This window comes from Vicugna pacos, chromosome 33 (assembly GCF_048564905.1).
Source record: "Vicugna pacos chromosome 33, VicPac4, whole genome shotgun sequence".
In the NCBI taxonomy this organism is placed as follows: Eukaryota; Metazoa; Chordata; class Mammalia; order Artiodactyla; family Camelidae; genus Vicugna; species Vicugna pacos.
Window position 1 is genome coordinate 22390435 of NC_133019.1, and position 72089 is coordinate 22462523.

At 42.8% G+C, this 72089-nt stretch overlaps 1 protein-coding gene and 1 long non-coding RNA gene across 3 annotated transcripts in view; one reads left to right on the top strand and one right to left on the bottom strand.

Annotated features, from left to right (window-relative positions):
• The first annotated feature begins 9072 nt into the window (after positions 1-9072).
• Positions 9073-49389, top strand: LOC140691159 (uncharacterized). Of its 2 annotated transcripts, XR_012066665.1 has the most exons (5): positions 9073-9116; positions 12034-12149; positions 25388-25545; positions 46380-46477; positions 49043-49389. It is a non-coding gene; the product is annotated as an uncharacterized lncRNA (long non-coding RNA). The 2 variants fall into 2 exon arrangements; XR_012066666.1 differs by lacking the exons at positions 9073-9116; positions 12034-12149; positions 25388-25545 and adding an exon at positions 45513-45606.
• Positions 49390-70267: 20878 nt separating this feature from the next.
• Positions 70268-72089, bottom strand: part of LOC102536160 (probable ribonuclease ZC3H12C) — a 10824-nt gene continuing 9002 nt past the window's right edge. Inside the window, exon 5 of the mRNA XM_072953820.1 lies at positions 70268-71691. Coding sequence (XP_072809921.1) covers positions 70295-71691 — 1397 coding nt within the window. The 3' untranslated portion in view covers positions 70268-70294. The remainder of the gene's footprint in view (positions 71692-72089) is intronic.

A 72089-nucleotide genomic window follows, 5' to 3' on the forward strand; every position in this document is an offset into this window, starting at 1 on the left:
TCCAGAAAGGGAACTTTTGCACACTGAAAGCAGTACCTGAGGATCAGTGAAAATGAATGGACGATTCTAGCTTCCATAAGCCCCCACTAACCAAAGTCATTAGTTGCTCTTAAGAACACTGCAACTTTCCTCCAAGGAAGAAAGTGTTTCCAGCAGGTATGATCAAAAACCACTTAAACTCCTTCTGTCCAGGAATAGAGCTTGACAGAGTCAAATTCACGTACAATGTTAAGGGAAGATGTATTAGAGTTCTGCTTAATTTGAAGATTGTGAACAAAGCCGTAATGGAGAAATGTAGGCAGCTTCGTTCATTTTTGTACAGTAGATGGAGTCAGAGTAGGAAGGAAACAGTCTTAGACTGATTGTGAAATCACATAAAGAGGGATTTGAATTGGGAATCCACTGTGGATTCCAGCCCCTGAGAGCCCATTTGGCAAGCAGCCAGGGCTCTGTCTCTAGTCACCTGGAGTAAGGGGAGGTGATGAACCCCACGATGAACTCATAGATTATACAGCAGAGAAAAGCAACTTGAAATGGGAAGAAAACAGGTCTGATTTTAATTTGAACACCAAGGGTTTGTTTTTGCAAGTGTGCAAAACTTTGAACTTTAGGAACCAAGATGGGATGGAGGTGGATTTGTGATACTCTTTGGATTAGAAGTAAAAGATTAATAGTTATTTTAAAATTATAAAGCTAGCCTTTATATTCTAATTAAACCCATAAGGGTGTGGTTTTATGGTGAACAGGCATGCACTAGAGGCAGAGAGAGCAAAAGACATGTAAAAAGAAGGCTTGGGATTCCCCAAATGATGTGATGAATTAATAACCAGACTCATAAAATTTCTGAAAAATTTGACCATTGTGATGTTCATAAAATTGACTGAATTACAAATATTGGATTAGAGTTCATGGATGCGCTAAATACTCTACCACATCTAAGACGGTCACCACGCATCATCATCATAGCAAACCTCAGAGACAGAAGTTGATGTTTACCCCAAGATTAATGCAACAACTTATATAAAATGACCTTATGTACCCCTACTCCTCTGATGTAAGCTCCTGTCAATTACCAAGAGTCACCTGCCCCCTTGATTCTTTGAACAGGATTTGTGGGTTTAACTGAATAAGAATACATTTCTAGAGAGAAGGGAGCTGGGCTTTGGGGAGTGGGATGACATGGTGTTGGTGGAGAGAGAGTGGCAGGAAGGGGCTCAGGACTCAGTGAGCTGGGACTCCCAGGGCTGCCCCTCTCTTATCCACCTGGTGAGGGAGGGCAGGGTTCATATGCTCCATCCCCTCTCTTCATCAAGAGTGGAGGAGAGAAGGACCCGGGAAATCTCATATGATTGGCTGGACTGTACAAGGACCTCCAGGAATGTGAAATGAGATGAGTCAATGAGGTTGCACGCTGCTTTTTGGCTACACTCAGTGGGTGCAGACGCAGTGGAGGGTGGACAGCTGGATTTAACAAGGTTGGGTTGCGCCAAGAGAGTAAAGTTCCACGAGATGGACCAGGCAGTATAGAGTATGTTTAAGGAGATGATTATAATGATTGACCACTGAATTTCAGATAGATAAGGAGTAGATGAGGATGGAAAGTCACAGGCACAGTCAAAGCCTATTCTCAGGGCAGGGCTATAGAAAGGCCACAGGAAGGCTAGAGGGGACCTTGCCCTGATGGCCTCTGACAGCGAGTGGAGCCCAGTCTCTAAGCCAGGGATCCAGAGTCCTCTGCCTGAAATGACACTTAGGTCCACTAGCTCATTCTCATCTTTCAGGCTGTGGTGAAGCCTCTGTGACTTCCTCAGCTAACATAGGTCCTCTCTGCTGCTCCCGGCCACATAAATAAATAAATCATTTTATTTATTTGCTTACATGTTTATTATCTGCCTTTTCCACTAGAGTGTAAGCTCTGTAAGGGCAGGGATCTTATCTGTTCCATTCCCCACAGCATCCTTAGGACCCGGCAGACACAGCAAACATATTATAAATATTCGTAAGATGAATTAATTGACATTCTGGGTCAGTTAAAGAGCCAAGCACTGCACTAAGGTTTCTACATACATTTTCTCCTTTATCACTCCTGAGATGAAGTTACTATGAAAAAGTTAAAGCTTTTATATAATTTGACCAAGATCACATACCAAAGCTGAAAATTAAAACCAAGTCTTTTTTATTCTAAAAATCGCTGCTCCCACCTTAACAACTTTTACAAACAGATAAGTAGTTTGTAAACAAGGCAATTGTGCTTTCTGCTAAGGTTTTCACAAAAAGCCAAGGTTAAAAATAGATGTGAGAAAACTTTTTATTCCCACTGGTCCTAACTTTTTATTAGTGTTCTGACATTTGTTCATGTGCCAGGCATTCCATACAGTTCAAAATTAAATGCACTTTCTGATATTGGGTTCAAATTTCTTCCTGAGATCTTCTTTAAGAGCCACCAGCTCTTATTATATACCTCCCTCTTCTTTTCTTCTTTCTTTGTCCACAGCTCATTCTTCCTTTCAACTCACTACCTCCTTTCTTCACTCACTAAGCACATTGAAAAGAAAGATACAGAATTAGATGGAGTTATTGTACTATTACAAGGAGGAAGATCAGGTGCTGGACAGGTATAAAATAGTCAAACTTTGATAAAGAGGGTTACTGAGAGGTAAGAAAAGTAAAAGAAATATATATATAAATATATATATAAAATGCACACAAAAATTTATATCACCCATAGAGACAGATCTAGGACCCCAGAAATAGATGTGTAAGTGAGAAAGAGGATGTGGAGAGGAAGAAAACCAACAGCTAATGACCCATGTACAAAAGACATAATGTGAAGCTGAGAAGGAGCTTGTTGCATTAGCACTTGGAACAAAAACATGATTCAGATTCTGTCATTCTTCAATGAAATGAATGTCACATGAAGACAAAAACTAACAAGCCAATAGAAATGAAAGACTCAGCTTGAAATCTCAAGTTTTCAGAAATAATATTCTTTTATTTGCATCTCCTGGCACGGCTGCAAAAAGTGACTCACACATACAAAATCCAGACAAGAGCTAAATTATAGTGCTTAACAAGAAAACAATTATTCCTGGTCTACTCTACATTGTCCTTAAATAAGTGAAAAGAAGGCTAAGATAGAAAAATCTTTCTTCACAGCCTGCACAGAAAGCCCGGAGGAGACAATGGGCTATTTGCCCCAGGGTGTGTCTGAAATGGGGTGAAGCTTGAACATTTTGTACTTGTTCAGGTTAGGTGGGGGCGCAGCCAGGCCTGTGGTCCCTGGGAAGTCTGACTGGGGACCAGGCTTGCTCTGTCTTCTTACCACCAGCTACATGCTTTACAGTGACAGGCTTTGCAGGCCTCAAAGTGTGTTGTTCTTTGTGAAGCTGAGAAGCCAGAAGGAAGCTGAGGACATCCATCCCTGCCCCACATCATTCTCCCACTGTTAGTCTGTAGGAGTAATGCTAATGCCTGTAATACTCCATCCTGCTGCCTGAGGCTGGGGTGTTCCCATCAGCTGAGGAATGACACTGCAGAAGGGGGTTTTCTGTTCTCCATGCCTGGGGGTGGGCGCACATCACTTGCATTCTCCAGAATCCAAAGTGAGCAAAGGCAATTTCTCCAAAATTATATCTATTTTTTAGCTTTCTTTTTTTTTTATGCTCTTGAACTGATTCCAGTAAAATAAATGTTAGCGTTTTAATTTTTTATTCCTCTTAAGAGTGAGCTACCTTTGTTTTCTCTCTAAAATGGAAAGATTCAACATTTAATAATTACTGCTTGGGATAATAGAGCCGCTCCATTCTGAAACAAATTCCAACTGGATCAAAGATTTATATGTATAAAAAAAAATCTAAAAGTACTAGAAGAGGTTGGGGAGGGTATATAGCTCAGTGGCAGAGTGCAAGCTCAGCATGCACAGCATCCTGGGTTTGATCCCCAGTACTGAAAGAAAAAGAAAGAAAGAAAGAAAGAAAGAGAGAAAGAGAGAAAGAGAGAAAGAAAGGAAGAAAGAAAGAAAGAAAGAAAGAAAGAAAGAAAGAGAGGAAGGAAAGAAAGAAAGAAAGAGAGAGAGAGAAAGAAAGAAAGAGAGAAAGGAAAGAAAGAAAGAAAGAGAGAGAGAGAGAGAAAGAAAGAGAAAGAAAGAAAGAAAGAAAGAAAGAAAGAAAGAAAGAAAGAAAGAAAGAAAGCAAGCTAATTACCTCCCCCCCATGCCCCCCAAAATAGAAATGAAAGTACTAGAAGAAAACATGGAAAGGATCTCCATTAAAAACAATAGACTGATCATATGCTTTTATCTTCCCTCCCTGTGGTAGGATAAATAATGGCTCCCAAAGATATGTCCCCGTCCTAATCCCCAGAACCTATGAATGTTACTGTAAATGACAAAGACTTTGCAGATGTGACTAAGTTAAGCCCCATGAAATAAGGGGATTACCCTAAATTATCTGGGTGGGTCCTAAATGCAACAACAAGTGTCTTCATTGGAGCGAGATACAGGGAGATGTGTCACAGACACAAGGGAAGGCAGTGTGACTGCAGGGGTGCAGATCAGAGTGACGCAACCATGAGCCAGGGAATGCTTGCCGCCACCAAAAGCTGGATGAGCCAGGGGCAGATTCTCCCCCAGAGTCTACAGGGCAATGCGGCCCTGCCCTCACTCACCTTGATTTCAGTCCAGTGAAACCATTTTCAGATTTCTGGCCTCTAGAAATGTGAGAGAATATATTTTTGTTGTTTTAAGTCACCAATTTCATGGTAATTGGCCTAGCAGCCCTAGGAAACTAGTAATACTTGTGGATCCACCCAAACAGCACCAAAATTACAGTTAAAGGAGAGAAAATGATATAACTCAGCAAGACAGAACAGCAGGAAAGAATTTTGATGAATTTTTAGAAGGTGGAAAAAATGAATTAATGAGAGGCAATTTACTTATCAGAGTAGAGAAAATTACAAACATAGGAGCCTGGAGAAAATGTTGTGAAAGAAATAATTGAGTGACTTCTCCCAGAGAGAACAGCACAGGGTCGCCAAGCACCGCGCAGGGGCAGGAGTGGGGAGTGGGGCTGAAACTGGAGGCTGAGTGGAAGTAAGAAGCGACATTGGGTCCTCCTCCCCACACTTGCTCCATAGTGGTCAGCCAAGAGCGAGGTGTATCCGTGTTTCTCTCCTCCCTGACCTCAGTCCGTTCCCTCTGATCTCACCACCATGTGATCCTTTCTACCCACATTCCTTCTGTTGGAGAGAACTGGTCACAAGGTTCTTCCTGGAGGCAAGGGGGCTGGGGGCTGTCCCACAGGGCCAGGCAAGGGCTTTCTCACAAGCCCTCTGCACAGTGGAAGGCAGGCATACTTTTTGGCCCTGCCACACTCTCTAAGGCACATCATGCTAAAATTTCAGAACACCAGAATAAAGATCCTAAAAGCTTCCTCAATGAAAAACCAGGCTACCCCTTGTACTTGGATCAGCAATCTGCCTGGCTTCAGACTTTAAAACAGCGACACAGACTATTAGAAGACAATAGGGCAACACCCTCAAAATTCTGAGATAAAACTTCTCATAACTGAAAACTTTATATGCAGCCAAACTCCCACCAAAAGTAAGGGGAAAAGAAGGCATTTCAGACATTTTCAGACATGCAAGTCTTGAACAATCTGCCTACCTTACATCATTTAGGAGGAAACTACCAAAGAGAGTAATACAACACAATGTGGAGTAAACAAGACAGAGGAGGACATTAGAACCAGAAAAAAAACCGAGGATGCATCCAGAAGAGTGGCAGAGGGGAAGTCCTCGGATGATAGATGTTTATCGCACCTGGCAAGCAACCATCCCTAGAACAGAGGCCTATGCAAGTGTGGAAGGGAGACATTTAAGGAGAAAAACAGAACTGATAGATTATTTAATGTGTCTGAGAACTTGAGCAAAAATTATTACTAAGAGTCTGCCAAGTCAAAATATAGTGATGGGATGTAGAAAACTAAGCAATTTGGCCAGGGGTGATTAGCAAGTATTAATACCAGGAAAAGCAGAAGGTTAAGCAAGAAGATATGATTGAAATACACTACTTGGTTCAGTGGTGAATAATACTTGACAGTCAGTTATGTAAACACTGACTTTTGACTTAACTAGACATTCTGATATAATTATATTGGGAAAAGGGGAGGAATGGAAGGGGAGAGAGAGCTGGATAAGAAATCAAAAGCCTCAATAATTTCCTTTCCAGGATTATAATCTATATACATTTTTGACACATGTACAAGGATTTATGTACAAAGAACCTCACTACATCACCAGACAAGAAATAGAAAAAACAGAGACAATTTTTTTAAATATCTGTCAGCTGAAGGCTGGTTAAACAGATCATGGTTAAATGGAGAACAATGCAAGCACTAAAAAAAGCTAAACAATATATGCTGACATGAATAACCAGATAGTGAAAATGAAACAAAACAAAGTGGAGAGAAGTGAGTTCAATACACTACTACTTTGTGGGGGGGGGCGGAATAAATATATGTATCCATATGTTCACATGCACAGACATTGAATCTTATGTATGTACAATTTCTAGAACGATACACAAAGAATTGCTAATAGTGACTACTTCTATGGATGGGAATTCTGGTCAGGCCAGCAGGAATAGGAAAATACCTACTTTTCACTGTCCACCATTTCGTTACTTAAAATGTTAAGCTAGTAAAGCTATTGCCTATTCAAATAAATAATTTTTTAAAAGGAGGGAAAAGCCAAATTGGCAAAAGGAAGAAAAACAGCAACAGAATTGGCCCCCTTGAAATCTCAGCTTAATAAACATCATCTTAAGATCTCATTTCAGTACTTTTTTAGCATTTTGCTCTAGGTGGCAGCAGCTGCCTTTTTTTTTTTTTTTTTTTTTTGGTACCAGCCATCTGTCTAGCTTTGAGGATCAGTTCAACAATAGTGTTTGAAAGTCTTATTTTTCCTTTTCTTAAGAAAAAAATTTCTTTAAATGTTTAAGTATGTATTGATGAAATGCATGACTTGGAAATGTTACTGAGTATTGTTGTGCAACATCATCACCATCATCATCATCATCATCATCATCATCATCATAAATTTAAGAGCAGGTTACAAATTTGAGGAAATAAAAAATAGACTGGGAAGATACCAAAATGATGGGAATGATTATCCTTGTGTAGTAGAAAAATTAATAGATGAATTTGTTTTTCTCTTTGTGCCTTTCCAAATTTTCTGCAATGAACATTTAAAAAAACAAAAACCTTGTTTATCCTCCAAGCCTGATAGGCTTAAGTGTTATCTGGTACCCAAACATTTCCAATATCACTAAACTCTTTCATTTCTTAACTGTGAAATGAGAATCGTGGCAGAAACTTTAGGCACATTGTAGGACTATTAAAGGAGAGATGGCGAGGATAAAGGATCTTCTTAATATAACTCAAATCCAGAAGCAGACTTACTGTGAAGTTAATAAAGCTTATGTTTTTATGTTTCAGGAGAGCCCCCTTCATTTGCTCTGATCCTTTCTAAAACGTTATATCTCATTTTGAATGTGTAACTTTGTGTTCTTTTCCTTACAGGGGCTATAAAATGTCCAATTACAGAACCTGCTAAATCAAGATCCACCATTGTCAAAGCACATGAAAATACTCTTTGACAACTTTTTTAACATCCTTGGGTGAGACAGTCTGGTTATACTCTATTCTGAGGGGATGTGGAGGAAGACTTACAAGCTCCCCACTAAACAGAGAGGCCAACCCTCACAAACCCTTGCACCCCTGTTGCCTAGCACACACCTGGTGCATTTCTGGTATCCGGATACCATTGGTAGCACTGTTAAATGGCAGTGAGTTTTCAGGGAGAGGTAGAAGGCCTCCTAGTTACTTCCTTACTCCTAGAGTAGTTGAGGGTAGTTCTTGTGGAAGTGTTTCTGGTGGCTTGCTGAAAGGATGCTCCCCTCTCAAATGAACAGTGGTTCAGGGCCACAAACGGCTGAGTTGAAGTCCATTACATATATATGCTGCCTCTTCTTTATCCATTCATCTACTGATGTGCACTTAGGATGCTCCCATATCTTGGCAATTATAAGGAATGTTGCTGTTAATAGTGGGATGTATATATCTTTTTGAATTAATTCTTATTTTGTGGTTGGCTTTATCCCTTTGATAACTATGTAAGTTTAAAAAGCTAAAGCTCTAAACATTCTCAGTAACAATGAACAGTACATATATGTAAATTTTAAAAAATATGTGCAGTATATTGTGTATACATATTTACATGCAATATGTTGTATATGTGCAGTCAAATCATAACAGTTCTACCTAATAAAACTGAAAAATGAAAAAATAAATGAACAGGGCTTCAGAACAACTCCCGGTCCTCGGAGGAGCCTGTGGAACCGGTGAGTGGATCTTGCAGGTGAGTCATCCTGGTGGGACAGCACAGGCTGACTCTGTGCCAGCTGAGGAGAAGGACCCCATCTCCCCTCTTTGAAAAGAGGTACCAGCATTTTTATCTATGAAACAGAGAAGAAAAGAAATCTGGTATGTGACTGACTGATAAACTCCTCCAATACGGGAATGCAAACTGGCATGGTACCCCAAAGGAGAAGAGTGAGAATTAAAAAGTCAGGGGCCATATGACCCAACACTTTCAGTTCTGGGTTTATACCCAAGAGGAATGACAGCAGGGATTTGAAAAGAGATTTGTACACCCGTGTTCATAGCATCATTACTCACAACAGCCAAAAAGCAACCTGTGTCCATCGACAGACAAACAGGTAAACAAAATGTGTATACAAACAATGGAATATTATTCAGTCTTTAAAAGGCATGAAATTCTAACACATGCTACACTGAAACTTGAAGGCATTATACTAAGTGAAATAAGCCAGTTCCAAAAGGATAAATATTGTATGATTCTACTTATTTGCGGTGTCTGGAGGAGTCAAAGTCATAGAGACAGAATGCAGAATGCAGGTTGCCAGGGGCTGGGGGGAATGGGAAATGAGGAATGATTATTTAATGGGTACAGAGCTTCCATTTTCAAAGATAAAAAGAGTTCTGGAGATGGATGGTGGCAATGGCCACTGAACTGTACACTCAAAAATGACTGAAATGGTAAATTTTATGTTATATTTATTTTGCTACCAAAAAAATGCCTAAAGATGGAACAGAAAAGTAAGAAATGTTTCCTTACATTTTAGCAATATCTTAACAAGAAGAAATTGGATGTTTATTTCAGAACTGCCCTGTAACAGAGATGTGAATTATTTGTGGATGTTAATAATGACTGTAGGCATCGAATAAGTCAGGGACTGTGCTAAGGGATTTATGTATATTATCTTAATTCCCAAAACTTCTGAGGTAAGTACTTTTATTATGGTCATTTTCAAGTTCAGAAAAGTGGCACTTAGAAAATTTAAATCATTTGCCCGGGGTACAGGGTTAGTGCATGGTAGAGCCTAGGTTTGCCAGATTTATTACTGTTAAGCACATTGCTCTGTTCAGATGCGGATTCTGCTTTTTCTAATAAAGAGTTTTTTGATTGTCTTAGTCTTAATATTTTGTCCTAACCTTAAGAAACCCAAACACTTAAGAAATTTCTAAGGATAGCAATCTGAATCAGGAGACTCCAAATAACGTGGATAAGCCAGAGGATGGAAGAGTTGAACAACACTTCTTACAGAACTGCACTTAAAACGATGTCTTGGCAAGCAGTCCTTCAGACTTACGGTGGAGGTGGGGTACTCAAGTCTAAAGCCAGAGGTGAGGGGACTGGAAAAGCAACAAAGGCCAAATACTCATTTTGGTGTACAAAGAATTCTGTAAAATAATTCTAAAATATCACTTTATTTTTTTTTAATTTTCAGACTTTATAACTGTAATTTCTGACATGTTGTTCCACATTAAGGTTTTTAATAAGCATACACTGAGCAAAACATTTGAACCAACTAAGGAATTCAGAGATTGCAGTCTGTTAATTTACTGGACTCCATCTTCCTCAAAAGGATTAACTAGATGTGCTATTGTATTTGCTTTTCAAATGCATATTAATATACACACACACACAATGGTGGAGGAAGCACATGCATTTACCTCTGCGACCTCCCATATGGCCATCAGGGTGACAGAAAAAAATTCTTTAAAGAGGAGATAATAACTGGGATAGGAAACAAGAAAGTGTGCCATCAGTAGATGAGAAGTTCTGAGAAATTTCTGAAAGGCAGAAGATAGATGGATGGACTGAGAGAAAGTGTTATCAGACACTGCAGGCCAGAGCACAAGAAATGAGCATGTGTTTTCCTAAGGGGGCCCCAGAGGGGAGCTCACAGTCAACAATACAGCTATGGGCGTGGGACAATCCTAAGTGGCCTCATTAAAAACCCAGGCTCAGTGCCTAGGGACAGCCGGGCCCCTTTCCTCTGACCTGGGCCAACAGAGCTTGGCAGCTGAGACGGCTGCCCTCAAGCTAAAAGCCAGCCCCACTGCCCTCTAGAAAGCAAGCTCTCAGCCAGAGAGGGTTCCTGGTAAGGATTTTGTGGCCTCGGGTGTACAAGATCATGACAATGAAGGAATTCTGGATTTTGACAACAAACTCAGAGTTCACTGTACTTAAATCAGACTTAAAATGCACCTCCCCCGCTCCATCTGGAAACCTCTGGTTCCCTGGCCTGCTTGCCTGCTCTCTGCCCACAGGAAACCCTACAGAGAAGCCTTCCTGTCCACAGACCCCACCTACTAACACAAAAACTGCTGTCAGTCATTCTATTCACGAGAAGAAGCTTCTTGGAAAAACAAGTCTAAACAATTGAAGAGGAAACCCACAAGCTACCTACACTAAATTAAGGTGTTTGTTTCGTTCACTCGTATAAATGGACAACAGGGAACATCAAACTTGTAAGAAAAAACAATGGAAAAGGAAAGCCTTGGAAAAACAAGTAACAGAGGCTGAAGGAAAAAAGATAATCCAAGCAGTTAAAGAGGATTTTTCAAAACCTAATCTACACCTACACATATCAATCATATTGCTAACACCTACATTGGCCACTTAAGAAAATTAATATTTAAAACAATTCCAATAAAAGCAATAAAATGCTAATTGGCATCATTAGAGGAATTTATAATCTATTGCATTCATAGGACAATTACGGTTTGTGATGGAAAGTAACAATCAGAGAACGTGAAAGAGTTCTTGGAAACTACAGTTAAAAATTTCAATGGAATTTCTAAATAATAATATAGCCATACTAAAAGATCAAGTTGGTTACCTGGGAGATAAGGAAATAAAATGACAAAGAACATGAGAAAAAAATTAAAACACGTGGAATTTAGTGCTACGAAATCTAATATTTATCTAAATGTGATTCTAGATTGTATAGGGACTATGGAGAAAAAGAAATAGTCAAGAAAATAATGAAACAGATCTCCTACACTAAAGAGTTTTTGGATTAACAAAGCCCATCAACTATAGAGCAGGAAAAACAAGCAAACAAAAGCACATCTAGACACCTTGGTGAAATTTTAGAACACGTAAGAACAGAAAGAAAACCCTAAAAGCTTTCAAAGAGGGGAGTAGTGAAAAAGGATGATAATCTGACTATCATGCAACTTCTTTTCAGCAATACTAGTACCAGAAGGCAAGTCACTAATAAAACAAATATGTTTATTGAGTGTACACTGTGTGCTAGACACTATTTTAGGTCCTTGGAATATGTCAGAGAATCAAACAGACCAAAATCCTACCCTTGTGAATCTTGCATTCTATTGTCAAAATGTCTTCAAAGTTCTAAGGGGATAAAATGAAACTTAGACTTCGAAAGCTGGCCAAACTGTCCATCAAATGTGAGGGCTAAAAAAAGACCATTTTACAGCATGTATTGCAGGGCACCAAGCAAGGGGACTGGCAGGTCTTGCTTGGAAGACCCAAACTCCCTGACGGCTTTCAGGCAAGAGGTTTTAAAAGCAACATTAGAGATGGGGCGGGGGCGGGAGGTCACAGGAAATGTGGTCGGCTCATGGGCGTTCTTCTGATTAGTTGGTGCTGCGGTAGCAGAGTGATGTTTCCCGAGGAATCTGAATCATCAACCTTCTGGTTCCAACCCGTCAGGAGCCTGTGCTTGTGGTCAGCTAGCCGTCACCATCCTCCACCAGGTTAGTGGGGTGGGGGTGGGGGGGCTGACTTCTTTTCTGCAGAACAACTTAAAGACAAGCATCAGATTGTTGTGTGTACCCCTTGAGGAGACATGAGGAGCCCTGTGACTGTTTTATTGCTGAACTCTTTAAGCTGTCAGTACATCTCTTGCTTGACTGCTTTTCTTTTGTTTCTGCATCCTCACGTGTCTAATTAGTAACCGCTTGAGTCTGCTCTTTGGAACTTGGGGAAGGCCTAGGAGAGGAATGCCTTTTTCTACAAATAAGAAATGGGGACACAGAGAGGCTTATGTATCAGGGAGGGCCCCTCAGGGTCCTACTTGGTTTCATTCTCCCCCACCCCCACCTTTTTTTTGATACTCTTCAATCATGAGAAGAACAGAGCAGGACAAGAGAGAGAATAAAGTTTTGTATGGAGAAATTAATCATAAACTCAGCAGGAGAACTCTGTTTGTTTCTTTTCCTTTTTTTTTTTTTTTTTTGGAGCTCTGTTTCTGTCCCCACTCCTGTTTTAATTTTTACCAAATCTTTGAGGGAGTGGGGTGATGAGTGTTCTGACTACTTCCTGCTGAAACAGGGCACCGTTCTGCCTCAGTTTGGGGAATGAACACTAAATTGGAAGTTTAATTGGAAATCCTGAGTTCCAGGTCTTGGGTCCCAGTCTTGCATGATTAAGATCTTTGCCCTTTGGTCCACTCTTTCAGTGCAAAAGACCTAAGCATAAGTAGGAGGGGGAGTGACAACCAGAAATTTAATAAACCTTGGAATAAATCTCATTCCCTGCGGAGTTCAATCTTGAACCAGTCTGGACCTGGCACTTCTAAGGGGAACTTGTTACAGCCAGGGAGCCAGTTGCCTATTTTTAGACATTCAAGAATTCAAAAGCTTACTTCCTACACAAAATAAAACAAGGCAAAACAAACAAACGTCAAAGAACCAATCTAACAAATCGCAGCCCATGAGAGAAAACAAGAAGCAATGCTTTCTGAGTAGGAGCCAGAGGAAGTGAAATCAAGAAAAGGAGTAAAGGAAGGAGGGAGGGAGGATCTATTTGTTCTTCCAGCTTAAAAGAATCTCATTTAAGCTGCAAATGTTTCATAAATAAGTTTACATTTCCTTCTCAAAGGAGGATCATCCAACTACTCAGTTGATAATAGCTGGTAGTTATAGAGGACCTAGGTTCCTGGCACCATGCTGAATGCTTTATACGGACTGGCTCTTTTACTCTTCAGAAGACTTTTAGTTATAATTACAGAGCAAAATGTAAATATATTGAACTTTGAACATGCACTTATAGATATATAGATACAGATATATCTATACATGAGAGGTGTATTGACAGATGGACACTCTTATATAACTGGAAATCAAAAGTCTATCTTACACTATATATAAAAATAGATTTAAAAGAAATTTATTCTGTATAGTACAGGGAACTATATTTAATATCTTATAATAACCTTTAATGAAAAAGAATATGAAAACAAATATATATATATATATGACTGGGACATTGTACTGTACACCAGAAATTGATACATTGTAACTGACTATATTTCAATTTAAAAAAAAGCCTATCTTAGCAGAGGAGGGTATAGCTCAGTGGTAGAGTGTGTGCTGAGCATGCACGAAGTTCTATGTTCAATTCCCAGTACCTCCATTTAAATTAAAAAAACGGAATGAATAAATCTAATTATCCCTAAAACAAAGAAATCATAAAAAAAAGAAATGCAAATACTTAAAAAAAAAAGCCTATCTTTATTTTTAAGTTTGTCTTAATAAAGAAATCCAGAAGTAGAAATTTAGGTATATTATTTAAAGTTACAAAGACTAATTTAAAACATAATTGTTAGAAAAATTAGAACTATAACATAACTATATTATAAATAATATAACTAACACAAATTAGGTGGTGGAAGGATACAGGGAAGTTGTGAGGATCTATAAACACAAGAAATTGCGAGGATCTATAAACACAAGAAATTGCGAGGATATATGAACACGAGAAATTGCTCATCTTTCCTAGGCGGAAGTCAGGAGATACTTTCTAAAGCTGAAAAATTGAGAAATAGAGCTGTAAGCATATAATTTTAAATTAAAATAGCAACTGCGACATGATGGAGCAACAGTAGCTGTTAACAGAGCTTGTTTCTGAAGAGCGTCCATACTGCGTCCTGGTATGGAGATTATATTCACTGTATACTCCTCTGTGCGGATAAATTTTTTTTCTTATTATGTGTGTGTAAAACTGCCATAAAAAGTAACAAGCTACTTCAACAATAATGAATATATTAATATTTTGAAAGAGTGGAAACATGCTTAATTAATCTTTTCTACAAACACAACCAAACGTTTCATACAGGTATCTGTAATTGAAAGACAAGCTGCTCAGACACAGATGCTAAATGTCCTCATAGGCTCATGGTTTTTAGGATAAGATAGTTTAGCATATTATTCACTTGACTTTTTTTTAATCTTTTTGGGGGGGGCAGGTAATTAGGTTTATTTATTTGTTTTTAGAGGAGGTACTAGGGATTGAACCCAAGACCTCGTGCACGCTAAGCATGCGCTCCACCCCTTGAGCTATATCCTTCCCCACTACTTGACTTTTTTAAGTTGAAAAAAAAAAAAGCAAAACTCACTCTGCAGCTTTTCTGATTTTGAATTTGGGGAAAGTTGCAAATATTGTCTGTCCTAACCTTGTTGACCTGACAAATGACAGAAAAACTGATGAACTAAGGACTTTGGACTTTCAAAAAAAGGAATTCATCACTGGGGATTACTCATCTAGCTAACTAGAATAAAATATAGTTTGAATTAAGCAATCTTCTTTAACAGTTAATATTTATTGAGTCAGGAGAATGCTGTGGTGTAGTGGACAGAGCTTGGCCCAGAAAGCCTTTCAGCCCCAGCTCTGTCCCCACCTAGCCTAGTGACCAGAAACCAGCACTTCATCTTTAGCTCTTTCACTATTGAGTGTGGGTATATTCTCCCTCCTCACTACTCCATACTGTCCCTATGAGAATCAGAAAGGATAAATGAATTGAAAGTCCTTTGAAATATTACAGAGTACTCTGAGGTCACTTAGTATGATTTGGTTGATAGAATTTCAAAGCTGGAAAGAACTTAGAAATTATCAAGTCAAATTTCTTTCATTCAGTTTCTGTTTCTCGTCTATCACTTGCTGAGAGCCACTTCGTATATCACTATCAAGAGTCTTAAAACAGAAATTGATTTTAATTTTGTTCTTCTGAACTACATCCTCTTTTAAAATTACAAGGAATCACAGTCTGTTCATGCTACAAGGACTTTTTGAGTCATCTCGTCTAATATCTTTGTTTTAATGTGAGGCAATAGCAGCCCCAAAAGAGCAGCTGGCCTAAAATAAACACAGGCCAATGAACTCAGACCTTGCATTAGAACCCAGGTTCCCAGCTCCCAGTCACCCGATCCTTCCCCATGTCACTGCTGAGTCAAGAAAAGAATGACCATTTGTGGCTGATCACAGTTAATAAAGGTATATACTACCCTGATAAGAGTATGCTAATTACATAACCATTTTTACAATGTTCAAAAGATTTTTCCTTCCTCAAAAAGCAGTTATGTAAACTGACACAACATTGTAAACTATACTTCAATTAAAAACAAAAGAAGCAATTATGTAAAAATCATTTTTAAAAGGCAATTATGTGACAAAACAAACTAAAAAATAAAAATGTGAAAATTAAGGGAAAATTTTAATTAAAAAGGGAATTATGCTTGAAAAATAGTATAAATACATAGGCTCAGATCTATTCTCTAACTAAAACTAAGATTGTAAGTATCAGAATAGTTAGGTATTTCACAGTCAAATTAATTACCAACATTTCAGTAAAACTGGATCTCACTTAGTTCCTCATACAGATCTTTGCAAGAGAAGTAGGAGAACGTAAATGGTTAGAAACATAGCGTTTTAAGTCATGACATAAGTTCAAATTCCAGCTCTGCCATTTACTGGGTATGTAAATTTTGAAAATATGCACAACCTCCCTAAGCCTCAGTTTCCTCATCTGTATTATGGGAATCATCAGTGTAATTATTTCATAGGGTTGTTGTAAGGATTAAAAAGTAATTCACATAATTCAGGAAACAGGATCACTCATCGTTATCTCTTGGGATGTTCACAGATGGAGAAAGGGCTCACAGCAATTATTTACTCAAGATTGCTCAGCTGGCAAATGGTAGAGGCAAAAATTGAAGTCTGTGTAGCTTTGCTTAAAGTTCCAGCTCTTTCCATGACCAAAAGAAAGATTTTCTCCCTAAGTAGGACAGCTCTGTCAGCCAATTTCAAATGATAAGGCCTCTAAATGGCTGCATGTCTGCTGTTCTGCCAAAGAAAGCCACTTGACTCTTTCAAGTTCACAGCCCCTGTGTGCTGGGGAGGGGGTGGGACAGAGTGGCCACCTATCTGTGTCACACAACCCTCTGTTGTACTCATATGACCGGGACCTTGTGTCCCATGGGAAGTCACGTCCCCTTCCCTCCCTCCCCCATCTCAGGTGGCTCCTGCCAGGATTGGGAAAAACCTTTACCCTTTTTCACCTCAGTATCTGAGAGCAGGCTTTTCAGCACTCAAATTCCCCTCAAGCACCCTCAAATGTTCTCTGAGACAGCTCTTGCAAGCTTGACCCCCACTGCCCTGGAGGTTAGGGGACTCATCTTTTTTATTTCCATTTCTCTCAGAGTCCAGCATAAGCCAGCACTCATTAGCACTCCACAAATGTTTGCTAGAAAAAAAAACTGAAAGGAAGAAGGAAGGAAGAAAAGGGTAAAGGGAGGGAGAAGGAGGTGGGGAGAGGGAGGTACCAGTGGTCTTACTTGTCACTCTAGACTTCCTGAAAAAGGTGTAAAAATGGGGCCACCTCCCTTGTTCCAGAAACACTGAACAATATTTATTTATACATTTATTTATGTATCTACTTATATCTAGAAGTATTGATAATAGAGAAATCACTTTAATTTTAGTCTCAGAAATCATGTTAAAAATTTAGGAGATTGTGTGTGTGTGTGTGTGTGTGTGAAGTCTGAGTTGGCCTGGGACTGCGAGGGGTCTGATAGCAGGCCATGGAGATTAAAAGCCCGAAATTCTCTTTACAGATGTGTCTCCAAGCTGCTATGAAAACATGGGTAAGTCACATTCTCAGTATTGTTAAAATGGAAATAATTTTAAAGGATGTCAGTCTTACAGAATTTTCATAAACAGAAATGATAATGCATTTTAAATAGCCAATTTTAAAAGGACCCATGAAGTTGTGATGGCACCTTCTGAATTTTTACAATGTCTATTAATCTTTATGGGCCATATTCTTACATTTGAACTTTTTCTGTTTGCACTTTCTCCCTACTTCAACTAGTACTTCAAGAATTCATAACTTTTGGCCATATAGCCATTCATTCCCACTGACTCTGTTTCTGAAATTATTTTGGAATCTGTTCCTGGCCTTTCTGTCCCCCCTGTGACTCTCCTAGCCTTTTAATAATTCTCACTTAGATGTAATAGCCTCTTTAACAATCATTCTTTTATATATTTGCTTCATCCGTTGATAAATTTAAATAAATTCAGACTGCCCGTGGCATGTGTCTCTGAGAGTATGGGAAAGCTCAGCTTGGACTGCAGCTCTCTTGACTAGATCCTTCAATATGCTTTGGTCTCCCATCCCTTAACATACTTTTCCTGCTCCTAACACCAGTCACAGACTCTCCTGGCTTTGATTACCTGCGTAGACATGCTTCTCTTTCACCGTGTGTTCTCTTTGACTTAACATCATTCTTACTCGTAAACTCAAGTATTTTCATTGCCTCATTCTGGCTATGAGTGACTCATTCTAGCCCACTAGCCTACTCCTCAAGACATGGAGACCAGGCAAAAATCTTTCATGAAGGCATCATCCCAACACTCAAATTATAATGTGGTACTCTCTGATTCCGGTGCCAGCAGCAAAATGTTACTGGCTGTTCAAGGTATTGGGACTTGGCTGGGTAGGAGGCACAAAGGACCTTTGGCGACAGAAGGCTGGTGGGAAGGAAAACAGAAGCCAGCTTCTTGGGAACACCCAGCGCTGGACTGGAAGGTTGACTGGGAGTTGCTGACCAAGTGTCAAATGCAGGCTGTGAGAAGGTTATCAGGGAGGCAAAGGCAGGAGATGTCAGCAGTCTGAGCTACCTGGAAGCAGAGGGCACAGTAGTCAGCCAGGCTGGAAGCAAATTACACCCTTCAAATTTTTACCTTTAAAAGCATGCATATAACCCTTGCTGAAGACTCCATTCATTCCTGCAATAGATAGTTAAGCACCAATTATACACAATGCACTGTGATAGGTATTGAATATGCAACAGAAAAGGAAAGCAGGCATGGTGACTTCTCTGGCAAGCTTTGATAAATAACTTGGCATGCACTGTTCTTTACTGTCTTGTCAATATTGGAATAGGTTTTGAACCAGTAGATGTGGCTTTGAGCCAGCGCATTTACGCAAACAATTCTCAGAGGTGCCACAAATTTGTGGCCAAGTTAACATTATAGCCTCCATTCCTGCTCTGGAATCATGACACAATCTTTCAACAAAAGAAATTCTTCAGAGGCAAATAACAAAAATATACATTGGTGGTTTCTGAATGTCTTGAATTTTCCAAGCAGTTTTTTTTCAACTGGCCATCCGCCTATATTCAGTTCAAAAAAACCCCAAAAACTCCAACCTGGAATCTTGGATAGTTAATCATCACAACACAGTTTTCAACAATACATGAATGAGTTTATGCTAACTGTCAAGAGTACTTGGTGACCCAGCAGGAAATGACTTCATTCTGTTGAACTTGCTTCTCACAGCAAGATTAGTAATTAAAAAAAAAAAGTCTCTTGAGAAGAAACTAGTTGCTATCACTAAGAATCAGTGTCCAATGAGGAAGAAGATCTACATAAACAAGGAGGCATCTCATATTCTTGGCTTGAAAGATATACGTTGTAAAGACATCAGTTTCTCCTAAAACCAGCATATAAATTTATTATGGCCCAATAAAATTTTAATGTCATTCTTTTGGAACCCGGCAAAACAATTTTAAAACTTGAGAGAATTAAAAATATGCAAAAAGAGCCAGGAAGACCCTAATATGGAAGGATATTGGGGAGGATTTTGCCAGTTATTCAAACTGCAGTATTTACTCCTGATACACTGCTGTAGGAATAGACAGGTGATGAATAAAACAAAATATGGAGTACAGAAGTAGATATAAATGAGTTTTGATTATGTAACAAAGTGGTGAAAAGAAATGTGTTTTTTGGACAACTGGTTAGTCATTTGGGAAAAGAATAAAGTTGGATCCCTACCTTGAACTTCCAAGTGGAATGAAGATTTAGAGAACTAAAAACTTTCAGTTGAACATTTGTATAACGTTTAAGCGATGGAGAGCTTAAAGCCCTGACACTTGGCTGTTCTAACATCAGATCCCAGCACTGCTCCCCAAGGGTGGGATTCCCTGCTGTGAGTGGTCTTGATGTGAAAGAGGACACTGCCTTGCCTTTGGGGCTAGGAGATCAGTTCTGCTCCAGCTCACACACATGGCCTCGTGGGGAACTCCCTGTGACTTGCTGACTAAAGAAGGTTTTCAAGACTGGTTTTCAGATGGACTCTTCCCTGAGACACAAATACGCTAGTTACACTACACTGGTACATTTCATTCCTGGAACAAACCATGGCCCTTGGGTTTAGAATCCAAGGGGGAAAGGGGACACAGTAAAGATTCCAAAGAATTGGAAAATGAAACTCTTACCTGTTCATTTCTTGGCACACAGAAAAGACAGTTCAAGCGTAGACTGGTGATTCACTCTGACTATAAAAAGAAAGAGCATCATTGCAGCATGATAGGGGCAGCGAGGTGATCCCCAAAGGCACCCCCACATACTCCGTGGTCAATGTTGAAAGTCAGCAGGACCGCCGTGTGCTCAGATCCCTTGAAGTTGGGTCACCTCAACCAGTTAAGAACCCTAACCAGTGCCAGGACACGTGAAGGGGAAAGAATTAGTTTTATAGTCTCAAGATAGTATAAATGTAATTTTGGCTTATGACCCCCAGGAATCAGACTGACTAACTTTAACATGGCAATATATCCCCATCTTAAGCACAAAGTCTGTTCAAGTTTCAAGGAGGAGGACACATCTTCTTGCTTACCAGTAGTAAGTACCACCTGCTATTTTTTGTCTTGCTCACTCTTCTCTCTCCCTCATCCCCTACCTCCTGGCCCTTGGAACTCTCTCCAATTCTCTCTCTGCTTTTTTGATTCCGTCCCTCAATTCATCAGGCTATTTCCCACCTCCATCCACTTGCACCTTGCGCTCTGCCTCCCCATCCTTCCACAGCTGCTCACCTGTTACCATTTGAGATTTCACCTAACAGTCCTCTCTAAAGCCTCACGAGTATGTGCCGACCAAGACTGACCACTCCTTCCTTATGCAGGAGCCCTTTAATACTCCATTGCCGTGATAGGTTTACACATTTGTCTCTGCTTATCATTTGTACATTTAAAATCTCAGGCTTGGCACTGAGAGTAACACATAGTAGGTGCTCAGTGATGCATGTGGACTGAACTAATGAACCACCAGTGTTAGAGGCAGGCTGAGAATATGACTTTCAGCCATAGGCTTTCAATGGGACCCATATTCCTCTAGGTTTAGTCTGCTCTAAATAACTAAAGCTTATACTCACAGGCACTTAGAGCCAGAATTAATTCTGTCCTCCAGAACATGTAAAATAGAACTATTTTTCAGATTCAGTACTTAAGGGAGAAAGCTACCAGGCTTGTGGGTCCAAAAAGATCATAGCAATAAGCAGTGAGCCTTTCTCTACCTTTGGCCCTGACCCTGTGAGTCTCCTCTTTCTTTTCTGGTCAAAGGGCAAGAGGAAGTTGAACAACACACCGCACAGTAGTCTGCAGTGCGTTTTCAGTTTCAGTGGTAGTTAAGAGTGGGAGGAGTTCAGCGCTATTGCTGTATTTTGCAGTTTGCATGTTTGTTACAGACTTCAATCACTCACTCACAAGGGAGTTCTTCCTTCCCCTAACATTTCCCTAGGTCTGGTCATTTGCTTGGTATATTAATACCAATACACACTGTATATTAATAGCACGTGAAATTCTGGGAAATTGCGATTTCCTTTCTGTTTTCCTCCAAAATACTTTTTTTTCAAGAGGCTCATTTTTATCCACTATCATTGTCAAAAGTAGATTTTATATGACAGGAGTCTTGTAGCCTTTCCAAATGGTCTCTAGTTCCTCCTGGGTGTATTTCAATCATCTTTGAATCTGGTTGCCCTGATTTTAATTATGATTCCACCTGGTCATGGGGAAACATCCAGCTTTCTGTGTCTGTGTAGTGCCTCGTTGAGCCAGACTACCAAATCCATAAACTCAGAGCAAATGGGGATCCACATTAAAGCTTTGGGGATAGAAGGAGATATTTCAGGCACTAAAGCAGTAATTTACTGAATGTTCCTCAGTGAGCTGAGAAAAAAATTGCTGAGTTTTTCACGGTATTTAGTTTGCTTCTGGGAATTTAGGAAAAGGGATAATCTGAGCTAATATGAACAAATGGGAAATCTTAGCTCTTCCCTGTCCTAAATCAGTGCTGAAAATGTGCTCAAAGATAAAAGTCCAGCCCTCTGAACACTGCAGTGTGTTCCTTTCCTCCTGCAAGATAATAGCCATAGGAGAAGTTCTGTTTCTTTCTCATGACTTCTCTCAAAGTTAATTTTTCACTTTATGCACCAACTAGTAGTTAAAACATGCATGTATTTTTAAACCTCAGGTTACCAAATATCAGGCATTTCTTGCTTACCATGCAGTCTTGAGACACATTCACCACTGTAAACTTAGAAAGTCAATATTTATCAAAAGAAAAGACTGGTCCTTTAACAACTTTGTAAATTACCCTTTCCATTCTGTTGTAACCGCTGCTAAGTCCCCAAACACTGTACAACCTCAAGAGAATTGCTGACAATAAATTCTTTTGAAATAATCTGAACAGAATGGAATATTCCACAAATACTTGCAGAGGGTTTACGAGGCTCCAGGCACTGGGCCAAACAACAGAGATAAAATAGTGACTAAAAGAGACAGCATCCTCACTTCCATGAAATTTACAATTAGGCTAGGGAGATTGATGTAACAGATCTTTACATAATAATTGTCTAGTCAAAACTCTAAGGATTTTGATCCCGATAATGTACTGATCTGGTCAAGATCAGCAATGTCCATCTGGTCAAGGTCACTGCTGATCTTCATGTGGCTAAATCCAATGGACAGTTCTCAGTCAATCTTTCTTAGCTTCTCAGAAGCATTTGATACAGTTGATCACACCCCCCGTTTCTTCAGTTGATTTCCAATTTCATGATATGACTCCTAAATTCATATCTGCAGCCCAACCATTTTTCTGAAGTTGACACTTCGGCATCTATCTGCCTACTCGACATCCCCTCTCGTATTTCTAATAGCATCTCAAACTAAACACATCCTGAACTGAACTCTGAGTTCCTTTCTCCACTCCCCACAATTCTGCTTCTGCCTGAGTGTTCGCTCTTTTATTAAATGGAACCCCTATTCATTCCGTTCATGAGTACAAAGATCTTGGAATTGGCCATCATTTTTCTTTCTTTCATAGACCTCATTCAACTGACCGAAAAATCCCGTTGGATTTATTTTCAGCTTACGTCACAATTTTACATTCTCTCACCACCTTCATCAGTACCATCTTAGTTCGAGACATCATTTTCTATCATCTGATGAGATTCCAAACTCACCTCTTTGGTTCTACCCTTTTGTTCTATTCTCCCCCACAGCAGCCAGAGGGAACTTTTTGAACCGTAAGTCTGATCATGTCATTTCCTTGTTAATATCCCTTCAATGGCTTCCCATACACCTAGAGTAAATTCTTTGCCATGACATACAAGGCTTCCTACACCTGTTTGTCTGCCTCTCTGCTCACCTCCCCCCTTACTCTTCTTGCTATTCCTTGCATTTGTCCTGTACGTTCCACTTTGGGACCTTGGCATTTGTGTCCCTCTGCCTAGAATGTTGTTCACCTAGATATTACAATGGCTCTTTCTTCACTCATACATGTCTCTGTTAAAATGGTAACTTTTTCAGAGAGGACCTCCCTGACTGCTAAACTAAACTATTAACCCACGAAAGCATCACAGCCTCCCCATCTCTTTCTCTTGGCCTGCTTTATTTTCTTTTTAGTTTTTATCACCCCCTGACATTGTGTATGTGTGTATGTGTGTGTGTGTGTGGTTTATTGTGTGTTTCTCCAAGGGATTTAAGATTTAAGAGCACATGGAATCTTGTCCCATTCACTCTTGTATCCCAAAGCTTAGACAATGAGTGTTGGGTGCAGTGTAAGTACTCTGCAAACATAGGTTACGCAAATGAATGTGATGATAGTAAAAAGGAAAATTACAGAGAACAATGTGATGTCATACATAGACGTGCCTTAGACTGAGGTATCAGTGAAGACAGTGAAGGAAGCAAATACGCATTCAGTTACCATCTATCTATAGAAAAGGCAGCCTGACAATGCAGATGAGAGAGTTCTCTGATACTCTCAAGACAGTTGCACATCCCTGCTTCCAAGCGGACCCATTAGTGGTAGGCATAAAAGCTCTATTGAAGAGAAAAGTTTTTCATGTATAGTTTGGTTTTGCTTTTTCCCAGAGAAATGCAACCGGCAATATCTCATTTATCTTTGTAACAAATCTGTTAGGTAGTCAGACAAGAGAGATAAAAGGAGAAAGAAAAAGAAAAGAATAATACTAGTTTTGTCTTAGTTAAAAAAAAGGCAATGAAACAGAGAGAAGTCTTGTGATCTACCCAGCATGGCAGGGGTAGAGCTAGACATGTAATTAATCCTTCTGACTTATTACTGAGATCTGCTTCCTGGACCTGAGATGGGGGCTCGGAGGGAGGAGGGGAGAAGAGAAGTTTCTGCATATCAATCCAGACTGGATGTGTTTTCTGTTGTATCTTCTCAACCCAAACCGCCACCTGTAATTCCCATCATGACTCCCTTAAGGTTTGCAGGGCGGGAAGTAGGAAAGGTGTAGAAGGAAAGAGTGGGTGCTCTGTAAGTAGTTTTCGGATTGATAAACTAGTAAAATAAAAGAGAACAAGAAAGAAGGCTTTGTTGCATGTATACACACACAGGTATGATTTGCAATGATCTGGGCCCATGAAGAAAATTAATTTAATTAATAGCATAAAAAGAATTGAAATGTAGGGAATTGGAATATAGAATTCAGTGGATAATTTATCTCCATTGCTCTCGCTTCTATGTTTTTACTCTTAAGTGATCTCTCAACTACCAGATGATTCTTACTTATGTCAAAGTATCTTTCTCTTCAAAATTATAAAAGAACTGTATTTGTCAAGTACAGCTTTAATGACACATCAGATTGGTTTCCCATGCCAGTCCAGGTGTATGGTAAGATCAAAATGACAGTGATACACAGAATCAACTTGACTCCACCCTCAGACTTCCTTAATCCCTTCCAACCAGGTGTAGGCATTGCACAGAGGATGCTCTTCTGCGTGTTCTCAAATGTGATGCCCTGGCTACAGCATCTGCATTTCTTCCCTTTCTGCTCCCGATGTGGGTCCTCAGGCTGCTGTCTTCTGCATGCTGCTCTGTGTCAACGTCTCTGTGACTCTTCCCCATTTCATTCTTAACTCTTTCAACACTCACTGTCCTCTGGCCACTTTTTCCCCCCATTTCTGGTGCACAACATGCTTTGCTCTTTCTTTTCTGTGACCTCGTGGAGTACAGTGGCTCCTATCTGCTGTGTCTGGATATCATGTTTATGTAATAAGCTGCCATGGCACAAGTGCCAGCATATTGTCCTTGAGAAATTAACTCTGCCTCGCTTCCTACTCAGCAGGAAAGAATGTGGGGTTGTGGAAGATCATGTTAAATGGCTCCTAAAAGAGCCATCCCCAAACCTCATGTCCGTTTATACCTTCCACTATGCAACCTTTTTTTCTTGCATCTAGAGATGGCCAAAGGACCCAGGTCTGGGCCATGGGACAAAACTGGAGCCTGCTGATAAGAGAGAGGGGATTCGGAGAAAGATTCTGCTTTCCTGAAAAATAAAATAAAATAAAACAGATGAGAATAGTGTTGCCTCTTTCCTTCTACCCCATTCTTCCTCTCTTGAATGCAGAATTGATGGCTGGATCTGCAGTGCCATCTTCTAACCATGAGAGAAAAGTCAAGAGCATCATGGATGCATCAACCCTGACGTCTCTGAGTCAGAGAACCAGGACCAACCTTTAACTTCTTGATAAGTGAGAAAAATGAACCTCTGTATTTCCAGCAACTGTAGGTGGTTTTCCTGTTATTTGCAGATGAAAGCATACATAGCAATTTCCTCACCGCAACATGGCTTCCTTTAAAGAGAGAACCCAGAGCTTTCTTTTTATTTTTTTAAACATTTTTTTATTGAGTTATAGTCATTTTACAATGTTGTGTCGAATTCCATTGTAGAGCACAATTTTTCAGTTATACATGAACATATGTATATTCATTGTCACATTTTTTTCCCTGTGATCTTCCATAAGATCTTGTATGTATTTCCCTGTGCTATACAGTATAATCTTATTTATCTATTCCACATTTTGAAATCCTAGTCTGTCCCTTCCCACCCCCCTCCCCCTTGGCAACCACAAGTTTGTATTCTATGTCTATGAGTCTGTATCTGTTTTGTATTTATGTTTTGTTTTGTTTTGTTTTTTAGATTCCACATATGAGCAATCTCATATGGTATTTTTCTTTCTCTTTCTGGCTTACTTCACTTAAAATGACATTCTCCAGGAGCATCCATGTTGCTGCAAATGGCATTATGTTGTCAGTTTTTATGACTGAGTAGTATTCCATTGTATAAATAAATATACTGCTTTTTCTTTATCCAGTCATCTGTTGGACATTTAGTCTGTTTCCATGTCTTGGTCATTGTAAATAGTGCTGCTATGAACATTGGGGTGCAGGTGTCATCCTGAAGTAGGGTTCCTTCTGGATATATGCCCAGGAGCAGGATTCCAGAACCCAGAGCTTTCTAAGTAGAAGAGGTCAGGGGGCATGATACCTCCTGTTTTGTTCTTTCTTAAGATGGTTTGGCTATTTGGAGTCTTTTCCATACAAAATTATTTGTTAGAATTGTTTGAATTATTTGTTAACAGTCCTGTGAAAAATGCCATTGATATTTTGATAGAGATTACATTGATTCTATAATTTGTCTTGTGTATTATGGTCATTATAACAATATTAATTTTTCCAATCCATGAGCATAGTGTATTTTTCCATTTGTTTGTGTCATTTTCAATTTCTTTCATCAGTGTCTTATAGTTTTCTTGTGTTAAGTCTTTTACCTTCTTAGTTAGATTTATTCATAGGTATTATATTCTTTTTGATAAGATTGTGAATGGAATGGTTTTCCTAATTTCTTATTCTGACAGTTTATGTTAGTACACAGAAATGCAACAGATTTCTGTATATCAATTTTGCATCCAGAAACTTTACCAGATTGATTGATGAGTTCTGCTAGTTTTTTGGTGGTATCTTTAAGATTTTCTATGTATAATATCATGTCATCTGCAAACAGTAACAGTTCTACGTCTTTCTTTCTAATTTGGATTCCTTTTATTTCATTTTGTTGTCTGATTGCTGTGGCTAGGACTTCTAATACTATGTTGAATAAAAGTGGCAAGAATGGGCATGCTTATCTTGTTCCTGATCTTAACACCTATCCTTCTGAAACTATTCCAAAAAATTTTAGAAGAAGGAGCACATCTAAACTCATTCTGTGAGACCAGCATCACTCTGATACTAAAACCAGACAAAGATATCACAAAAAATGAAAATTATAGGTCAATATCACTAATGAACATAGATGCAAAAACTCTCAGCAAAACACCAGCAAACCCAATTCAACAATACATTGAAAGGATCATACACCACGATCAAGTAGGATTTATCCCAGGGATGCAAGGATCACTCAATATTCACAAACCAATCAGTGTGATACACCACCTTAACAGACTGAAGAATAAAAGCTATATGACCATCTCAATACATGCAAAAAAAAATCTTTTGAAAAAAATCAACATCCATTTATAATAAAAACTCTCCAGAAAGTGGGCAAAGAAGGAACATACCTCAATATAATAAAGGCCACATTTGACAAGCCACAGCTAACATCATACTCAACAGTGGAAAGCTGAAAGAATTTCCTCTAAGGTCAGGAACAATATAAGGATACCCTCTCTCACCACATTATTCATCATAATTTGGAAAGTCCTAACCACAGCAATCAGAGAAGAAAATGAAATAAAATGAATCCAAATTGGAAAAGAAGTAAACTCTCACTGTTTGCAGATGACATGGTACTACACATAGAAAATCCTGAAGATGACATCAGAAAACTATGAGAGCTCGTCAATGAATCTGATAAAGTTACAGGATATAAAATCAATATACAGAAATCTTTTGCATTTATATATACTAACAATGAAATATAAGAAAAAGAAATTAAGGAAACAATCCTGTTTATCACTGCATCAAAAAGAATAAAATATCTAGGAATCTACCTACATAAGGGGGCAAAAGACCTGTACTTGGGAAACTATAAGACACTGATGAAAGAAATTGAACATGACACAAACAGATGGAAAGATGTACTTTGTTCTTGGATTGGAAGATCAATATTGTTAAAATGACCATACTACCAAAGGCAATCTACAGATTCAATGCAATCCCTATCAAAATACTTGTGGTATTTTTCACAGAACTAGAACATATAATTTTAAAATTTGTGTGGAAACACAAAAGACCTCAAATAGCCAAAACAATCTTGAGAAATAAGAAAAGAACTGAAGGAATCATGCTCCCTGACTTCAGACTATACTACAAAGCTACAGTAATCAAAACAGTATGGTACTGGCACGAAACAGACACATGGGTCAGCAGAACATGATAGAGAGTCCAGAAATAAACCCATACATCTGCAGTCAATTAACCTATGACAATGGAGTCAAGACTATACAATGGGGAAAAGACAGTCTATTCAATAAGTGGTGCTGGGAAAACTGGACAGGTACATGTAAAAGAATGAAATTAGAACATTCTCTAGCACCATATACAAAAATAAATCAAAAATGGATCAAAGACCTAAATGTAAGTTGGATACTATAAAACTTCTAGAAAAAAACATAGGCAGAACACACTTTGACATATGTTGCAGCAATATTTTGGGGGTCCATCTACTAAAGTAAAAGAAATAAATGCAAAAATAAACAATTGGGACGTAATTAAACTTCAAGGCTTTTACACAGCAAAGAAAACCATCTACAACATGAAAAGTTAAGTTCCTGAATGGGAGAAAATATTTGCAAATGCTGTGACTGACAAGGGATTAATAGCTAACACATATAAACAGCTCATACAACTCAACATCAAAAAAACAAACAAAAACAAAAACAAACAGCCGGATTAAAATATTGGCAGAAAAACTGAATAAACATTTTTCCAGAGAGGAAATGCAGATGGCCAACAGGCACATGAAAAGAAGCTCAACAAGGTTAATCACCAGGGAAATGCAAATCAAAACCACAAAGAGATATCACCTCACATCTGTCAGAATGGCTATCCTCAAAAAGAACACAAATAAAAATGTCAGCGAGGATATGGAGAAAAGGGGATCCTTGTGCACTGTTGTTAGGAATGTAAGTTGGTGCAGTCACCCTAGAGAACAGTATGGAGGTTTCTCAGAAAACTAAAAATAGAACTACCATATGATTCAGCCATCCCACTCCTAGGTATCTATCTGAAAGAACAAAAACACTAATTCAGAAAGATACATGCACCCCAATGTTCATAGCAGCATTATTTACACTAGCCATGATATGGAAGCCACCCACATATCCATCAACAGATGAATGGATAAAGTACACACACACACACACACACAAACACACACACACACACACACACACACAGGAATACAACTCAGCCATAAAAAAAAAATGAAAAAAATTTTGCCATTTGCAGCAACATGGATGGACTTCGAGGGCATAAATTAGACACTGAAAAACAAATACTGTATGATCTCATTTATGTGTGGAATCTAAAAACTGGAACAAACTAGTGATGCTGACTCACATATATAGAGAACAAACCAGTGGTTACCATTGCGGGGGCAATATAAGTAGGGATGTGGGAGGTACAGACTGTTGAGTATAAGGTAAGCTCAAGGATGTATTATACAAAACAGGGAATATAGCCAATATTTTGGAACAACTGTAAATGGAAAGTAACATTTAAACATTGTATAAAAGTTTTAAAAATTAAAAAAACCAAACATTAAGTTGCCCCTCAAAGGAAAAATAAGTCATCTTTGGTCTATCAAATATTTATTTTGCTGTGTGAAGGGAGATGGGGATATAAGCCGTACCAGAGCTAGCCAAAACTCCTCATCATTTATTGAACATCCTTTCTTTTTCTCTTGTTTGTAATGCACAAGGGAGGAGTACACTTGGCTTTCAGAAATCAGAAATTGCATCACAAACTTATAACATTTTCTCTGGGTCTTACATGATTAGACAAGTAGAGATGTGTGGTGGGAAGTAGCTGAGGCATATGAAATGATGTGTGGGATGCAAGGAGAAATGAAAATGAATGGAAAGTGAATAATAAGGCTGATAAGAAGACACCAGGCCAGATCTTAAAGGGCAACTTATACCACATTAAAAAGTTGAACTTTAGGTGTAGGACCCCTAGGTCCTAATATGATAAGCTAAGCTTATCTTTTAAGAGATATACACAAACCATCTCAATTCCATTTGATTAAGTGACCTCATGGTAGTCCCCTTTCCAGTTATATCTGACAGGTAATTTTTTACAACTTCTATTCTCCCAAACATATTTCTTTATAATTCTGTCAATGCCTTCCATCTCTATGGTTTCTACTTCTTTCTGCATTTGAATGTGACATCACTGAAAAGCTACTCATCACATATATGCTAAATAAATTCTTCACACTTCCCTGGATGACTGGAGAATTTTACATACACACCAAGGAGATCCAAGAGAACTCAGCAGAAAGCAAAAGCCAAAGGACAAATGACAAATGCATGAGAGGCTGTGGAGGAAGTGGAACCCTCCTACACTGCTGGTGGGAATGCAGGTTGGTGAAGCCACTGTGGAAAACAGTATGGAGATTCCTCAAAAGACTAAGAACAGACTTACCATATGACCCAGGAGTCCCACTCTGGACATATATCAGAAGGAACCCTACTTCAAAATGACACCTGCACCCCAATGTTCATAGGAACAATATTTACAATAGCCAAGACATGGAAACAGCCTAAATGTCCATCAACAGATGATTGGCTAAAGAAGAAGTTGTATATTTATACAGTGAAATACTATTCAGCCATAAAAATGACAACATAACATCATTTGCAGCAACATGGATGCTCCTGGAGGATGTCATTCTAAGTGAAGTAAGCCAGAAAGAGAAAGAAAAATACCATATGAGATCGCTCATGTGTGGAATCTAAAAAAAAAAAAAAAAGGAAGAAGACAAATGAACTTAAATATAAAACAGAAACAGACTCATAGACATAGAATACAAACTTGTGGTTGCCAGGAGGGAGGAGGGTGGGAAGGAATAGACTGGGAGTTCGAAATTTGTAGATACTGACAGGTATATATAGAATAGGTAAGCAAGTTTATACTGTACAGCAGAGGGAAACATATACAAGATCTTGTGGTAGCTCATGGTGAAAAAGAATGTGACAATGAAAATATGTATATTCATTTATGACTGAAAAATTGTGCTCTACACTGGAAATTGACACAACATTGTAAACTGACTATAACTCAATAAAATAAAATTTAAAAAAAAGAACATCAAACAGAAAAAAAAAAAAAAAGAAAAGCCAAGGAACACTTGACAACTGGCCAAGTTTGAATGCGCTACCCAATCACCACATAAATGGATCAACCGAGTGTGGAACTCTTATAGGCTTGGGGTGTTTAAAAACAACTTTTGTCCAAATCTCTAGGCCATGCAGATACAAAAGTAAACCCTAAGGGGTTAGGCTGAAGGAATAAGAATTGCACTTAGAATTTCAGCAGATATATCAAAAGCTGCAGACCGTGGGTTAGACAAAATCTGCAACTCAAGTCCAGGAGAGCTGCCAAAAATAAATAAGTAAATAAAAATCCCTCAAAATCCATATTTGCTACCACATATTAGCTAAAATGTGCAATTTTCTACAAAAAAAAAATGAGATACACAAAGAAACAGGAAAGTGTGACTGATTCACGGGAGTAAAAAGTAATCAATAGGAACTTTTAGTGAGCCCAGATGTTGGATTTATCACAAAAAGACTTCAAAGAAACTATTACAAATAAGTTCAAATAATTAAAGAAAAATATTATGACAATTATTCAACAAACAAAGGATACCAATGGAAAAACAAAAGCTATTTTTAAAAATGAGATGCTAAAGTTGAAAAATACCACACTAAAATTTTTTTTTTAATTACTAAGTGGGCTCAACAGTGGAACAGAGTCTTAAAGACCTTTGGGATAGCATCAAACATATAATAGAAATCCCAGAAAGAAAGGAAAGATAGAAAATACAGAAAAATCTATCTGAAGAAATAGTGGCCAAAAACTCAAATTTGATGACAAAATATAGTTATAGATCCAAGAAGCTCAAATAATCCTAAGTAAGATGAACACAAAGATATCCACACCTACACAGAGAAAATCTTGAAAATTAAAAATAAAATGAATAATATTTTCTTTGTCTGTGTGTCTTTGTGACATGCTGTAGATTCAAAAACTCCAAAGGAAAAGTAAAATATGGAAAAATGTACACAATACAAACAGAAACTCTATGGTAGCTGGACTGCATATGTATGTATCTATGTAATTCAGATAAATATTTCTCAGACCAAGAGGGACATTTTGTAATGGTAAAAGGCTCAATACACCAAGAAGATTTAACAGTTGAAAATGTGTAACACATTAAGACAACCTCAAAATTACATGAAGCAAAACCTGACAGAATCAAAAGAAGAGATAGACAATTCAACAACTGTAGTTGGAGATTTTAATACTCTTTCCGAAGTAATTGATAGAGCAAGTAGACAAAAAATTAGTAGACAGAAAACATGAACAGAATCACCAACTGTTCACTTGGTCTTATTGCTACATGGAGACCTCTCTGCTCTCGAACAGCAGAATACATGTTTTTTTCAAACACACATGGAGCATTCTCTAGTAGAGACCATTTGCGAGGGTCTAAGGCAAGTTGCAATAGGTTAAAAATGATTAAAATCATACAAACTATGTTCTCTGACCTAAATGTAATCAAATTACAAGTCAACAACAGGAAGAAATTTAGAAAACCTCCAATATTTAGAGTTACCTACAGCTAATATGATACTTAATGGTGAAAGACTGAATATTTTCACCCTAAAATCCATAGGTGTATTAAAAGGAAGGAAAGAAGAAAAAAGAGAAATAAAAATCAAAAGAAAAAAAAAGCCCTTTTAGATAGGTCGAATACCCTTCCTTGAGACAGTGGTGGATAAGGTGGTTTCGGAGGGAGAAAAAGCTATAACCTTTGTAACCAAAAGTTCTGTGCGGATGTTCTGGGAAAGAGCGTGTGTTTTTGAAGGGGAAAAGTGGAGAAGGAAGTGATGGGTAAATGATTCAAAGAAATTCTCACATGCATATTTGTTCTTTGCCATTCGGAAGCCCGACTCCATATACGTTTGCATATTTACAGTCACTGTTATAATGAGAAATCACACCAATTCTGTGCTGATAAGTGCCTGTCTTTCACATTCTGGTTGGTACATTTGTATTGGAACATGCTCAGCAGTGTTATTAATGCTACTGCTTTAGGATCTACTCATGCTAAGCAAAGTGAAACTTCTCAGCTGAGTTTTAGCTCTGATGACGGATGTTTTAGGATTTGTTTTGGAAGAGGGTGCCACCTGATCTATCCCATAAGAAGGGTTATTAGGTCTTTTGCAACAGATATTCTTGGAATCTCTCACATCCACATTTTAATCAGGGTCCTGGATGATGATATAGTCCACAACATGCATGCCCAGTTGACACTAAGCATGGACTAGGCCAACCCCATGTTAGATGGAATCTGAGTTCAAAGTGAGCTTGTTGAATTGGAAAACTGGTCATAAACAGAAATAACTTTGGTGGGTACTTTCCTGGACAGGTGAATGCTAACACAAATACAAAAGGTGGCAGGGATGTTGGGTGGTTCCTGTACCCTGCAACAGAATCACACTTACTCAGCATTTCAAGTAAGAATCCCTTTTGACAGTCCATTAAGTTCATTGGAGCATTGGAGTTACCCTTAAGCAACGTCTACATTTTAGCTCCAATCCTACTGCTAAGACCATTACACTCACCATTGCTTTTTAAAATTGTATCTATTCGGGAGATCTGTACAGTGGTAATAATAACAGTGATTGAAATTTACTGAGTACTTACAATGTACCAGGACCCCTACTCTGTGCTTTAAAGGTATTAATTAACTGTCACAATAGCCATAAAAGTAGTTGGTATTATTTCTCCCCATATTCCAGATGGGGAAACTAAGGGACAAAGTGGATGAGTTACTTGCCAATAGTTAACTAGCTAGTAAACAGCAAAGCTAGCATTCAAGTTCAATAGCCAGCCTCCAGAGCTTAAGTTCTTGACCTCCTTGTAGTCCACCCTCCAGAAACTCAGTTGTTTGGTGTAAAAACTCTAGTGAGGGCTCCAGAACTATTTGTTCAGGGGTTTTAAACCTTTGCAGATAAGAAGATTGGAGGTAGAAAAACTGGGAACTGGAGTAAAACATCCTTCTGTCCTTGCTGGTGAGCAAGACTGTATGTGTGTGTGTGTGTGTGCTTGTTTTTAAATGGTACAACTAAAGGATCAGAACAAGAAAAGGCGCTCCCATGAAGCAGGGAGGTCCATGAGAGATGAGTTCGCTGATCTGTGAATAACCTGCAGGAACACTGAGGGAGTTCTCCTTGGCCATATAAAGGAAACAAAAATGGAGTGTTGTCATACCGCCCAAGACGGTGAAGAAAGTTTTTGGTAGCTTTGAGACCATGTATGGCACTGCTGGCTGTCTCCGATGTCATTGCAAATTGAATGTAGGACAAAATATTGGAGGTTGGGGGGTTAATTTTTGAGTTTTTAAGAGTCTTAAAAAATCTGGTAGAAATTGGTAGAAATGATAACAATCGCAAAGTGTTTGGGCTCAGAATATGTCATTCTCTCTGCTTGGCAATTGAGCTGAAAACTGAAGGCCATCCTCAAATAGGAAATTGAATTGTCCAGAAGAGGGTGTGCATGTTCAAGCAGGAATAGAGAAGGGGTCTGCTTCTCATCATCTGAGGGGTACAAAGCTCTCGGGAGCAGTGGCCACCCAGGCTACATGAGATAAGCTCAGATATTGATTTAGAATAAAATGGAGAAATTGTGCTAAACCCCATCTGAATGCATCCTAACTACCCACTTGAGACAAACCAAGCAGAAAGGAAGGGATTAGAGCAAAAGAAGGATTTCTAAGGGCCAGAGCCATAAAGATGAACTGGAATGCCAGTGCTGAGTTCAAATGCCTGAAGATTAGGGGCAGAATCCTTGCAAATTAGGGAGGGAAATTTTTTTGCTAGGAGGAGGTAATTAGGTATTTATTTTCATTTTTATTTGTTTAATGGAGGCACTGGGGATTGAACCCAGGACCTTATGCATGCTAGGTACACACTCTACCACTGAGCTATACCCTCCCCCACAAAATGCTTTTCTATTTAAGAAGGTAGAGAAACAAAGCTGGGCTGGAAAAGTCTGGGGACTGTGTGAAGGATAGTCAGTTGAGCCACAGGCTGGAACTAACAATCAGAGAACTGATCCCAGAGAGCAGACGCAAAAGCCAGCTCCAGAAGGAATCAAAAATCCTTCCTGAGTTTTCCCCAGAGATCATTTGTTCCAAAGTAACGTTGGGCCAGAAATCCGAGGAGCTCAGTCTAGCCTCCACCCTATCAGGCCAGACAGTGCGGAGGCCAGGAAAAAGAACTGGATCTGGGTAAACTCCACAAACCATGCCAATCTAACCAGGCTCTACCTTGGTGAGATTAGGATTAAAAAAAAAAAATCTGGGTTTTGTAAACCTATCCATTTCTCTGCTCTCATGTTTGCTTTCTTTTCCTTCAGTTCTCTGCCCCCCTCCAAATTCCAACAAGTCCCAGCTGAACCAAGAGAAAAACTGCTTTCCCACACCTAAATCAGGACAAATAATGGAAATACTCCAGAGACAGATACGGTAGCAGGAGAGCCAAGGAATTCAAGGCAGAGAGAAACGTGAGGAACAAGGGTGTGGAAGAGCTCTGAGCAGTGGGATACACTCTTACCTCCTTCCTAGGGACTTTTATCTTATCTTTATGCATTTCCTTGAAGTCTGTGCTTGTACAATAACCTTGGGTGTCAGGTGAAAGGCTTTGTGATTTCCCATTGTCAGGGAAGGAGGAACAAAGAAAGGATCATCTCTGTGGAATTGTGGAATGTTTATTATCCTATCTGTCTTCTCTCACAGGGAAATCCTGTCATCTTATCTTAGAAATTCTTCTGAAATATGTAGTCTTCAGTGCCTTTATCTTTTCCCAACTTTATTGAGATATAATTGACATCGCGTAAGTTTAAGGTTTACAACGGATGATTTGATACGAGTATATTGTGGCCACCATAAGGTAAGTGCCCTTAATACAAGAGAAAACCAAGACAGGAAAGTTTGGTGACCCATCAAAGGGCACCCAGCTACGGACAGTGGCTACTTTCAAGAGCAGCCCCCACAGCTGCTCAGCCGTGACCGTGAAAGCAAACCTTCTCACCTGATCGCCATCCGGGTTCCTGCCCTGGCCTTTCCTCCTCTTCCCTTCCCGGGGAATGGGCTCTTCCAGGCTACATCCTTGAGCAGAGCACCAAGTCAGCCCCACTGCAAAGCAGTGAGACTCATTGACAAATACTGCTGTGAACTCTTAGGATGTTTAAGAACTTCAAGGAAGCCGGGAAAAGTGCGGGCAACCCCAGCCTGCCTTCCAGCTCGCCCTGTCTTGCTGACAGAGGGTGTCTGATAACCTTCCACGGCACACAGCTGCGTTCACAATGCTGAAATCGCCCAGAGATTGAGAGACTTTTAAAAAATCTATTCCTAGTTAACAAATAACCCAAACAAAAACAAAACAAAACAAAAACCCTTTTCCTCCTTTGTGTTAGGATTTTATACACTGTTTACCCTTAATCTCTTCTGTAGGCTCTAAGCAAATAAAACGTGACATTAACAAAAATTCATTATTTTCTGTGACTAGTAAGTAGCTATTTTACAACCTAACTTCCTTTTTTTTTTCTTTTTCCTTTTCACTTTCTATTTCTGATGCTCACGTTTCAAAATAGCTTTCCAAGGAATCTCCATACTGTTTTCCACAGTGGCTGCACCAAACTGCATTCCCACCAGCAGTGTAGGAGGGTTCCCCTTCCTCCACAATACTTGTATGTATTCTTGGACAAACATTGCTTGTGTTCTATCCTGTTGAAGGTAGTGTGTCATATAGTCCAGTGGATGAGGTAAGGTTACATAAGATTTAGGTATTCCTAAAATTCAGGAAGTTATTTTTGATTTACATGATGTAGGTGTACTTTTTACATGTTTAAGCGTTTAAATAGTAATTAATACGTGCTTATTGAAGCTCCTTTATAAGAAAAGTAGACCCTTTCTCTCTTTTATACATTGGATTTCTGTATTTCAGGTTTACTTAAAAGGTGATGTAGCTATAAAAATGGTCTTAATGTTTCACTTTTGAGAGCCCAAGTGAAAAAAGATCTGCCAGTGATTAAAACTTCTCCGACTTCTTCAAATTTCATGACCAGAAAATATTATTTTTTAAAAAGAAGGAAATCAGTATGGTAGGATTTTCTAAAAGTGCTTTGCTTCTTGGTTTTTAGTTCCTTTTGGTTGCCACCGTTTTCCTCAGTGTGGGGTTTTCACTTGCCCACGTTTGTTAAAACGGAAAATGACAAGCTCCGGTCGTGTTACTTAGTAACACAGAGCACGTGGCCATGACACCAGACAAGAGCAACACTATTTCAGAGAAGTTTGATTCTGCAGGTTCTCTTTGATTTTTATGACTAATATGTGTGTCTGAATAAGTGAGGCTCCCTCCTTAACCTCGTAATACTGCGTGTGCCAAGGGCCAGGCCATCCGGTCTGCACGTAGTGACCTCACCCAGTGATACTGCTTTAAATACCCTCCGTATGCTGAAACTCAAACATCCGGCCAGACCCTCTCCCTTGAACTCTGGACGTGTGTGTCCAGCTGCCTCCTTGACATTCCCCCTTGCATAGCCAATAAGCACCCCAGGCTGACTCCCTCAAGCCCAGCTCCAGGTCCTCTCCCTCCGCTGCTCTCCCTCCTCTCAGCCATCCTTCCATTGCATCTGCCCCAAACCTTGACCGCACACGTGCCTCTTCTTTTTCTCTCCTAACCGGTATCTAATCCAACCACAGAGCTGTCGGCCCAGTGTTCAAAACGTATAATACATCCCAAAAGTGACCATTCTGTTAGTCCCCTGCAGCCACGACTCTGCCCCACACACCAGCATCGCTCGGATTCTGTACAGAGCCTTCAGAGGGGTTTTCCTGATTCCTCCCTTGCTCCTACATTCTATGAAGACAGTAGCCTTAAAAAGGTAAGTCAGATCCTGTCGCTTACGCTCTGAGTCCTCCCAGGCTTTTCCGTCTTAATAAAAGCTGTATCCTTCTCAGTGGCCAATCAGAGCCCAACCTGATCTGGCCCCTTTTCATTCTTGGACCTCATCTGCTGGTCCCCCCTCTTCTCACTCTGTTGAGGTCACCTGGCTTCTTAGCCAGTGCTCCTGTTACTGCAGCTGGAATGCCGTTTTATCCCAGTTATTTTTATGATTCTCTTCCTTGCCACCTCCAGGATTTTGCTTAAATGCCACCCCAAAGTGGCCGTCCCTTACCACCCTATTAAAAACTGCCCTTTCCCGGTATCCCGGCCCATGTCCCTACATTATTTTTCCCTATAGCACTTAGTATCCAACATCCTCTGTATGCACATATGTTTCGTATTTTATTATATACATTTTATGTATTTTACATTTTTAAATTTATTTTTTAAAATGTTTACCTGTTGTATGGTTTGCTGTCTGTAGTCTCCCACTGGAATTTAAGCTCCATGAGGGCAGGGTTTTGCTGTTTTGTGCAATGAAATGTGCTCAGCACCTCAAGCAGTGCCTGGCACATGCTAGAGCTGAATATTGTTAAGTGAAAGGGGTGGGTGAATTCTGGGAGCTCAGGAGGAAGGCACCTAACCTTGCTGGAGGGCTTCCGGAGGGGACAACCCCTAAGCCAAGCCTTCAAGAAGGAGTTACTCTTAATTGAGGGGGTGGGGTGGGGGAGCAAAGATAGGAGGACTGTGCAGGTAGCAAGAACTATGTATGCAAGCACAGCAGGCACAAAAGGACTTGCAGTATGCTGGAACTGCCCGTTTGTACTGAAAACAGTATGAAGTTTGAGATTCAGAAGGTGGAGCCATGAAACGCTGGAGAATCAGGAGGGGAGGCAGGCGTGGATGTGCCTGTGATGGTTCTTGTTGGACAGTTTTAGGTTTGGAATGCCGGTGGCCTGTCGTGAAAGTTCCCGAGGAGGAAAAGTAAGGGAAGAACAGTTAGTACAGAGCCTTGTGGGCACTGGCATTTCGGGCCAAAGCAAGAAGACTGTGTTCTGGAGAGCTGGGTGTTGTGTGTGACAATGTTTAAACATCACTGGCTTGGGCAGCAAGGAAATCATTGAAAAGAACTAATTCTTTGGCATTAGAATAGTTTTTCACTTAGCTTAACTGCACAGTGTCTTCTGGGAAGTGGTTCCCACAGACCTGTGCATAGACCAGGCAATGCTCCAGCAGCGTCCTCTGTCAAGTCCAGGTGTCTGCAGCTGACTCCGGTGTGAACCCCACCCCACATTCCTGCTCAAGCCCACGAGGTCATCCCTCGTCAATGGACATCTATATCCACATTCACCTGTGGCACTTTGTGGCATTTGAATGATTTAATCCAGTCAAATAATTTCATTCATTAAACACTTCAGTGCCTGAACTTAGGTTTCATAGACAAGGAGGATTCATAGACCATTTTTTAAAATATTCATAGTCTAGAGGAGGAAACAGAAGAATTAGGAAATAGTGTGATGGTGATACATGTAAACAAGGGATACGTGCTAAGATCCGGGAGCAGCAGAACTTCTTGCGAACGTCTTCAGGGACATGGAGGTTATTGCAATTGTCAGCAGTTGCCCCAGGAACAAGTGCCATTCCCCTCCAGCTTCCCTTTAGGGCTGAGGGAACATCTCAGTGGCTGTCCATGGGTGGTCTCAATGCCGGTTTACACAGGGGTGCCGGGGGGAAATTACAACTTAGGGGTAATTCCCAATGCTAGAACCAGGGGCGTCAGCTGTGTGAGCAGAGGCTGGTGATGTCTGGGACTGCAGCCAGCGCTAGAGCTGAGCAGGGGGTAGGAGCCCCGCCCTGGGCTCTGGGTTGGGAAAGCCCGCTTGTAACTTGGGCTGCTTCTGGAGACCTTGGGGGTGGGTTCCGTGCACTTGGTGTATGCTCTGGAGCTGCTGAGAAATGTCTGGTGGGAGGAGCCTTTGCATTTATTCTTCCCGATATTTTAGTGCCCAGTACCTTCCAGGCGCTGCGGGCACACTAGTCATTGAGGACATAAGTGAGGAAGACTAGACCCTTATCCTAATGGACTTTTATGGAAAGACGTGGAACATGTAGAATAATTTAAAAGTTGCAAATTGTATTCGCTTGAATCATGTAAAATTGCCAGTATTCAACCATCTTTGACCTATAACAGCAGCAAACTTACATCAACTTAATACTATGAAAGAAACAAGGGACCAAGTTGAGGCAATTCAGGGGTGATGACTGGGGATAGGAAGAGGGAGAAAAGGTCTCTGTGGTGTCTAAGTTGCCACCTGGAAAAAGAGAGGGCTCACTTTTTCAGTGTAAGTCAAGATGGCAAATGCAAACACCCAGAGGGGGCAGCTGGGCCTGGTGGGGACTGTGGGTAAGTGGCAACCTCACACCTCATGCCCATGTCTGGAGAGGCAGAAGCTCCTCGTGGCGGTACACCCAGTGCTGTCGTACCTTCCGGTTTTCCAGGATAAGCCAGAAAACAGCTTTAAAAAGAAAAAGTATCCAAGGAATAATGCTTTACATATTTACATTAAAATGTAATGTTTATGTGAAATCTTTCAAATTTTTCAAATTTTTCAAAATTTCAAAGATTTTTCAAATCTTTCAAATGCCAAACAATGTAACTGCTCTCCAGAAGTCACCCATTGGACACAAAATTTACAATCTTTGCTTTAAAGCATTCCAGGTAGAGAGGATAGGACAGCCTTGAAGCAAGAAAGGGCTTGACTAGTTCAAGGAAGAGCAAGGAGGGCAGTATGTCCAGAGCTGAGTGAGCCCAGGGGACAGGTGTCTGTGAGGTGAAGCTGGAAGGCGCCCGATCACAAGGAGCTCACAGACATACAGGGCAGCAGTGGAGGGGCAGTCTCAGCGTGTGCCTCCTGGAGAAAGGACCCCTTTTCTCAGTCTGCACGAAGAGATCATAAATGCTGCAGGTGTCCTCAAAAGTAGGCGTATTATCTCACCTTGTAGTTCAGTAACTGGCCCAAAGATCTCCCTAGCGGCAGGGTCTGCGTTTGGATTTGGGCTTCTTTGAATTGGAAGCTCCCCAGCCCCTTTTTGTTGGACTGCAGAATGCTGATTAGCTTTCCAACTGAGCCTTGTTTTCATGACAGTGCCCTCTGGAGGATTTTCTTGTCAGCATAACTCAAAGTAAATGTATCCGTTAGTTTAGAAGCCAAAGATTGCTCTAAATATTACACTGAATACAGAGTAACAGTGACCTGGGGATCAAACCCCATCAAACTGGAGACCAGACTTATTCAACGGTTTTGTGTGGGCTCGGAACACCCACCTGGGAAGAGTTCAGTGCTTTCATTTTTAGGAGAAGGGGATTTTATGGCTCAAAGATTTAAAGTTGAAATATACCACTTACTCCTGTGGGGGTTAAAAAAGCATCCCTTTCTTTTGATAAAGCCCTCAACATCAAAAGAAGGGTCTGCGCCCAAGGGATCTTAGACGTCCAGAGGAAAACGAAATTTGAGAAGTAAAGATGGATATAGATAGAAATAGCCTTTTTTGTCTAGTCCATGTTAAATGAAATATTTCAGGAGCTTGGTGAGCAGGACTTCAGTCATATGAACTGAACTCGGTCTAGAAAAAAATTTGAGAGTTTGAGGATTAGACCAGCTGGCGAGTGTCAGCCTCAGGGAGAGCCGGGGAGAGAGGTGGCCGCAGCGTGGGGCCTGAGATGTCATCCTGCAGCATTGAGACAGGCTCACAGTTTAAGTGAATAACCTGATGAAACGTTTGTGGGAGGAGATTGCTAAACCAATTTTCTGAACTAAATGATACAAAGTATTTCATGACAATTCGCCAGGTTTTTCGGTCACTTATTAGAATATCTGAAGAGAGACAAAGCATAATTAACAACATTTTTCAGATGCTCTTTGTGGGTTATTTGATTTACTTTGTAGATAAAAATGGATCCGATTTAAGTTTCCTTATGATTCTTGAAACTATTAGATTCTTGCCTGTGGAATTAAAATGAAAATTGTATCTTTAAAGAGAAAAGAAAATTGCTAGAATTATCTGTGTTTTACTTGGAGATTAGTAGATTGTAGTCATTGTTTTAAAGCAGGAGTTGGCAGACTTTTTCTGTGAAGGACCAGATACTAAATATTTTAAACTTTGCGGGCCAGTTTCTGTGACAATTACAGGGCTCTGAGGTTGTGCCACAGACACAGTCAGGGGCACGTGGCTGCTGCCTTCCAAAGCAGCTTCGTTCATGGATGCCGAAATCTGAATTTCATGTAATTTTCCTGTGTCATAAAATCATCTTGATTTTTCTATCAGGTTTCCGCCAAAACAGGTGGGGAGCTGGATTTGGTCCACAAACCGTAGTTTGCCGACCTCAGAATTAAAGGGTTTAAAAGACGAGTGCCAGCGGTGTGGCTTTCTCAGTTGTCTAGATTTTTAATTTCATGGTAGAGGGGTCTTATTTTGGCATAATGAAGAGATTCCCTTACACGTTTGAAAACCTTCCAGTGGTGGTTCTTAAACCAGCCTACATCAGAATCACCTGCAGACTTTGTTAAATTGTCAGTTGCAGGGCTCCTCCCTAAGTTTCCAACTGAGCTAAGTCCACGTGGGGCCCCAGAACATGGATTTTTAACAGCTGAGGCTGGGACTGCTGTCCTGGGACCGCACTTTGAGAACCACTTATTTAGAGCTGAGGGTGTCCGACACTGGGAGTAACACAGTTACTCCTTTTACTCAGTTTCCTTAGAGCGATTGACTTTTCTACCTAGATGATTTCTCTGAGACCTTTCAAAATTCTAATGGTTCAAAGACCAAAGATAATTGGAAAAAAGAATTATAACTTCCTTGTCTATTGCAGTATTTTTCCTCCATCAATTGCTGTTTTAAACATTTAAAACCTAAAGATTGTTTTAAAAACAGGATTAGGGAAAGAAACATGCTTAGGAGAAATACAAAGAAACATATTATTATAAATAGTATATATTATTATATTACATAGCATGATACATGTCAGTATATACATATAATAAATACTCCAGTATCAGCTTCTAAAACAGTACATTGCCGGTAACTTTGGCACCAGTATGCTTCCTCTATTACATCATCTTTTTCTTTGATTTTTACTCTTTGTGTCCATAAGCAATAGAATGCCTTCATTTGCACGTGTATGAACTTTATCTATTTTGATCAGACACGCGCAGGCACACACACACACGCCTATTTTGCTGAACACAGCTGTGGTTCATTTGTTTTCACTGCTGCGAGGGTATCTGTTGCCTGAATGCACTACAGTTTATCCTTTCCCCTGACGATGGACACGTGGCTTGTTTCCAGTGTTTTTTATTTCATAAACAACATACCCGTAAATCTTCTCGGTCTGCCAGTTTGATAGGTTTAAAATGTGTTTTTTAACTGGTACTTTCTTAGTTACCAATGTTGTTCAGTTTTCTTAAATTTATGGACCTTTCTTGTCTCCTCTTCGTTTAAATGACTTTTGTTTTTGTTTTTTGTCTGTTTTCTTTCAGAGTTTCTCCACCTTGTTTTGATATTAAACTCCTGACTAGTTTTGACCCTTTGTTGTTCTTCCACATAAATTTTAGAATTAGTTTAAATTATATGGGGGAAAAAACCACGTTTTGGTTAGAAATGTATTAATAGATTCACTTGGGACAAAACTACAAAAATTATGATTACAAAAGTACATAATTTTTCGTCATGAAAATGTGATATCTCTCCATTTATTTATGAATTCCTTAATGCTTTTCAGTGAAGTTTAAATTTTTGCATTGATTTCATATATTTCTTTGGTTAGATTTATTATTAAGCATCTTATTTTTACTCTTTTTAATAGTTATGTTTTAAAACTATTTGTGTATAGAAATGAAGTTGATTTTTGTTTCCTGACCCTATATTCAGGAACCTTGCTTATATCTTAGTTTTTCATAATTTGTGAAGACTTTTGGGCTTTCTGCCTAAATCGGCATCTTCTGCAAATAATGACGGCTCTCAGTCTGTTTTCTCAGTCCTTAGGACTTTCACTTCTTTTTCTTATCTTACTGAATTGATTTGACGGAAACTTTCAGTACAATGTTGAAAATCAGTGCATGTCATTTCTGATTTAAGAAGAATGTTCCTAACATTTGCCGCATGTGTTTGCTGTAGGTTTTGGTAGATGACCTTCATCCAGTTAATGGAACGTCCATATATAAATATATATATATACACATACACACACACATGTATAAGTATTTATTTTGCTAAGGGTTTTTTAAATAAAAAAGATGTTTAAAATTTATCCAGTTATTGCAACTTCCATATATAAATATACACATGTTTATTTTGCTAAGTTTTTTTTTTAATAAAAAAGATGTTTAAAATTCACCAAATGCAATTTCTGTGTATACTGAGATAACATATGTGTGTGCTTTGTTTGTTAACATACTGAATGAATAGATTTTTTAAATATTACACCAAGTTTGCGTTCCTGGGATAACTTGGTATATGTCCTGAACTATGGCTTGGCGCGCCACGAACACTGAGCCGTTGTGACCGTCCCGCCCCTCTGATTTGTAACTCTCTCCCGCTCACCCCCTATTAAGGGTTGCTCTTTTCTGCAGAGGTATTTTAATTTCATGGCGCCACCTGGGGGCGAACTTTCAGCATTTCTGACTTGGTATCTCTTCACCTTTCGTCTCCTCTTAAGGAAATGTATGTGTGTAGTTTTCTTTGTCATCACCGTAACTCCGCGTTAAATTAACTGTTTTCTTTCTTGTACCTTGTATTTACCTACTTTACTCCCCCATACTTTCTCCTGCTCTTCCAACATTTCTCAGTACACTCATGCCAACCAACCTCTTTTCTCTCCTTTGTTCTCTTCTCTCCTTTTGTTCCTTTATGAGTATTGCAACTCTACCTCAATTATGGTTAAGAATGATGAGAGTAGTGTTGGTCAGTGGGGGAAAAATACAGCAACGTGTTTTTAAATGACATATGGTACGATGAAGGGCCAGCTCTGCTAACCTTCAAAGTCCTTGAAAATACTTAAAATTCTCATTAAAATGTTCTTAAATTTCAAGTAGCACTTAATCACCTCCTACTTAATTCTGCCCGTTTGACATAAAACTTAAGTGTTAAGGGAAAAGTATTAAACTGTTTTGTTTTATTGTTTCTGTGTTCCTTTATCCAAATTTGAGGGTTCTATTGTATTTTACTGCAAAGCCTCCGTTTTTCATGGTGGGTTAAACTGCTTGGAAACTGAACTAACCATCTAAACACAGTTTCCATGGAGAACAGCCCACCACAAATGCCTTTGTGATTTATAACCCATTTATAAGATAGGGATGACCAGTAACTATGTTTCCAATTGCTTAACCATCGAGCATAGTAAACAACGCTGTCCCGGGTCAGAGAGCTGACACGTGGATAAGCTTTGCTGGGTTAGCAGTTTAGAGTTCACTGCGCCTTGGTCTTGGGTGTCTTTCTAAGGGCTGATTCTGAGAATTAGCAGGGAGTCCGCTGAAGAAGACAGAGCAGAGAAAGCAGGGCTGAAGTCTCTCCCTTTCACCACTACACTGCGAACGTGGCTGCAAGGAAGGTAGTTTTTATTGCTTATTTGTTCGCCTCTCACCGCCCCCTACCCCCGTCTTTCACGAGGCAGGTATAGTGTATTGAGCCTTCGCTTATTCCAAGATAACAAGTGTTAATTTCAAAGCAGGCACCACAAAGCATACTGGGTACCGAAGTCTGGTCGGTGCCTGAATGATATCTTAACAGTGCCTAGCTGAATCAAGAGAGAACCTCAGATAAACTATAGAATCTGATCTTCAGAGTTACTCTAATACTGAAAAGGCTTTGATGGGTACGGCTTAGAGATCCATTAGTCTCCTTGTGAAACTGGTCAGTTTGTGCATTTGCCACAACAATTGGAATGCGATCATCTCCTTAAAAGGGAGATTTAAAGTTATTCTTTTTTTTAATTTATTTTTTATTTTTATTGAGTTATAGTCAGTTTACAATGTTGTGTTGATTTCTGGTGTACAGCACAATTTTTCGGTCATACATGAACATACATATATTCATTTTCATCTTCTTTTTCACCATGAGCTACTACAAGATCTTGACTATGTTTCCCTGTGCTATACAAAGTTATTCTTATTTCCACATTGTAAGAGTGGAGATTCAAAAGTGATTGAACAAGAAAAGTTAAGAGGTTGAAGATGAGGTTGGCGATCACTCTGGCAGTTTGGTTCCCCAGAGGGCTCTGTGTAATCCGGGGTGACGAGGGTGTTTCTGGAATTCTATACTGTTTACTTCTTTCTGTGGTCACTGGCTAAGTGCTTTCTAACCTTTTGCTGTCTCTTTTGAAAGGTGGGGACCCAAACTGTATGCATTGTTCCAGATGCGTTCTTGCCAAAGCAGTATAAAGCAAATGTAACCGTTAGCAAGAAGGCTCCCTCCCTCACGGGGTAAGTACAGCTGGCAGTTGGGTGGCCGGGGCCAGCCCGCCTTCCCTTTAGACCTGCCTCACTGTCTCCACGTCCAGGATGCTGGCAGGACCCAATAAGAACCTGACTCTGTTATCCACATTCTAGAGCCTTCAATCTAGTGAACCACCAGTCAAAAGAGCTGGCCCAGGGCACCCACCCCATTACAGCACCTACACCCACCCTCGCAGTGTCCCTTCTCACTTGTGGCATCCCTTTGGCTCTTTGCTAATCAAGAACATCTTCCTCCAATGTAATAATTTTGAGATCAGATAGAGTTTATTAAAATGAGATTTTTACCCATAATCTTGGTGAGCTGATCGGACACACTACTTTGTCAAACTCCACTCTTGACGTGGAGTGAGTATTAGAGCACACACTCACACACATGCTGCCTGTGTGCTGCTGCAAGGGTTTTTCTTATTAAAAAAAAAAGTTCAGATATACTCAAGAATGAAGTGCCATACATCTATATTGAGTAGAAGATTTGCAGGACGGGCTTGTAAGCCAGGTGAGTATTATGCATTGATCTCAGTTTGGAAACCTGTCAAAACCACTGATCAACATGTTTACCATGACAAGAGGTTGTTTTAAAATTATTCAATTTATTTTTAAAAGCACAGTATACTGTATGTATGTATTTACATGCAATATAATGTGTATGTGCAGTCGAACTGTAATAATTCTACATAATAAAACTGAAAAAGGGAAAAGAACAGTAAAAAATCAAATCAAATAAAATAATTTGATTTATTTTTGACCCATCCCATTTCTAAGTAAAACCACAGCCATGCAGTTTATCTTGCAGACTGTGAGTGACGCATTTGTGCTGCCCCTACTTGCTGATTAAGCCTCTCAAAGTTCTGTAAGCCAAACCCCAGCTGTATGTGAGTCTATTCAAGATAACAGTTTAAGATGCGGAATAAATGTCTCTTATAACAGTATAATTTTTTTTAGCTTTTTTTCATGTGACATAAAAAAGAGCGATATATGTTCACTTCAGCTGGGGAGGTCTTAGAAACGATTTGCTCCTTTGGCCCTGACTTTTGGATTGCTCTGAAATGAGCTGAAGGTCAAGCAAGAATCTCTGACATTCCATGACATCATCGAAATATTTTCATTGTTTCAAAATCCACTTGAAGGGCTTGTGACACTTCCATCACCATTTGTTTCACTCGTTTTGAAAGGGGTGGAGCTGTTTGCGAATCCATAGGATCCAGCTAGTCTTATTCCTGAGATCTGAGCTAAAACCCGTGGTTAAAACATGTCCTTAACGATCGATTGCCACGAACAATGTCTTCTCAGCGCTTCATCCTTAAACCATTTCTTCCAACACAGGCATTTAGGTAACTCTTTCCATTTTGTTTGCCGATTGGTAAAATCCCTCCAGTTGAAATGTGCCTGATGTTTCGCAACTTTTCCTCACTGATTTTCACCCATTAATGGTTTTGCTTTTTTCGAGCAAATCCTTTGTGTGTGTTTGACTCTGTGCTGTTGTTGTCAGAAGGATAAACAGAAAGTTTCTGCATGACTTGCCAGGAAAGTCAGGATCAAATGACAGTGATTGTGAATTGTCGAGAAATGAGGTTATTAAAGGATCAAGGGAGTCAGTAATCGCCACACCCTTCAGCTTGAAATGTCACATAGTTGGCAGCCTCAGAAGCATGGCGGGGCCCCTCCTTAGTTGATTATAGCGTTACTGACCCAAGAAAGAAGACAGGGACTTCTGACAGGTTTTCTGGTCATCCTCCCACTGGACTGAGGGTTTCTCCATCAGACCTCTCATCCTGCCTTCCTTGTGGCTGGGCGGGTCTGTGGGGTCGTGGCGGCGAGGAACTGGAGGTGCTGGGTAGTCGTGGAGGAACCTCAGCTGGCTGGTGTCTTCAGGGGCAGAGCGCCCTTCAGCCTCAGCGCCAGGCTGCATCCAAATTACTGATCAACCCCAAAGGCCCTTGGTCATCTGTGTCCTCAGAATCACAGGCTTCTTGGTCTCAGCCTTCAGGCCTTGTCACTTCTCCCAGGTGCAAGGCTGATTGTCACTTAGGAGGCCGTGTTCGTGATCCCAAGACCTTCTCTCCTGGACCCTGGGTGGGGGAGGCGGCCTGAGGGGGTAAGACAGCTGGGGTAAATCAGGCGATTAATCCCTCGGTCACACCTGCTCCCCACGGAGGGGCTCAGCTACTCCTCTTGTGAGTCACATCACTAAGGTTTATACAGTTGTGACATGAAAGGGAGGACGTTTATACCATGGTCCTACGTCCGCATCCGAATTCTGGGTCTGAACGTTGCGAGAGCCACTGTGTGAGCCGCCCTTGATTCTGGCCGGGCTGAGGTCAGAGCACGCAGTCTGTGGACCCATCTTTGTTTTGGTGCCCCTGGAAGGCCCTCCACCCCCTTCACAGCCCAACAGTCAACTCAGTCTCGGCTGCATGTTACTGGAAAGGTGTTCAGGGTCATGCCCTTGTCAACCCGGAGATGATAATATTTAAAGTTCACTTTTCTTCTTTCACGCCTAACTTTTCCTGTTCACTTTGTGTCTTCACGCAGGTCCCTGGCAGTGGACAAATGGCGAGCTTTCGGATGTCCTGAATGTCTGTATCCCCCAAAGTCCAGAACCTCAGCTGGAACCCGATGGACGAGTGTTCCGTGAACCACGGCTCTTGGTGGTGGTTCTTTCCACGTCTCACTTTACCGTTGGTTTTCCCTTTCTTGCTGTTCTGTCTCTCTCCCCACCCCTCTTGGTTGCCTTTCCCAGGACAGTCCTGAGAGATGGGCCAGGACGTGGAATCGCGCACTGCCCCCGGCGGCCCCCAGCCAGCACCCTAACTGCATCCTGTCTTCGAGGCAGCATCCCCTCAACAGATGCCTGAAGGCATGAGCTTCCGAGAACTCACTTTTTTCTGCATGACTAGCTTGTCAGGAAGGATATATGGAGAGAATTTCCAAGAAGTTTCCACTTTTTAATAAAATGTGTGCGATTCTTTTTGGCTTCAGGCTGAGAGCACACTCAGTGGTCTGTGGCTCTGTTTACTGGCCCACGTCCGTGGAACCTGGAGAAATTGCAGCACCACCCCCCTCCTGCCCTGGCTGTTTGTATAATTGTATATAAATGTAGCAATAAATACATTCTAACACCATCTGGGGCGTGACTTTCCACTTGATTCTGGATCCTTTTGGTAGACAGTGCACGTCACATTCTCGAGGAATTGCCCTACTGACCAGCAGGCTGGCCTGCCCCCTCTCAGTTTCTCATCTTCTCTGATTTCACAAGGTGTTAGCTTGGAGTTGGCCGGGGTTCGGAGAAAGAAGGCAGAGCTGGGTCGTGAAGCCGCATTATTAATTCACGAGGTGGCGCTATTCCTGGTCCTCCCAGGTGGCTTGAATGTCCAAGCACTGAAGCTTAGAGGATTGGGTGACGGTTTGCAACAAGGGTCAGCTATTTTCAGAGTCACTCTTACATCCTCCAGGAATGTATTGTGCTTCGATTAGATGGCAGGTCCTCACCCGCCAGGCACAAAGCTTCCCCTTAAAGATTTTTCAGAAAACCATGTAAAATATGCCAATATGATACTGGATTTTCCATCTGTCCCTGATGTTTTATCAGGGCACAAAGTCAGTCCAGCTGTTTTAGAAGCTGCCCTGGGTCAGGGCGCACGTAACCACATAACCTCTTTATTTGGCAGGAATGAGCTGTCTGTCTTCCCTCAAGGAATATTTGTTCCCAGCTGGTCTCACAATTCATTTGAAATCTTTATCAGGCATTTTTATAACTTAAAAGATAACCACATGCTTGGTGTGGTTTCTCATCAAATTGCTGTTTCTCAGGCCTCTCCTCGATTCTAAGCAAAGGCTGGTGTAGAACCGTCCAGCCCTGAGAACTGGAGATGTGGCGGAGCCAGAAGCTGGGGGTCCAGGGGCAGGATTCACACACAGGCAGCGCTTGAAAGACAACTTGTTGTTTATTAAAACAATATGGAGGGGAGGGGGGCCTGAGGCTCAAGGCCACCAGGTCAACAAGGCACAGCGACAGCCCTTCTCTACACACAGATTTGTCTGCCAGGACTGGTGACACAGGGGGAAATTCAAAAAGAGACATGACACAGGATCAGCCGCCTCTGGTTACAGTGCGATACGAGGTGAGCACAATTATAGATGATGCTCGTTCACGGGACTTTGCAGGGTCGGGGAGCCTCAGCCTGTGGGCGCCAAGCCTGGGGATGGACCCGCGGCTCTGCGGCTAATTTAGTGGCTGACTCTGGACGGGTTGCTCCAATGCCCTGGGCCTCGGACGCGTCTGCTGGAAAATGAGGTGTTTGGACCAAATGATTTCTGAGGTCCTTTCTGTTCTTGGAGCCTCCTGTGGGAAAGGGAAGCGGGGTAGCAGGGGAGCAGGGGAGCAGCCAAAGTGGGCGACTGAGAGGCAGGAGAGGGTTAGGAAGGTGCTTTCAGGTAACGGGAAATGCGTAAAGAGGAGGCAGCACCTGGTCAGACCCCTTCCAAGGAAACCATTTACTCAGTGCACATTCCCGTTGGGGAAGAAGCTGGCTGGATTTCCTCCTAGGTGCCCTCTTCCTGGGCAGGGCAGAAGGCTGCCCTCTGCAGGGCTGCACTAGGCCCTGGGGCAGTCGAGGGGGGGAGGGGGGAGGGAGAGGGAGGGGGAGCTGAAGCCTCAGGACAAGAAGCCTCCTCTCTTCCAGACGCCCCCGCCCCGCAGAGGGGCAGCGCCCTAGGAGCACCCTGGTCCTGCTGACCTGCTGGACTCCAGTCCTGCTCAAGCAAAGCTGACGGGGGTGCAGCCACCTGGATGGAGAAAACTGATCCCTTCCAACCCTGAATGATCCCCGTCCACACCTAAGGAGCGCACTGGCGGGGAGCGCGGCCCTCCTGCAGCACGGACGCCACACTCCTGCCCTCCGGCCCCCTGTGCTTTCTTTTCGGGCAGGAGGACGCGAGCTGCTGGAGCAGGGAGTGTGGAGAGGAGCTGTGGGCCCAGCCTTGCGCTCTGCTCCTGGAGGGGGGCTGGCTGGCAGGAGGAGGCACACACTATGGTCAGCTCCCCACAGGAGAGGGGTGTCTGTCTCATTTGGGGTCTGATCTTAGGAAGCCTGGTGGCCACAGGCACAAGTGCAGATGCCCCACCACTAGCTCAACCCGTGAAAGAGGTGCTCTTGTGGCCTTTGCCCACTTCTTTTAATTCTCAATTGACTGAGCCCAGTGGTTCTCATTTTAATAAGCATCAGTATTACCCGGAGGGCTGGTGAGACCACAGATGCGGGCCCCACCCCCAGAGCATCTGATCTAAGGCTCAGGGTGGGGCCCTGGACCGTGCAGCCCTGCCAGGTGCACAGGTGAGGCTGCTGGACTGGGAGCCCACTTACAGACCCAGGGGCGCTGGACCGAGAGGTGGTCTGTTCACTGGTCCCCTCAGTCTCCAGAACTGAATGTTCTCAAGGATGAGTCAGCCGAGCGCCCTTCCCTCAGCGGGGGCAGGCGCACATTCTTTGGTCCGTATGAGTCATTCTCACAAATCAATGTCCTTTTCTAGCCCACGGCCTTGGGCAGGAACAAATGGTGACGGATTATACTCATTTCTGTTTAAGTAGAACACAAGATGAATCAATGCTGGCCGTAAATCAGCCCTGAGATGCCAATTTAAAAACAGAATCCAACACACAAATGTGGTTCTCCTTTGATAAAGTCTTGCAGAGCACAGTGCACAAATCAACACTTAATAGGGGCTTCCAGAAAATGCAGAAGCAAGTGCATTTAAAACACTTTTCATTGAAATTTAAAATACAAACATTGGCAGATTGGTGGACAGCGTGAAGAATCTTCACACACTGAATGCACCAGTGGAATCAGCACGAGACCAGAAAGAGAGCATTTATTCCCCACAAAGTTCCGCATGCTTTTCTGAGTTCCCAGATCCTCCTCCAAGGGGAAGTATGCTCTTGAATTCTAAAAGGGGAGCTATGTTTTACAACTGTGGACTTAATATAAATGCAGCTATTCAGAATGTACTCTTGAGTGAATGGTTCCTTTTACTCAGCAAACTCAAGGATTCTTAAAACTCACTTGCATCTCATCTGCCTTGTCGCTGACCTCCTGGCTCTCCACTCTGGCCTCTCTGGCCGCTGCTGTAGGGCTGGGCCCCTCTCCCCACCCCACTGCCCCACCCCCTGTGCGGTTCCATCAGAGCCAGTCCTGCCTCGCCTGTCGGCATCTGGGTGTCCCTTCTCCAGGCCTTCCCACAGGCTCCCCGCCCCCTTGAGAAATGTGCCCAATTTCTATTAGGATGGGCGAGGCTCTAGCCTGGTCCCCCACAATGCCCACACCTCCAAGGCTCATCCTGGCTCTGTGTGTGTCTGAGGGCAAATTGCTCCTCACAGGTCTGCAGGCACTTGGTTTTCCCTGCACCGTGCAGAACACGTAGTCTCCTCGGCAAGTCACAGAGGGATGGAGACTGGAGAACCCTACATGGGCTTCCCACCACCTCCATCTCGTATGAAACTTGTCTCTCCTGCTCATCTTCCATTGCTCGGAACTAGTCAGATGACCCCTCTTTGCACCAGCAGGACTGGGAGAGGTCGCGGAGCCCGTGGACCATTTGCAGTATCACTGCAATTCGCTGTTCGTTGCAACTCTTCCAGGCCAGGTCATGTCCTCTCTTGCCCTTGGGCACTCTCCATGCTCCCTCTCCTCCTCGTTACCCTGCAGTGTTTATATTCTGTATTCCACCAGCTCTCAACCAGGGCGATTTTGCCTTGCAGGGGACATTTGATGATGTAATAGGAGACACTTTTGACTGTTAAGACCTGGGGCGGGGGTTTGTACTGGCATGTAGTAGGGAGAGAACAGGGATGCTAATAAACATTTTGCAGTGCCTGGGATGGCCTCCTCAAAGCCCCAGAGGTCCTTGGCTCCACGGCGAGAGCCCCGGTGTCCTCGGTGCCACTTCCCTTGTGCACAGATCTCGCGTTACTCCCACCAGATTGCAACTGCATGGGAAAACAGTCATGGGGCCAGGCTGGACTGTGGCCTGTGGCCTCTCCCTTCCAAGGGGGCCCGATGACACTAAAAGAGGAGAAGTGCAGAGGCGACCAGAGTATGAAGAGGTAGCAGAAAAAGAATGGGACCAGAGCAGTTTATCCAGCCTCCTCCCCAAAGACAGCAGGCCCCAGGTGGAGTGTCTTACCCCCAGACCCTCACTGCGCACAGGCCAAAACTGACCTCAGTGTGCCCCCCAGAGGAGCCGGGGCCCTGGAGTGTGACCACGCAGACCTCTTGCATCTAAATCCAGCTCTGCTGTGTGACTTTGGGCAAATCATTCAACCTCTCTGGCCTTTAATTTCTACCTTGTAAAAGAATAAGTTGATTTCTACTGCATATATTCTTTTCCTCCCCAGGTAAAGTCTGTAGGTGCTCAAAACCCATTTTTGGTTTCTTTTGGCTTAACTTAATGCATTGGTGCTAGTCAGTGTCCTGTAACACCGAGGCAGGCAGCCTGTTCACTTGGCCCTGAGGGATTCGTGCCAGAAGGTGACCAAAAGGAGAAAATGAAGAACCTGGTAGGAATGCTGAGGACCACCTGCGCCTGGCCACGAGGAACACGGTTACCTCTCTTTCACTCACTCATTCATCTGCCAAGTGCTCAGGACCATCCGCCGGGTCCCAGGCACTGTCTCAGAATGAGTGGTTGGAAGCTGGGCTCCGGCTTCCCCCGGTGCAGGGCCAGGCCCAGTGGTGCGGCACCTGCTGATAATTCACAGTAGGCTTGGAGGTTCTACTCTGGCCTCCAGCAAAGCTGCTCAGGCAGCAAGCTCAGTGGCTGTGTATCTCATAGCACTGGCCACCTTCCCTGTGCTCTGGCCTCATCCTGAAGCTTTGGGAGGAAGGAGGGGGCGGGGGAGGGGGGGAGTTGGGGCCAATGGCCGGCCACGTAGGGAGCGCTTGTATCCAAAGCTCAAGTTCATGCCCAGGAGTGCCCACCAGTCCCAGGTGACTAACAACGCCTGGAAGTAAAAGCTGCCCTTTCCTCCAGACCGCCACAGGGGATGCTGGAGCTGATGAAAAATGGCTCTGCCCTAGTAAGTGTCACCCTGGTCTGTGCGGTGGCCAGGCTTTGGACATCTCCCTTTCCTCAGTCTGTACTGGGAGATGACAGCTCAGCTCTGGACTGCACAGCTGGTTCTTGACTTTGTCCATTGTCACCTGGCGGAAACCCATTAAATCCACACATCATATCATCAGGGCACAGGTCCCCTGGCCCCATTCCTGGCCAAGCCCGGAAGCTTCACTGTCCCATCTCCTCCAGGCCCCTGACCTCCTGCCCACCTAGGACCGGGGCAGTGGCAGTACTGGGAAGGGGCCAACCTCAAGTAGCTCACGGCCTTAGAGGAGAGCTAGGACCCACAGCCCCGCACCACAGATTGTGTGCAGGTGTGCACAGCCTGGGTCCCAGCCTCTGCTGGAGCTGTGCTCACTCAGGTGGGTCCAGGCCCCCTCCCAGGGGATCTGCAACCTGGTCAACCCATCCATCACACATGCACTGAAAAACCAGACACGTCCAGCCCTTGCCTTCATGGGGTTTCTGTTTTCAGTCGAGGTGGATGAGCAGTAAACACAGGACAGGGTGAGAAGGTCTGGGCAGAAATAGAACACTGGGCTCAGCACACAGGGGACGCGGAGCTGCAGTCCGTTACTGGCGGTCAGGGAGGCTTCCCTGGGGAGGCGGCACCTGAGCAGAGAGGGAAGGATCCACGCGGGCACCCGGAGAACAAACCAGGCTGAGGGAATGGCAAGCAGAAGGGCCCTGAGAGGGGAAGGTGCAGAGTCGAGAAGCGCAGAAGCTGCTAGAAGTCCAGGGAGGGGCTACAGCTCTGCAGAGCAGAGCCAGGGTGATCATGGCGCTATTTGTTGCCCATTAAGGGAACTGGGGGGGGGGCGGGTGACAAGGTAGGAGGGGACAGCGAGGTGGCAGGGGACTTTAGCTTTGCGGAAAAGCCTCAGTTCTGGCCTCCAAATTCCAAAAGGGAAGCCGGGGAGGAGTGAGTCCAGGCCCAGGGCTGGAGCCCGAGCCAGAGAGGGAACCCTTAGCAGTTTGGAGGGAACCAGGCGTGGTCCAGCCTGGCTGCCGCGTTGAACTAGGGAACCCGAGGCCAACGCCAGCTGCGCATCCGGCCTCCAATTTTACAGCACGGTCGCTTTCTCAAGAGCAGGGTGGGGAGGCCTAAGGACAGAGGGTGCCCTAGAGGCACCGGCAGCCCCCCTGGGGGTGTTTCAGTAGGGGAGTGACTGGCCCTACTTACAATTTTAAGAGAATCTTCTGGTTGCTTGCGGAGAGTGGGCTTGGGGAGGGGGGCAAGAGTGGAACTGGGAAGATGAGGTCCTAATGTCCTAGAGAGGATTTACAGGCCAGTGAGTTGACATTTGCTGGGCAGCTGCTCTGGGGCGGCCCGGACTTCAGGGTGTGGTGTTGTGGCCACTTGGTCTCGGGCGCAGGACTTTACGGGGTGGGGGACCCTGTGGCAAAACCCTGCTCAAGCATTACCCCAGAAAGGGCTGGGTTTGACCTGGCTTCAGAGCTGCGTCCCACCCGCTGGGCGCGCCTCCTTGGCACCCTTGTTTGAGTGGACGTTGGCCGCAATCTCCCCATCGCCCATCTCCGCCGGCTTCACCGGCCTCCTCAAAATCGTGAGCCACCATTTCATCCCTGTTTAAAATCTTAAGTGTTTTACCGCCCCCCCCAAATATTGCCTATTTGTAGGGCCCCCAAACCCCAGTCGTTTCGGGATCCAGGCAGGATTAGAGGGGGGCAGGCCCAGAGGGAGGCGCAAAGCGCAGCAGCAAAGTTGTGTCGCCAAAGTGCGGGATCCGGCTGGGCTGGCGCCCCACGGGTAACCCTCAGGGTGGAGGCCCCGGTCCTGGGCGTGTTACCGCCAGAAGGGGAAAAAGGCCTCGGTTATTTGTCTTTACCAGAGAGAAAAGAAATTCAAACGGAGACTGAGAGCACTGTGTAAACAGAGGCTTTTCTCAGTAGAGCAAAAGCTAGCTGACTACACCTTTGAGAACTGAAGGCGGGCCAACCCGAGAGGAAAATGGCACCCTTCCTCTGTTTCTCTCGTCTCATATCCTGCCTTAGGGCGTTCTTGAGATTGATTGACAGCTCACATCCCTGGCGTGCTCAGGCCCGCCATCTCATTTGCGCATGCTCTTACCCAGGGCGCACACAGAAAAGCCCCGGGAGGGGCCCAGACTGCAATGCTAATTACACTGTGGGGTATGTTAAGCCCGAGCCTTCTCTCCACTATGGAGCTGCAGCATCCGGTTCTAACCAGCTTTGTCCGCACTCCGGTAGAGAAAGTAAAAGTCTTTGAAGCCCCTTATCCTGACCTGAGCGCAGGTGTACTGCTACCTTCTGGATGGCTCCCTCCCCCTTCCTCTCCGCTTGCCTGGTGTTCATTTCTATCTGACTCCTTAGCGGATGTGGACAGGCTGGTCTGCGTTATCCTCCAACTTCCTCTCCAAGAACGCGGTTGGTCGCCCACTCTAGGGCTCTCAGTCCTGGGAAGGCGCTCTGCGTCACGTCTCCCTGCCCCTGCTTGTGGTATCTTCTGACTTTTATATCCTCTGCGCCCCCAGAGCAGTCAACCTCTGTCCTGGGGTGCGAGGCTGCTTTCCAGGCACCGGTTTCCTGTCTGCTGCCAGGCTTATCACTGGGCGCAGCATCCCGGACGCCTCCCAGGTTCCCCCTCACACTACGTCCCCTCAAGGGCGGAAGCCTGCACTTAAAGTAGGTGTTTGTGACCATGGCTTCTCTCCCCAGATCCTTCTTCTTCTTCTTCAGCCCTTCCCCCCCACGCAGCAATTGCTGAATGAATTCGTGAATCATTCAATCAATCAATCTATCAGAGAGGAGAACTGAACCCAGCACAGCCACTGCTCTGAGATACTCCTGGTTTGCGCAAACGGAGGAGAAAGATGGTGGGTAAGTATCTTGGAGGGAACCAGGAGCGGTCCAGCCTGGCTGCCGTGTTGAACGGCGGGAATCCGAGGCCAAGGCCGGCTACACATCTGGCCTCCAATTTTACAACGGGGTCGCGGGAGCCAGCAGAGGTCTGCACTACAGGCAAGGGCAGTCCGACCTCCAAAAAACGTGGAGGGTGACCTTTAAGTGGAGCCAAGGATTTTGCTTTGGCGTGAAGACATAGAGCTGATCCAGGTGAGGGCCTGCAGGACACAGCCCCGGGCAAGGAGGACATTTGCCACACAGACTTTGGGAGGGTCAGTGGTCCAGAGTCTATGGCGAGTGTGGGGACACGGAACGTGCACCGGGACGTCCCTGTGATGCGTGGGCTTGGGATATTATAGGGAAATCTGGCTGCATCACACAGCAAGTGTGTGTGTGATAGGCCTGTGGGGGCAGGGACGCGAACAGCCGGTTCCGCCAACCTCTGGCCAATCAGATAGCCACACACTCGAAGGACCACCCGCCTCGGGAAGCCCGCCGGCGCCAACACCTGGCCAATCACAGAAAGCCACAGCAACTTTTTGCCTTATTTGACTGACCCCACCCTTGTGGGCTGCCACCCGGAACCTATCGCACTAAAAAAACCCCGCACTCCCACGCCTGGGCGCGACTTCCCCGACTCCGATCCTCCGAGTCGCGGAGCCTCGCCCGGGAGCGCTAAATCCCAATAAAGCGTCTTTTTGGCTTCACTGCCTCCTTTGGTCTTTGTCCCCACCTTCCCTCAGCCTCAGCCTTCTCAATCCAGCCTAACAGCGTGTGTCTCAGGGGGTGGGGGTTCAAGGGCTTCTAGGAAATGCATCGTTAGAAGGCTAACCCTGGTCTGCCGCAGGGTAGAGGGAGAAGGTGGATCTGACGGAGACGGCGTAAGGAGACCCCGACCAGGGAAGCGGTGGTTCCCCCAGGTCTGAGCTGGGCGGTGGGGGAGGGTGGACAGGAGGTGAGGAAGTGAGATCTCCAAAAGGCTGAGTGGAGGCCCTGTGTGTGCCGGGTGAGGGAGTGGCTGCTGGAGCCAGGCATTCACATCTTTCAGCCTGTTACGTCCCACGCTCTGATGCTGGACATTCTATGCAGGTATCTTATTTAAGTGTACCAGCCCCCCTGGAAGATGAATAAAAAGATCCCTCACCTTTTAAAAAATTATTTTCCTTGGGAGGGAGGAAGTAATTAGGTATTTATTTATTTGTTTATTAATGGAAATAGGATTGAACCCAGGACCTCATGCATGCTAGGCATACGCTCTACCACTGTGCTATGCCCTCCCTACCAAAAGAACCCTCTTCTTGTTTTAACATTTTTTATTGATTTGTAACTTTACAATGTTGTGTCAAATTCCAGTGTAGAGCACAATTTTTCAGTTATACATGAACATATATATATTTATTGTCACTTTTTTTCTCTGTGAGCTACCATAAGATCTTGTATATATTTCCCTGTGCTATACAGTATAATCTTTTTTTTAATTTTTATTGATTTATAATCATTTTACAAAGTTGTGTCAAAGTATAATCTTGTTTATCTATTCTACATTTTGAAATCCCAGTCTATCCCTTCCCACCCAAGAACCCCCTTCTTAATAGAGGAAGTAGCTATGCTTCAAGATTAAGGACCTGCTCAGGGTTGTAAGCATGGAAGTGGGGACACCAGATGGGCACCAAGGTCCCTGTGTCTCCAGATCTCCTGCTCATCCTGCCACCCTGACTCCCACACCTCCTCCCACAGGACACAGGCCAGAGTCCCTGGGGCTCTCACCACTCCCTTAGTCACTGGGTCCCAGTGCCCAGCCCTCCTTGCTGTCTGCTGTGCCCCAGGCCCTGGGCTCAGCATTACTGTGAACTACAGTTTTTCACTTCACAACCTGAAAGAGTTAATGTCTCTCAAATTCCGTTTCTTTTCCTCTGGGAGGATACAGTTTGCCTCCGAAATGTGGGGTCTCCCAGAGGGGAGGGTCGTGGGGGCAGGAACCGCCGGCGGTTGCAGGGGAGGAGGTGTACTGTGACCCCAGGCAGAGCAGGGGAAATTGTGCTTGTGCCTCCAGTTCAGCTGAGGAGGCTCAGAAAGGCAAGTCTGGTGGTGCTGCCCCCTGTTGAGATGAACAAACAGACCCGCAGGATGGGCCACAATTGAAGAACCACACCCCTGGGGCTCCCCGTAGTGACTGTCCTATAGCTTCTGCTCAGGCTGGTACAGCTGGGTTGCTGGATCCTTGAATGCACTATTTCTGTGTCTATTTTAATGGAATACCTAGCGTTTGGGGCGGGATGCAAACTTCCCTGCACCTCCCCTTTAACCGCCTGGCATTTCCGGCTCCCAGTCTGGGAAGTAGCACCGGAAGTCTGCATGTTAAATTGTTAGAGAGATGGAGGGGAGCTTTCAAAGCCAGCTGCCATCTTCTTTCTTCTTTCCCCCCACTCACGGCTGCCTGGAGACCTCAGCCCCCTCACCGTACCCCAGGAAACTCTGGCTGGGGAGTGTGAGGGGGCGGGTTGAGGGTCCTCACCTTTCAGGGTGAGGCGGAACCAGGAAGAGCAGGTGGGGCGACTGAAGGCAAGAGCCCAGTGCTGCTGCCTGCTGTGGGCTCCGCTCTGAGGCTGCTAAGAACCTGGGGCCTGAGGACCCTCTCCTGCGCTGCTCCTTGGGCCAGTGGCCTCCCCCGACCCTAGGCCACTCACACCCTCCCACTGCTTTCCACCTCCCCAGCTCAACATAGTCCCTGAAGTTGAGCTCAGGCTAGAACGTGCATTTTGCTGTGATCCTTGCTCTGCAATTTGCAGCATTTTAACGTGTGCTGCATTCACAACTGCGCAGTGGACCTTGTCCTTCATCTTGTAATTTGGTAACATACAAAGCAAACTGATCAGTCTCCTCCAGAATTTATTGAATGGCTTTTCATGTAGTTACAAAATGCTATCTGCCATCAGCCTGAATCTTTTCACATGCATATTTGAAATAATTATTCAAATGAGTGATAATTACATCTTTGGAAAGTGGAGGGGGAGAGAAGAAAGAGCTTTGAAGGCTGAGATGGTGAAAAAGCCTGTGTCTGGTGTGGGGCCAGTAGGCCCGAGGGCCACCCGCTGGGGCTTCCTGACAAGAGCAAGGAAGGCCAGGGATTTGGTGGACGGGACGTGCATTGCAACATTTTATTTCCCCTTCTTTCGGGGGAGTTCTGTCCCTCACCCAGCTCTCCTGGGGAACTGGGAAGGGAATTTCTTCTACCACCTAATGAAATTTTTCTGTTTCTAATCTCATGCTGAATTTGTGCAAATAAAAAGCAGGGGCACTGCAAATGGCAGCTGCCTCCCATAAAAGGTGGTGTGTTTGCAGAGGGCATTGGCGAGAGTCTGAAAGCTAAATGGGGCTTCTCAAAAGACAGCCCCCCACCAAAAAAAAAGGGCTCTGCGCAGGACTGGAAACAGAAATGAACGTACTGGGGGAGGGCACAGGTCAGGGGTAGAGCGCTTGCTTACCATGCACGAGGTTCTGGGTTCAATCCCCAGCACCTCCTCTAAACATAAATAAACCTAATTACCCCCCCCAATAAAAATAAATATATAAATAATAAATAAATAAATAAATAAATAAATAAATAAATAAATAAATAGATAGATAAATAGACAAATAAATAAATAAATAAAATGAAAGTACCGTCTTTTACCCTGGAGGACTACAAACAGCACCAAGGAGTGGAGACAAGAGTCCAGGCTCTAACATAACCTCCTTCCATTGCAGAACCGATCGGTCTTGCTCATCAGCAAAGCTGCGGGCCTGTGCACTGAGCCTGGGCAGCTGGCTCGGTCTTGGGCGGGGCCATCATCACCAGCCTCAGGACAGGCCGATCTCTGGGGGCATCTTCCCTCTGACACAAATGACATCTTAGTCATGACTACAGGTGGAAGGTGTGGGGATCTAGGGAAGGAGAGTAATGCAAGGTCTAGTTCAGAGTTGTCCTAGTCTGAGTCTGTCCCCAGGGAAAGTCAGCTTGTTGAAGAATGTGCGGCTACAGTGCCATGGGGTGGGGGGCTGGTCATTCCTCAGACCAAAATTTTAATAAAATAACACACACCGAGGATGCTCATGGACCCATCCCTGGCACTGTCTTGCAGCAGAGGAAAAGGAAAAAAGAATTTTGGAGGCATGTAGAGAGGGATTTGCCTTTGAGCTTCTCATTTCTAAAATAGGGACCATGCCTGTTTCACAGGATTTTCGTTTGCCGTATCTGTGGTACTGGACCTTCAAATGTGAGTGGTCTCCCCACCAGCCCTACCGCCCCAGCTTTAACAGCAGCAGTTAGTTATAAACTCAGAGGAGATGCTTAAAACATTCACCCAGACTCACCTGATGTCTCCCCAGACATGTTGCATCACCCACCTGAGACCACAAAGCATGTGTTTTTCTGTCAGGACTGGCTTCATGGGTTCTGATAGTGAGGGGCCAACGTTCCCTCCACTCACGTCACTGGTGAGAGGTGCAGTAGTGCCGCCCACCACCCACTGAACGGTGAGCTTCTGGAAGGTTTGCCTTCTGTTTTAGTCCTGCTGTTTTGGTTATTCCATTTATTTCCCCGATTATGATATGTAGAAAGCCCTTAAGCCAGGAAGGGCCTAACAAGGGTAGCAGGGAAATGGGGGGCCAGGAAACACTCTGTAAAGTGTCGCTCCTGAAAGACACAGCAGCACTGAATGCACCACATTGCACTGATGGCTAGAATCCATCTCTTCTGCAACATGACCACATGATAAGAAGGCTCTAATGAAAGCGTCTGAAAACGACTATGTATTTAAGCCCCTCGCATTTACCTAACAATTACTGAATGCACACTGTGGATCTACCTGTTCAAAGGCTGTAATGCGTTTAGTCTGTCTTACCAGCCCTGGGAGATGAGGCCGCAACACCCCCTGGTAACTTGCCCATCTCTGCCTGTAGGATGGGTACAGGGGGACTGAGCCCCAGCTCAGCGCCCACCCGGGCTGATGGTTGCATGTACAGAGAAATAAACTTTTAAAAAGCTTACTTTAAAAATCTTAAAAGAAAACCTTTAAAATGTTGAAAGACTAAAAAAAAATCCTTATAAAAGACTTTAGACACCAATTGAGTATCATTAACTCAAAGCATCGAGGCTGAGGCACAAATGCCCTCAAGTACATGCCTTTATCTAACAAGAGGCCCCACTGCAGGTGTCTTGTTTCCAATAAATTCACCATTGTGGTCACTTTTTACAGCCTCCCCCAAGGTGTGAATTCTTTCCCTTTAGACAAAGGTACTGGAGGGGAGGGGGGTCAAAAGCTTAAAACCACTAGCTCTGGTCAACACTGTGGTCTGACCTCATGTTCTAGGTTTGCTGCCGGTGGTGACTAGGTTCTTTCCATCACAGAAAGAAACGTGGAGGTTAGGAAAATAAAGTGGGGATTTGTTAAGGGATGGATAGGACACTCTCAAGGGGAGAGCGGGCAGGCTGAGGTGAGCGGCTGCCCTGAGTTTTTTTGGCGAGTTGGTTACATAGGGTGTAAAAATGAACGAGCAGAATCTTCACTGGGGAGGGAAAAGTTTGGGGTTTGGGGTCGTGTTCTCGGATCTCCACCCCAGCTCCACCTTCCCAAAGGGAGGAGGGATTTTAGTCCTTATTTAGTCTGGGTCAGAAGTGTCATGGCATCAGTGCATGATGGGTACTTCTAATCTGCAAGGTAATTTTATTGAAACAAGGGCATAATAAGCAAAAGTTATATTCAGATACTGGAGCTTCCTGCCTTTTCCCACCTTTCTTTGTTGGCCTCCGGGCCACTGGTCACCACAAAATGTGTGACCGCTTTTCAGCCCAGAGGTTCCTGCTTTTCCTTCTCTGCCCAGGGGTCCCTGATGTTTTCATGATGTAGGGTTTCCTGCATTTGGCCCCGTGTCCCTCCTTTTTGCCCAATTCCTGCCATTGGGCCCGTGTCTCCCTTTCTCTGCTCATCTCTAGCTGTCTGCCTGCTGTAAGACACTCTCAGCTCACCCTCTCCCACCTAACGCTCATTTTGGTATACTGAGTTCTCCGCCAACCACAGCTGAACATTACAATAATCATTTGCTGACAAGGCCCAAGTTACCTAAATGCATAAAACCCCAGTTTAATAGCTTAAGTGGGAAAGTACGGAATACCTGACAATGACAAATAGAAACTTTAGGGGAAAAAAATAACAAGAAAAGCAAGAGTCTGAAAAGCAATGAAGAGGGGAAAAAAATCTGCTCTCTGAAATAAAAGTTTCTTACACACTGACACACGAGTGTGTTAAATCATAAAGATCATGAGCTAATTTCAGAATTGTGACCGCATCTGAAATAGAGTATTTTTAATTCTTAGTCGGTCATAGAAGAAGGGAAGTGAACCTACCTGGGGCAGTGTGTCAGTAAGACGCTAAGTTTGATTCATACAAGGAGAGGTGCAGAACACCAGAAAGATCTGTACCACAGAGGCTCACAAGAGGGGATCTAGAAGCCTCAAGGCGAAGCCAGAAGTAGCTGAAGTTAATCATGAATAGAAACTTAATTAGAATCATAAGGTAGGACTAGCTGTCTTTTGGGGGGGGATGGGCAGGGGAGGTTTATGGAGGTACCGGGGGTTGAACCCCTCTACCACAGAGCTGTGCACACCCACTCCCTCAAGACCAGTTGTCTTTGGCATTTAATTGCAATTTTCATATGAATTAATTACGGCTCCAATGCACGGGTGCTGAATGTGCGCTCATCCTGCAGAGGATGGATCACTAGCCGCCGGACGAGGCAGGCCGTGGACTAGAGAGGGATGCTTGCCTACGTGGCATCTGTGCTGCTGTGTGAGGTCAATTACTTCACGAAACAAAAACAAACCACCATAGGGAAAATGAGTTTTTCTAATGGTTTTTTTTCTCAGTGGCAGAATCACATAGCTGTTTTGATACGGATTTCCAGTAGGTCTAAAATACTGCTTTTTGGAGTTGAAAAAAAAAGTTCCATTACAGAAACACAGAGAACAGACACGGGGTAAATGCATCACATCAGTTTATCAGATGGTTGTTCTAAACATACTCTTTGCCTTATTTTCCTATAAGAAAAGTTTGAAGGATCAGATGGGAAATTCTACTCTCAGCATACACCTACGGCTTGCGGGGAGAAAACCTAGAAGGAAAGGTTAAAGTCAGTAGCTGTCTCACTGGCAATGCTGCGTCCACGTCTCTGCGGAAGCGCGTGTGTTGGGGGTGCTCTGTGTTGGCTGGGACACTGCTAACTTCCCCAACCCCAAGGAAATCTAAAGCATATTCTTAAAAACAAACCATTGCTCTTCAGTGTCTTTTTCCCTTGGGGCAGAAGCTGCTTTAAGAAAGGGGTCAAAAGCTTCAATGAACAACAGTTTGTCTCTGCTGAGATATCTGGACAGAAAATAGGTAAATTTGGTACATGGTTTAAAATATGAAACTCTACAAATTTTATAAAGTGGAACATGCACAGATTTTTTTTTTACTGCCAAATTGTCAAGTGGTCAGTTTAAATTGTTTTTAAATCTGAAAGACGAAGAACCTTAGGGAGAAAGTCATGGCTAACGTATCACAAAGTATTACTGTAAAAAGCAAACGGCAGGTTGACAGCGTAAAAAAAAAATTAAGTCACCATCTAAAACTGTGAACACTGTTAGAACCTAGAGTTATAGTCCAATCTTAAAAGAAAGCGTAAGTGGATGGTAACATTCAAAACTATTTTCTGTTCCTATGGAAATGATGTGATGTTACCACAATTTACAAAGCCCTGTGAATGAACGTGGTACACAGCATGTACTCCAAGGAATTTAAAATCACACATGATCACGTTCAGAACATCATTCACCAAGGACAGTCCTAAGGTGTTTAACATAATCTACACTAAAGGTTTGCAGAGAGCGAGCCAGGAGACACTGTTTTTTATAAAGAGAATCACAATACAGCAAGTGCATTCACAGTATAGCTACGATTCCACTAGTCACAAGTTTTAATCTTACAGAATAAAGTTACAGTATGTGAACTTAACAATATATTTGTCTTCTTTAAAACCATTTTTAAAGAAGGGCAGGTCTGTCATTTTGCAGAAGTCAAAAACCAGCAGAGAAATGTAACTGATAGATAAAGTCTTTAAAGTATTTTATGGCTAATTGTATGTTAATTCTCAAAAATTACAATGGAATTTTTGGTCCATGAGGCCCTTAAAAAAACAAAAGGTAGGTAAAGGATTCCCATTTATCAATAGAAAAATTCATGAAAAGATTTCGATATTTATTAAAACATCTTTTTACAGAATGCTTTTGGTGATTAAACACACGAAATCTCTCTAATAAATGTTTGTGGCCAGGCCAAAAACATCAGTGAATTAAGATGCTTTAATATGACTGTCTTACAATCTTCTTTTGAAGGATACCAATAACATTTTCTTTGAAGGCCAACTGAACAATAATTATTATTTCTTATATTAACACATATCAGGATTTTCTCTTAATATGCCTATTTCTCTCATTCTAGGGCAGGAATCAGCAAACTATGGCCCACGGGTAAAATAAAGGTTTATTGGCACACAGCCACACCCATTCATTTACATATTTCCCGTGGCTGCTTTTCTGCTGGAAGGGCAGAGGTGAGTAGTTCACAGAGACCATGTGATTCTCAAAGCCTGAATTATTTACTGTCTGATCCTTTACAGAAAATGTCAACTCTGGCCCTAAGGGGCTTCCCAGACTTATCTAAAGTAATGCATCTGTTTCTCTACTTTGATTAACACTCTGCTTTCTCTTACGCTAATGCATGTGCGCAGTACATGCTACACTTCGTTTTATTTGTGGGTGCGTACCAAGGAGTCTGAGCATCCTAGCTGGGTTCCCATGTTGAATATATCTGGAACATAACCATTCTCTCTGGCCTTAACCTCTTTGACTTCAGGTCACCCAGGAAGTCTCCAGGAGTTGGATGGCAATAAAATGGATGCGCCACACCTAACAGAATGGCTGGGCGACTGGACGTCTTATTTGATCTTGAATAAGGAAGTTGGATAGCAGAAAAGAATAACAAAAACCAAATATACCTCAGGGTAAATGCCATGAAGTCAGAGGAAAAACAGCTTGAGAGTTTTCAAAACATACACAGACATATCCAGAGCCACCCTCCCACCTGTCACAGACTAACAACTACGACATAAAGTATATTTGTTTTATAAATATATTACTGTCTTATACATATAGATACATCCATAAAAGACATGTTAAATTATCTGCAGAATCAAAACTACTTTAAACGTTTTTTTTGTGTTTTAAAATTTACATGTTCTATTAAAATTATCAAAATAATTCTTCAAAAATACCAGGAATAAAACCAGCAAAGAGTTGCTTTCCATTCAAGTGGTTCTAAATCTTAACATTGGTCATCCAGACACCAGACTTGGTCGTCCATAACTCAAAGAAACTTAGTTCAATTAAGGAAAAGTTAGCTATCAAAAGCATAACACTCTCCCATTTTTAATACTTTATAACAAATATGTATGCATGTATGAATGTGTGTGTGTGTGTATATATATATATATGTACATATACATATATATATAAACACGCTTTTTGGTTATATTACATATTCTCATAAATGAGTTTTCATAAAAACACAAAATTCAAGTTTCTGCCAGTATCAAATATTTTATACCAGTGTGCATTTCTTTCAAATGTTGAGGTCAATGGCAAACTCTATCAGGATACACAGATTGTAAAAAGGAGAGTGAAGACTTATGTATCACGTGCAAGAAAGGAGGAAATACTAAGGGCCAGAATTTGGCCAGTTGGGTACCGCTCCCTCTGTACAAAGACACAGAGACAACACTCTGGGGAGTCACTGTGTAAAGGACAGTCACTCTCCATTACTCCGGGACAGACTGTGCCAGTCTGAATCCTTCCTCTTCTCTCAGTGAACCACTTTGGGCAGTTTCTCCACTTACTAACACACCTCTTTGGGTTATCTGTTAGCAAGTCTGGTAAAAGATACGATTAAGGTGAAAGTTTTGGCTAAAATGAAGGTTTGGGATCCGCTATGGATTTAACTTAATGATGGACCCTTTCATTTATTGCTTTAGATCATTAAGAAATTGCAGTATCTAAAGTCAGCCAAACATCTCATTCGTCAGCTCTGAAAGCAAAACTGGTGCTTCAGAAAAACCAAAAAAAAAAAAAAAAACCCAAAACAAAACAAAACAAAAAGGGGGTCAGGGGACAGACTGCCTCTTGACATAAGAAAACTGCAGTTTCTTAACTGGGTCACTTACACTGAGGAATTTCAGTGTGGCTGTTCAGAGCTACTCACTTCGGGACAGGTGGTGGCAAGCTCCACTGCTGTCCATGGTCTACACTCCAGGAAGCGGTGACACAGAGTTAGCTCAAGGCGTTAGGAAGTCAAATTAAAGGCCGTGATAGCCATTTCACCTAAGATCTCATTTAAATGAATTTAATCAAGTTTGGCAGAATCTCCAAATAATTAAAATGCAGAAATTAAGAAAACGGAAGCAAAACCTACATGTATCATTTTAAAATGATTTCATACTTAAATTAAAAAAAAAGCTTAGAATAAATATAACTGAAGTGAAAGGTACCTCATGTTTGTAACCCTATTTTTGGCACTGGGTTGGCCTCTACATTAAACTTGTTACAGAGAGTGACTGACAAAATCAGGAGAACGATTTCTCAAGTGAGCGGGGCGCTCCGGGGCCGCGCCTGGGTCTGGCGTGGGTGGCAGCGCCCGTGTCCCCTCCCGGCAGCGAGGGGCACCCCACCGCACAGACGGCAGCTGCCACTGCAGAGAACCCCACCTTCCTGAATTAGGTTTGCTGAACATGGTTCAGATTATTGGATATGTCAATATGCACAATGCCTTTTAGAAGCATTTACTGAAACCCAAATCCTACTGCATGCGACACACGGTGTCACACGAGTAGTGAAAATGTTGTTCTAGTCAAAGGTGCGACGTAATTTTCAGGCAGCATTTTACCTTTATTTGAAGTTCACGCTAGGTAAGTTTTAGGAGAATGAAAATGCCAATAAATTCACTGACTCTATTTTAATATATAAAACTAAGACAGACACTTTATTTACCTAAATTGTTACTTTTATTTTCTACCCTACTCTAGACTTCAATTTTGCCTTAAAATTTTGCATTTCAATAAGGGATAAAATGTTGCCCAAAAGTCTAATCGTAGTTACACATTTGTGTTTTAACTAGATCTACAAATCAAAATAGTCTTATAGTTAAAAAGATACAATTTGTATCAACAGTAAAAGGTATCTTCTGGTTCTTCAGGGCTTTACTTCCAGCTCTGGCATGTAAAGACCAGGATAACCGGACAAACAGGCAGACTGCAGAGTGCGTTACACTCAGCAACATTCAGAAACTGGAGGCAGCGTGAAGTCGTGTCAGTGACACTGCCGTCTGCCACTCACCACATCGTCTACCTCCTAACTGACAGAAAGGAACCCACATCCAGCAAAACCCATGACTGTGAAACCAGAAATATCCTTTACTAATACTAGAACAGACTCTAGTCTGTATCTAAAAACTACACTATTTGTGGCAAGAATCTGGCCTTAATAATATAACTGACCCCCCAAAAAACTACCTTCAGGAAAATGGAAAATATACAGTATCTTACAAAAATTTTAAGTTACCATTTACAACTCCTCCATCACCATTTCTATAGTGCAGTATCAATAAATGTTGCATATCCTCAACACGTAAAACCACCTCAGGCCAGCCTTGATAAATAGCAGGAAAGCTAAAGAGTATATTAAATATAAAAGTTGCATTGAGAATAATTAGATTCATTAAAAACAGGCAAGTACTGTGAAAGGGTTATTTTATCCAGTATTGTTGTGCCCCCAAACAAAAAGACAAACACATTAAAAATACAGGTTAATGGAAATCTAGGAATTCAATTCCAGGTCTACTGTCTAGAAGCACATCACAGCTGGATAACAAGCTCTAAACTGTAACAGTTATGGCTTTTGCCTTTTTTATAAAAAAAAATGGAAACAATTTTTTCCATTGATTGCATCTGCCTTCCTTTAAGTCAACCATATTAAACTAATTACTTAACACAAAATATTCAAACAAAAATAAAACAGTGAAAAGTGCCACATTTGTAAATTATTCTAATATATACTGTTACCCATTTCAACATAAACTGGTAACTTACATTTTGTTTAAAATATAAAGTCAGTGCTGTAGTATATCTTTGTTTCTATAAATAATGATTATAACACAAAGAAGCCCACTTTCCCCAAATAAAAATAACTTAAAAAGCTGTAAAAGATTCCAATTAAGCTCGGCTTGAAAAAATAGTTTGCTAGGTCTAGTCAAATGTTCAACATTCTGAAGGTATTGGAATTGCTTGCAATTGACAGACAAAACACCAAGTTAATAAAACATGAAACAAGGATTAAAAAGTGCTGCATATAAACCCCTGATGCACCAAAGATTAATATCAAAGATCACAGACACATCTAATAAATCAAACTGGAAAAACTTCCAGCCAAGGAAATACAGCTTTAAAAAGGAAAGGTTAAAAAAAAGTTTGAATGTAAAGCAATCCCGTGATACTTCCACTATGTGGGGCTGTACATACAGATTCCATGATACAGTATTTCACATAAATGGACACTATATAACCTCCTTGCTGAGAAGGAGATCACATGTGCTATTGTAGCAAACCTCCCTCAGCATTTGAGCTGAACAGAAAACCACTAAAACACCACGAAGATGCATCATCTCTCAATAACCCAGCTGGGATTTCTCCACCAAAATGGCTGAAGCCAGCTGCTGGGCGTCAGTCACGTGAGGGTTCCTTTTCATGACAATTCTCACAAGGTCGGGCGGGAAGATGTTGCACAGGTTGATGTAAACCTTCTCTCGGCTGTCCTGGTACCTCGGGGGGTCCGGCGGCACGGCGCAGTACGGGAGCCGCCAGGCCGGCTCCTGCGGCTCGGGGAGGCTCTGGAAGGTGCACTGCTCGTAACACGGCTGCGCGGGGTTATCCGGCAGCGAGTAGGTCTGCCGGTAGCCGTAGGCGTCCGGCCCGTAACCCGGCCTGTCCCAGCCTCCCAGCCCTTCCTGCCGGGAGTAAGGCTTCCGCTGCCTGGAGGGAGAGCTGTCATACAGCCGAGAGTCGGAGATGCTGTCTACTCTCGTGGCCACCAAGGAGAGCCCGAGGTGCGGGGCCTTGGCGCGAGGCGCGCCGGGGGGAGACGGGTAGTCGCCGGGGCAGCTGGACCGCGCGCCCACGGCCGGGTGCTGCAGGGGCACCGCCAGATGCGGGAGAGGCGGCTTGTGATGGTACTTTGGCTCTTCGAGACTGTAACTCTGCACTCTGGTTAAGGGGTCGTGGAAGTTCTGCAGGAACGGCTGGGCGTTAAGGCGGCTGTGAGGGGGCATGTGCTGACACTTCAAGTTCTCCTCCAGCTGGGGGTCCGGAGAGCTGACGTAGGACTGGTCGTTGTACCCCGCGTACGAGTCGCTGCTCCCGCAGCTCATGCTCCCTTCACTGCTGCAGTCAGAGGCCACCGAGCTCACCCTGTGCTCTGTGTCTAAGGAGAAGCGCCTCTCGGGACTTCGCGGGCCTGAGATGCTCAGAGCTGAATATGCGTTCAACATGGAGTAATACCCAACGTCAACAGGCGAGTCACATTTTGGATACTGTTCATAAGGCATTGGCGTTCCATGAGTTTTGGTTGCCATCATCATTGGAGGATATTGTCCCTGTGGTCTTTGATCCTGAGGTGGGAAGTGAACTCCAGATGGAAGGCCATTGCTTAGAGACGTAGTGCTTTGGGGTTTTGCGGGCGAAGCGGCCGGGATGCTCACCAGGGAGGGGACGGACCTGGTCTCCAGTTTGTTTTTGGTGGGAAGCTTCTCCTCTAGGTCTTGGTAGCCCTGAGTCCTGATGCTTGGGTCCGACTGCCTCTTTGGAGCACCTCGCTTGGCATCGGAAGTGCTGTCGGCCTTGGTGCTGCAGGGGATGCTGTTGCTTTTCACCAGCCCTCCTTCACTGGCCGTCTTGGCTGCTGTGTTTCTGGACATGGCACGAAGTTCATCAGCCACTGACCGCTGGGGCTGGCTGCCCCTTTTGGGGTGATAATACTTGCACTTGTGTCCGTAGGTACACTTCTTCCCTAGGAAGAGGAAGACCAGTTAGGCAAAGGAGTGTCCTGCTGGAGCCCAAGCATCAGTTTGGCACTACTCTCTTAAATTGGGGAAGAAACAAAGGTGGCCGGGCTCCGAGCTACCCTGACCTTGCTTTGGAGAAACGCCACGCTGCAGTCCCCCCACGTCAGTGCTCCCAAGGGCAGCTGGAAAGTCGGCTGGATGAGCCACGACCGCCTCCAGAGCTTCTGCTTAATACCCCTTCACACCCGTGTCCCCAGCTCCTACCTGCCCCTTCTCTTCCTGTACGACTTTGTAATCAGGCAGGACGTTCTGTTCTGAAGAGCACAACGAACCGCCGTAATGTGACAAAACCATGCTACTCTGATGTGCGTCCGGATGTAAGAAGGCCACATTTTTATCTACC